Here is a 72,089-nt window from a genome sequence, read left to right as displayed (position 1 = left end):
TATCTTGCTCCTTCACCTGCTGTGTGTTTTTCTGCTTTCTCATTTTGCTTATGTTACTGTGTTTGGGGTCTCCTTTTTGCAGGCTGCAGATTCGTAGTTCCCGTTGTTTTTGGTGTCTGTCCCCCGTGGCTAAGGTTGTTTCAGTAGGTTGTGTAGGCTTCCTGGTGGGGGGGACTAATGCCTGTGTTCTGGTGGTTGAAGCTCGATCTTGTCTTTCTGGTGGACAGGTCCACGTCTGGTGGTGTGTTTTGGGGTGCCTGTGGCCTTATTATGTTTTTAGGTATCCTCTCTGCTAATGGGTGGGGTTGTGTTCCTGCCTTGCTAGTTGCTTGGCATAGGGTGACCAGCACTGTAGCTTGCTGGTCGTTGACTGAAGCTGGGTGCTGGTGTTGAGATGGAGATCCCTGGGAGATTTTCGCTGCTTGATATTATGTGGAGCTGGGAGGTCTCTTGTGGACCCGTGTCCTGAAGTTGGCTCTCCCACTTCAGAGGCACAGCACTAACTCCTGGCTGCAGCACCAAGAGCCTTTCATCCACCCGGCTCAGAATAACAGTGAGAAAAAGTAGAAAGAAATAATTAGTAGAAGAAAGAAAGAGAGATTGAAAGAAAGGAAGAAGGGAAGTAAGGAAGGAAGGAAGGAAGAAAGAAAGGAGGGAGGGAGGAAGGATGGAAAGAAAGGAAAGAAAGGAGGGAGGGAGGGAGGAATGAAAGCAAAAGGAAGAGTGAATGGAAGAAGAGAGGGAGGGAGGGAGGAAGGAAAGAAAGAAAGAAAGACAGGAGGGAGGGAGGGAGGGAGGAAGGAAGGAAAGAAAAAGAAAGTGGAAAGAAGAAGGGTGGGAGGGAGGGAGGGATGGAGGAAAGAAAAAGAAAGAAGGAAAGGAGGAGCAGAGGGAGGGAGGGAGGAAGGGAAGGGAGGAAAAAAAGAAAGAGCAGGTAAAGTAAAATAGAATAAAGTATGAAATATAGTAGCGTTATTAAAATTAAAAAGTAATTATTGAAAAAAAACACGGACCGAAAGAACCCTGGGACATATGGTGGAAGCAAAGCTATACAGAGAGAATCTTACACAGAAGATTACACATACACATTCACAAAAAGAGAGCAGGGGGAAAAATCAAAAATCTTGCTCTCCAAGTCCACCTCCTCGATTTGGGATAATTCGTTGTAAAAAGAGGAAAAGGGCGAAAAGTCTGAAATCTTGCTAAGTCCACCTCCTTAATTTGAGATAATTCGTTGTAAAAAGAGGAAAAAAAAAAGGGGGGGGAAAGTCTTAAATCTTGTCCTCAAGGTCCACTTCCTCAATTTGGGATGATTCGCTGTCCATTCATGCACTCCACAGACGCAGGGCACATCAAATGGACCGTGGAGCTTTAATCCGCTGCCTCGGAGGCTGCACAGAGAGATTTCCCTGTCTCTGCTCTCACAACTCCCGGGTCCCAGCCTTGGACCTGGCCCCGCCTCTCCGCATAGGTCGCCGGAGGGCGTCCGTTCTTCGCTCAGGCAGGACGGGTTTAAAGGAGCCGCTGATTCGGGGGCTCTGGCTCACTCAGGCAGAGGGGAGGGAGGGGAATGCCCTCTCCTCGCGCACCAGGCAACAAAAGGGAAAAAAGTCTCTTGCCTCTCCGGTAGCTCCAGACCCTTTCCCCGGACTCCCTCCGGGCTAGCACTAACCCCTTCAGGGTCTCTTCCTGCCGCCAGCCCCAGACCTCTCCCTGCGCTCCGACTGAACGCTGATACCCGAGCCTCAGCTCCCAGCCCCGCCCGCCCTGGCGGCCGAGCAGACAAGTCTCTCGGGCTGGTGTGTGCCTGAGGGCACCGATCCTCTGTGCCAAAATCTCTCTGCTTTGCCCTCCACACCCCTGTTGCTGTGCTCTCCTCCGCTACTCCGAAGCTTTCCCCCTCCGCCACCTGCAGTCTCCGCCCTCGAAGGGGCTTGTAGTGTGTAGAAACCTTCCCTCCTTCACGGCTCCCTCCCACTGGTGCAGGTCCCGTCCATATCCTATTGTCTCTGTTTATTCTTTTTTTCTTTTGACCTACCCAGGTATGTGGGGAGTTTCTTGCCTTTTGGGGGGTCTGAGGTCTTCTGTCAGCGTTCAGTAGGTGTTCTGTTGGAGTTGTTCCACGTGTAGATGAATTTCTGATGTATCTGTGGGGAGGAAGGTGATCTCCGCGTCTTACTCTTCCGCCATCTTCCTCCGGCCCCTTAGGCAGTATGCTCTTTGACATCAGCCTTAGCAATATGTTTTTGGGATCTGTCTCCTCAGGCAAGGGAAACAAAAGCAAAAATAAACAACTGGGACTACATCAAACTAAAAATCTTGCACAATGAAAGAAACTGTCAACAAAATAAGGCTGCCTACTGAACGGGAGAAGATATTTGCAAATGATATATCCGATAAGGAGTTAATATCCAAAATATACAAAGGCTCAATATCAAAAAAACAAACAACCCAATCAAAAAATTGGCAGAAGATCTAAGTAGACATTTCTCCAAAGAGGACATACAAGTGGCCAAAAGACACATGAAAAGATGCTCAACATTGCTAATTATTAGAGAAATGCAAATCAAAACTACAACGAGGTATTACCTCACACTGGTCAGAATGGCCATCATCAAAAAGTCTACAAATAATAAATGCTAGAGAGGGTATGGAGAAAAAGGAACCCTCCTGCACTGTTGATGGGAATGTAAATTGGTGCAGTCACTATGGAGAACAGTAGGGAGTTTCCTTAAAAAACTAAAGATAGAGTTACCATTCGATCCTGCAATCCCGCTCCTGGGTATTTATCTGAAGAAAATGAAAACACTAATTAGAAAATATGCACCCCTATGTTCATTGCAGCATTATTTATAATAGCTAAGATATGGAAGCAACCAAAGTGCCCATCAGTAGATGAATGGATAAAGATGTGGTGTGTGTGTATATCCACACACACCACACACACACACACACACACACACACTGGAATATTACTCAAACATAAAAAAGATCGAAATATAACCATTTGTGACAACATGGATAGACCTAGAGGGTATTACGCTTGCTGAAGTAGGTCAGACAGAGAAAGACAAATACTGTATGATTTCACTGATAATATGAAATCTAAGAAACAAAACAAATGAACAAACATAGCAAAACGGAAACAGATTTATAGATACAGAGAGCAGGTGGTTTCCAGAGGGAGGGCGGTAAGGGGAGGAAAGAAATAGGTGAGGAGATTAGAGTTGCAAAATTCAGTCTGAAATGTACAGTGTGGGGAATATAGTCAATAACTATGTAACTAGACATCGTGATCATTTTGAAATGTATAGAAGTATTGAATCACTATGTCGTGTAACAGGAACTTACATAGTGTTTTAGGTCGATCATACTTCAAAAACAAACTCATAGGAAAAAAGATCAGATTTGTGGTTAGCAGGGACGGGAGGTGGATGGAAGGGGAACTGGATGAAGGCCGTCAAAAGGTACAGACTTCCAGTTACAAGATAAATGAGTACTAGGGGTGTGATATGCAACATGATACCTAGAGTTAACACTGCTGTGTGCTGTAGAGGCAGGTTGTTAAGGGGGTAAATCCTGAGAGTTCTCATCACATGGAAAAAGTTCTTTTTAACTTTTTAAAGTTTTGATGTGTTTGAGTTGATGAATGTTCACTAAACTTATTGTAATAATCATTTCCTTTGTATGTGAGTCCAATCATTATGCTGCACACATTAAACTTACATAGTGAGGTATGTAAATTATATCTCAATAAAACTGGAAGAAAAGAATTAAAATAAAAAGTACATTGTACAGTTTAATTATTGCTGTGATACAATCCTCTCAGACATTTTAGAAAAGTGATTATTTAAGGCTTCTTGTCTAATAGAAGATTTTCAGAAGTGAAGAACTGTGTGGTACCAGAGTAATCTTTTAGTCAGTCGATATTAGTTAGATTTTTAAAACATTAAATTTGAAACAACAAGGTCTTTAGAGCTCGTCCCTGTAATCTCTAATATTTTGTCTGCTGCCTCACACGTACTCTAGCAACAGACTCCTGGATTTCTGTCTGTGAGGCCAACCTGAGGTATCTGGGGACCAGAACATCTAATGAGAGAGATTGCTCTTCACCTGCTGTTTCTCACTGGGTCTTGACCCTGATTCTCAAGATACCAAGTTGAGTCCACTAAGAAGTTCTAGTGAAAGTATTTTTCTGTTGTTCATAACATACCTTCCATTCTCACTCTGCAAATGCTTTCTGCCCCCGACTTCACTCTCATGCAGTGGTGCTGTCCCAGCACGACACAGGCCAAGTTCTGGGCGGTGCCAAATTGCTATTTAGCATACGACAGTGGTTTCCAAAGTGGAGTTTGTTTCCCGTCCATTCACAAAGTAAGTCATTGGGCTGTGTGAAGAAACTATTAGAACTTGTATTTATTTTTATTGTTATAATTTTTAAAGTTTTTGTGTAAAATAATGTATATGTCAGTGAGTAGTACATATATATCAATAGTTTATAAATAATTAAAATACACATATAATGGGTATATGTACTCTAATTTTATTTTTGCTTTTGGTGGTGTATGATCAAAAATTTTTGAGACCGGATAAGACTCTTATAGTGCATCTGGGTGAGGGTTTTTATTCTGTTATTTGTCAGTTCCTCCATAAATATGAGCTTCATGATATGCACAATGTGTGTATGTGTGCGTGCACGCGTGCCCCCTCATATGTGTGTTTTTCTTGTGAAAAATTCCGTGGCTCTCACCAGATTCTCGGGAGTCTTTGGCCCTAAAGATCAAATATGCTGGGCTTCCCTGGTGGCTCAGTGGTTAAGAATCCACCTGCCAATGCAGGGGACATGGGTTGGAGCCCTGGTTCGGGAAGATCCTGCATGTCGTGGTGCAACTAATCCCACGTACCACAACTACTAAGCCTGTGCTCTAGAGCCCACGATCCACAACTACTGAAGCCCGTGTGCCTAGAGCCCATGCTCCACAACAAGAGAAGCCAGCGCAATGAGAAGCCTGCGGGCACCTCAACGAAGAGTAGCCCCTGCTTGCTGAAACTAGAGAAAGCCCGCGCTCAGCAATGAAGACCCACTGCAGACAAAAATAAATAAATAAAATAAATAAATGTATTTTTAAAAATGCATAAAATCAAATATGTTTATCTGGGATCCCTGGGCCATGAAACCACTGAAGTTCATTTTGGGAGGACTGTACCTTGTTTACATATAACTGCCTAGTTTAAAGTAAGTGGTACTAACTGATTCACTTTGTTATAAAGCAGAAACTAACACACCATTGTAAAACAATTGTACTCCAATAAAGATGTAAAAAAATAAATAAAAAAATAAGTGGTACTTCATTTGAAAAATAATATATATGATTAGATAACATATTCTTTTTGCTTTTTAATTAATTTTTGACTGCATTGGGTCTTCGTTGCTGCGCGCGGGCTTTCTCTAGTTGCGGCGAGCGGGGGCTACTCTGTTGCAGTGCGCGGGCTTCTCACTACGGTGGCTTCTCTTGTTGTGGAGCACAGACTCTAGGTGCACGGGCTTTAGTAGTTGTGGCTCGCAGGCTCTAGAGCGCAGGCTCAGTAGTTGTGGCGCACGGACTTAGTTGCTCCGCGGCATGTGGCATCTTCCCGGACCAGGGCTTGAACCCATGTCCCCTGCATTGGCAGGCATATTCTTAACCACTGTGCCACCAGGGAGGTCCCATATTCTTTTTAATAGATTGAAGTCTTATTAAGTCTTTAGTCTGATAAACTGCTGCCAGAATTGTTGCCATGATCTCATGGTTTGACCTATGCTGCATACTCTACTAGGGTCTGGGTCCCTTTTACCTTCTTTTAAAAGATATTTTATTGTATGTTTTCACTAACTTTATACTTCTTTAAAATATTATGATAGTTTAATGTCTCTCAAATTCAAATACATTGGCCCTGGATAGATGTGGTTACGAAAGAGCTGCTATTTGAAACCTGCTGTTTTTCTGTTGTCTCCATAAGCTGCTTTTGTGGAGTCTGTCTGTATAATAGGTGATGGGATTGCATTGAGTGGGGATGTGAGTTAAGTTTAAAAGTCAGCTGATAAGGTGAAATTGAGTTTAGTCAAAGTTATTCTTGAAATTCTTAGATCACCCATAAAATTAAAGGGATATGATTTTGTCTATACAGTCCTTTGTGGTTAAAATTTTATATGGCCCCGAGTAGCTCTTCAGTTTCTTCCTTAAAGAGTGTCAACAATCCCATCATCTCTCAGTTGACTGACCACTTGAATGCTGTTTTACTTATTTACTTATTCATTTACCAGTAGTCAGAAAAACCCTACCATTCACATATTCTTTCCAGTAAGTGTTGGGCCTAGGACACGAGCTCACTGAATAGAATGACTATTCAGATTTTTTTTTCAATAAGAAGACTTGTTTTTTAAATGTGTATAGGTGAATTTAAGTAACTTCAATGCATATATGATACAACTGCACTGCATTTCCAACCTATACAACATAATTACACTGTATTTCCAGCGTTGGCCATTTCCCTGCACAAGCCTGTAGCATCCAACTCAGATGAATAATGTGTGTGTGTGTTTTTTCCCTTGGAAAGGAATCTATTTGTTTATTCGTTATGTAATAAGTTTTAAGTATGTGCGAGGCATTGCTCTGGGCATTGGAATTATAGGAATGAAAATGACACAGTCCCTGTTCTTATAGAACTTACATTCTAGTGGCGAAAGTAGGCAATAAATAAACCACAAAGGAGGGCTTCCCTGGTGGCTCAGTGGTTGAGAGTCCGCCTGCCAATGCAGGGGACATGGGTTCGTGCCCCGGTCCGGGAAGATCCCACATGCCGCGAAGCGGCTGGGCCCGTGAGCCATGGCTGCTGAGCCTGCGTGTCCGGAGCCTGTGCTCCACAATGGGAGAGGCCACAACAGTGAGAGGCCCGCGTACCGCAAAAAAAAAAAAACAAACCACAAAGGAAAAGAAACATTTCGGGCAGTGTGTGCTGTGAAGAAACATAATCAGGGTGGAGGGCCTTGGCAGGTCTGCTGTCTGGGGAAGGGGAATCAGGTGGCCTCTCGGAAGAGGTGACATGTGAACAGGAACCTGCATGAAGAGGGAACAAGGGTGGGGGAGGTGAGAGGGTTTGTCAGGTGTCTCTTCCATCACAGCCCTAGTTTCCTAGTGCAGGGGAGCAGGCTGCACCCACCCGCCCCACACGAGTGGCACGGTGGGTTTCTTGTCGATGTAGGCGAAACTTCTGAGCAAGTGACTCATGTCAACGCCATTGCTTATGGCTTCCAAGAGGCTGCGATATGTGGGCAGAGTCGCTTAGGGTTGACTGGGGTTTTCCCACCAGGTAACAGCCGTGCGTTTTACCTAGGATCCCACTAACAGAAATGAGAAAGTCCATGGAATTTGATCCATCTGATTTGTACTTTATCTTGTTATGTATATATAAATTTATTGTACCTGATTTTATTAAGGGCTATTTTATTTATTTTTAACAGGAATCACTAGATTTGATCTACTTGGAGACTTTGGAAGGTTTAATTGGCTGGGAAATTTCTATATTGTGTTATCCTACAATTTGCTTTTTGCTATTATGACAACATTGTGTCTGGTCAGAAAATTCACCTCTGCTGTACGAGAAGAACTTTTCAAGGCCCTAGGTAATTCTGAGGTTTATGGGTATTTTTCTCTTTTTCTACTTATTAATAATTTTGACATTTCAGCTAATTTTAAGTCTTCACCTATTCATTTTTCCAAATGTGTAAATCCTTAGAGGTCACATTCCTGACCCACTACTTACTGGTTATGCTCTTGTATAAAATCACTTCATTAAGTCTCATCTTTCTCATCTGTAAAATGGTGATAATATCTTCTTCTTTTAGGACTGTTGTGAATATTAACTGAAATAGTTCTTTTAAGGGCCTAAGCATAATCCTAGCACATGGTAGGAGCTCAGTAAACATTAGCTCTTTGATTATGATGATGAGGGTAGGTGTGATGAGCTGAGGAAGATGATGTGCTAAAGGCTTATATTTTGGTATTGATACCTCTTACTATTTTTTAGTTAAAGGTTTTTTTGAGGATTGGATTTTATAGGTATCAGGCTGACCCACAATTATAATTCTCTTCAGTTAGTCAAATAATAACTCAGAATAAAAATATTAGTGTTCTTGGCATTAATAAGAGGGAGGGCATTCATTATGTATTCTACGAGTCATATGCACTGTGACAGTAGTAAAAACTCATAGGTTTGGTTAAGCTATAAAGGGTACAAATGTAACCTATGAATGTATTTTTCATGCCTGCTTCAACATTAGTACTAAACGTATTTCAGGCTTTGTATTTTAGGAATACCAGGACAATATAAACTGTCTTGCTGTATAAACCCTCTTGGGTTTAGGGTGTGTAATTTTATAAAAGAAGGGAAAGGTACTGATTTATTGTAGAAAGTCCTGACATTAGCTCATTTACCTGAATTGACATCATTTGAATGCTTATACTCCGTATTCCTTTGTGGCTTTTAGCTATTGCAAAAGGCAACATAATGATTGATTCGTTAAGATTCTGTTTTCAGTTACTTTAAACCTTATGAACAACAATAAAGCTTTGCAAAGCACCAAGCCTTTCCAGCCCTGATGCTTGAAAGGATGACCTTTAGGAAGGAAAAAGGATTTCAGATTATCTATACATGTCTGTTTTACTGCAAATTTATCGTGAGAGGGGGTGGCTGATGAGATATTGGCCCGAAAGGGAAAGTTACATCTCATTTCAGCTGAAGCACCATATAATTTATGGATTTTAATGCCTAGGTTCCTTAATGCTGGTCAGATTAAAATCTAAAGATGAAGTCAGAATCAAACAGTCCTCTCAGCCAAATTTTTAGAGTTAAAATTTCATTTTTAAGCCTGTTGTAGCATCAGCAGTATTAGTTAGCCATAATCTCAGATAAATTCCTACTTACCATTCACGAAAATGAGATGGTTATGAATAAATTGCAGTAAATTTAGCGTTTGAGTTGGGTATTCTGGATACCATCTTGCTAAGGAAGTCTTTATTAAAGCAGTAAAATGTAATTTAACCTAAGGTAAAGGTTGTAAATGTTGTGTTGGCTCTTTGGCCATAAGAGGCAGTGAAATCATCAAGAGTTGTGTAAAACATCTAATAGATACAGTTTTTTTTCCCTAATGTTTTCTGTTACTCTTTGGAAGGCTCTAAGGAGGCAATGCCTTATGCCTAGAAAAAGATCCTCATTAAGTGTATGTCATGTGTGAATGATCTGAGATCTTAAATATGATTTCACTGGGAATCATAATTTGATTATAAAATATAAAATTTAACTATATCCTTTCTTTTTTCTTTTTCTTCTTCTTTTGTGTGTGTGTGGGAGGTGGGGTGGGAGGGATTTTTCCCTCTGCTGCTGTGCGTTGAGAATCATAACATCTATCTCATAGAGTACCTGGCACATAGCAGACACTCAGAATGTAGCTACCATGATGGTGGTGGAGGTGATTGTTTTTGCGAAAGAGAGACATTGTAGTTTTCCTGAATGCATAACCTGTGCTACACCCAGGTTTTAGAAGTAACTCATTGAAATAATCGATCCTAAAGGGGTGCTGTTCCAGTGAGGGCATTGATCACTTGGTCGCTGCTCTCTTTGCCCTCTTCCTTCTGTAGCCGGCCTGTGTTAACACGCTTTCTCACGTCCAGCAGTTGTAGGTGCCTTCTGTCACTCAGTGGCTTGGCCGTTCCTGAGACAAGAACTGTTTTTTTGTGTGTGTTGGATTGATTTATTTTTCCTTTCCCAGTCATGCATCATAGACAGGCTCAATTTTACCTTTTCTTTCATTAAGATATGCAGTGATAGAAATTTAAAAATTTGGAGTGCTATGTTGGCTTGCGAGGGATATAAAATTGCTTACCAGTCAGGTAGACAACCATCTGAAATTTTAGGGGAAAAATCATCTTATCCAGGTATATTCTTACAAATATCTGAGCCTCATAAAAATTGTTTCCTCAAAATCTTTTCTATGGATGTGTTGCTTATGTGTTCTTGATTGTCTTTATGCTTCATTTTGTTAAAGTGCTCAGAGCTTTAGGGCTTCCCTGGTGGCGCAGTGGTTGAGAGTCCGCCTGCCGATGCAGGGGACATGGGTTCGTGCCCTGGTCCGGGAAGATCCCACATGCCGTGGAGCGGCTGGGCCTGTGAGCCATGGCCGCTGAGCCTGTGCGTCCGGAGCCTGTGCTCTGCAACGGTAGAGGCCACAGCAGTGAGGGGCCCGCATACCGCAAAAAAAAAAAAAAAAATAAGTGCTCAGAGCTTTAATGCCACTTAAACTCTTAAAATTTCTTCTCACTTTTCTGCCTGTGAGGGCACAGTATTGTTCTGTGTGTCAGGTATACTATGTAAATAATTGCTGTATGATACAGAGGGAAAGTAATGTAACTTAAAAGATAGTAATAATCTTTTACTCTGTGAAATATCTTTGAGTAGTGAAATCTTCTTTATGGTCAGTTTGTTCTGTTGCCACTTCTTTCTTCTTGGTAGTGTCTTCCGTTGCTTTTCTTTTTACTTGCATGCTTTATGTTTTGGTGTGTCTTTCCCTGCATTTTCCTGTGAGTGTGTATGTATGGGTGTCTTTTAAAACAAAAATGGGATCATCCTCGTTTCAGGTTGTTCCCTGGGAAGGGCACTAGGGTGTGGGGATAAGCTTGCAGGAGGAGGTTTATTAGCAGTTGCTCTTGGGACCAAGGTCGAGGGCGGGGCAGGGGCAGGAGCTGTGCGAGGGCAGTGGCCGCTGCATCTCACCGGAAGCCTCAGCCGGCCCCGTGGGATGTTGGATGAAGGAAGGACTCCCAGGCTGCCCTGAACTAGGGGAGGCCTGACTGCCTCCTGGGCAGCTGTCTTCAGCTCAGGCCCGGGCGCTGCCCGTGGGGAGAAGGGCCCTTTCATCCTGCAGGGAGTGTAGCCAGAGGGGCACAGTTCCCTCAGGAGCACGGCACACTCTGCCCGACCTCTCAACAATGCATTACTTCTTACATTTTCTTCATTTTCCTGCAGGGCTTCATAAACTTCACTTATCAGATACTTCAAGGGATTCAGAAACCGCAAAGCCTTCTGCAAATGGGCATCAGAAAGCACTGTGAGACCCACAGCACTGCTCTGCAATCAAGAGCCTGAGCACCCCAAACTCGTGACATTCCCATCAGTCAGGGATGTTTCCTGCTGACTGTGGTCCACGTTTACGGCCTGGGCCTGTCAGTGTTGTTTTCATAATCTAAGAGCTTGGCTGTTGCAGGTCTTCTTATTTTTATTTACCTTTGGGGTGGCCATTGTAGTTCCCAGCCAAGTGCAGCCTCCTCAGGGCGGCGCGCCTTCTGGGGCCATGTTTGCTTGCATCAGTTATGCGCCCATATGAGAGTGTTAGAAAAGGCCAACTTTGGGGCTTTCTAAGGATTCACTTAAATCTTGTTATATATTCCATTCAAAATGAATTCCATTCATGCCCTACATGAAAGGGCATCCTTGGTACTTAGATGTGAAATTTCTGCAAAAAATGAAAGTTTATAGATGATATTGCAGTGGGTACATTGGAACTGTAAATGGTTGCAAATTATATTTTTCACTTCCTTAAAGAAAAAACAAAAGCATAGTTCTGATTTATGTTACAGAATGATATTGATTGGACTTTGAGTCAAGGGAAAAATACAAAATTCTTTTAAAACTTGAGCCTTGGTAGAATGCCACAGGAATACCTCCTACTGTCCAGTGGAATAAGCTATGGTAGGAAGTATAATGTAATCATAGTTCTCTGACAGTTTATGTGTATATAATTCAATATTACCTCTCATAACATAGTTGCCAGTGTTGAATACACTTGTAACTTAGATTTTGCCTTATAGGCTATACGTACACTCAGTTTTTTTTAAACATTTTTTTCAGAAATCCCTTAATTCCCTGTGTCCATTATGAACTATAAATGCTCTGTGGTAGACACCCCTTCTGTCGCCACAGTCTTCAGGCTTTGATCACTTCTGTACATGCCAGTTTAAACATCAGACTTAGGAACGTTACCATTTTACACCCAGAACACACAGCATCAGCATTCATGATGTAAGAAAAGTTTTGCAGTGTATCGTGGTCTGATGATCATTCAGTTATTAAATTGTAAATAATTCTTGGGATGGGTTCTTGACTTTAAGTCCATTGAATAAAAGCTATAACATTATACTCCGTGTTACCATCCACTAGGTTCGAGTACCAGAAATTGTGCCTCTGCAAAAATAGCAGATGGGTCCACTTGCACACAGTTCATACCATGCAGCCTCTATAAACACATATGTTCATATGCGCTGTGTGTATGGCAACAGATTGTGTTCAGACAAAAGTAAAAGAACAGTTTTCTCAAATTGTTGAATTTAAAGGTTTTTTGGGGAGAAATTTATGAAAAACAGGCTATATATATTTTGACATCAAAAATTTCCACTTAGATCCAATATAATAAGAGAAAGTAACCCAAAGCTCCATTGTGTATACTTCTCCTTTATTTATACCTCTGCATTTCCTTCTGAGCTTCTCTTCTTGTTAAAATGCAGCTTAGTTTTAAAATAAAAGAACATTTTGTGATTCTAAACAACACTCAGTAAATACCACCAGTCTAGTACGGGTGAATTTCTCAGCATAAGATCCACATACTGAGAAAATGAATAAAAATTGGCTGCTTTCTAATTTTACTGGTAATTATACCTATTTAAGTGTTAATTGCAAGTTTTGATTTTTACTGAAACTTGCTTGCTTTGAGCAGACCAGGTCAAGGGGAGAAGAGAAAGGAATTCCTTTAAATAAAACAATTATCACTTTTAACTTACACTAATTTCAGGGCAGACATCCAGAGGAAGAGCTTCTGGGTATTTGTAAGATGTCTGAAAATTTTTGAGTAAAATATTAAACTTTTCAATGTCTATATCAACTCTTTGTTCATTTGAAAGTTTCTTTCCATCAGAGGACTTAAGCCAGGTTTGGATTAGTAAGGAGTGAAATGTATTATAAATTCCTGAAGCTCGTAGTGGATGCTTCTTCACTGCCGTGTGGAATAGAGGGACGGTTTTGAACCTTGGGTGCAAGATGCCTTCTGTGGAAGCAAATACAGGTTGTCACATCCTCGGTCTGCACGTAATGACAACCACTTGAGGCTCTAGAAACACCTGGTGTATTCCTGGTCACAAGCACAATCTTCCTCCTGAGTGAGACACTTACTCTAAATGCAGGTGCTTCTCTTGGATGCGCACTGGAGGCTGGCATATGCACCTGTGGCAGAAGTGGGTGCAGCACACTGAGGCCGAGCACTGGAGGACTGGTAAGGACAGACAGGCACCCGTGAGCTTCCTGTTACTGCAGTTGTGAGTGCAGTGAAGGGAGGGCACGAGGCCTCAGGTCTGAGGTCCCGGTGCCGGCAGTCGGACAGGCCTGAAACTGCCTTCCTTCTAAGTGGATGGGGTACATCACTGACTGCGTTAAATCAAATGCTCCTTTTATTTTTTCTCACCACTAGGATCTATTTTAAAAGGGCATTAGGCACTGCAGTCACAAAGTTTCTTGAGGAGACTAGGCCAATTCTTATTATTCGTTGGTTCTACAGTATGTAAATAAATTATTTTGAAGTTATAAATTTTACAGATTATAATGTTAGTAATGATTTTTACTGATTTTCCAAGATATTTCTTAGGTTTAAAATTTGTTTAGCTTTATATACATTCTATGTAAAAATAGACCTGCTGTAAATATGAGACTTTATGTGAAAATTACACACACACACACACACACACACACACACACACACAGGTTAGCACCTTCAGTGCCACGCTGAGGGGTTGACAGTGGATGAGAATGAAACCTTCCTGGTGGTTCTCAGTCTCAGATGCGTCAAAGGTGCCTATATACCTGACCTTCAGGACACCGGCTTCTGCCTGGTTTTCTGGAGCAGTCGGCCTCCCTGTGGCCTCTGTAACCGCCTTATTTGCCAGCAACACAGGCTTACATCGTGTGAAAGCCCTAGGTGGCTTTCTATGTTGTTAGCACAGTATTTAGTGTTTAAAGGCAGAGTTCTTAAAATAAATTTTTTAAAGTATGAGGATACATGCAGTACTGACTTTTTAAATTTTTAAAAAATTGGTATGTTACTTTAAAAATAATGTTTGGATGCACTGGCAAATTATTTTTGTTTACACAGTGTTTTGTTTACAGGTTATCAGTCTTGTTTCTATGAGATACGTTTAGTGTGACTTTTTTTTTTTTTTTTTTTTTTTTTGCGGTATGCGGGCCTCTCACTGTTGTGGCCTCTCCCGTTGTGGAGCACAGGCTCCGGACGCACAGGCTCAGCGGCCATGGCTCACGGGCCCAGCTACTCCGCGGCATGTGGGATCTTCCCGGACCGGGGCAAGAACCCGTGTCCCTGCATCGGCAGGCAGACTCTCAACCACTGCGCCACCAGGGAAGCCCTAGTGTGACTTTTAAAATGTCTCAAATTAAAATTTTACAAAAAGTGATTTCATATTTTGGTTTACAAGTACTCAAATGTGGTTTTTATTTTTTAATCTTAAATGCCATCATGGCTAAAACTTAAGGGCATATATAGGTTATTTTCATTTCAGTTTTATAAAGGGCAATAACTATTCTGATAGAATGTTGAATTGAGGAAGGAGTGGATATTTTCTCTCCTTTTTGTTGGGGAGTTTTTGATAGATCAGTTTCTTGCAACCTAAAATGTAGCATCAATAATTGAAATCGGGCTTCCCTGGTGGCGCAGTGGTTGAGAGTCCGCCTGCCGATGCAGGGGAAGCGGGTTCGTGCCCCGGTCTGGGAGGATCCCACATGCCGCGGAGCGGCTGGGCCCGTGAGCCATGGCCGCTGAGCCTGCGCGTCCAGAGCCTGTGCTCCGCAATGGGAGAGGCCACAACAGTGAGAGGCCCGCGTACCACAAAAAAAAAAAAAAAAAAAAAAATAATTGAAATCATGTATGTTATTTCTTTGACTTATTTAGATTTGATTTCTCTAATTTCTTCTATTGAAGGACTGAGCCATATACCTGATTGTGGTGTGAGCAGCTTAATCCAGAGTGCTTGGAGGGCAAATGCCTTTAGCATGTGGTTCATTCACTGACAAACAGAAGCCTCTACGGCAGTGGCTTTCAGACTTCTGACCAGAGTAAGAAATCCAGTTTACATTGTAACTCACACACTATACATACAAACAGAAATTTAACAAAACAGTACCTACTTTTACTGTGTGTGATGCATGCTGGCTTTTTCTATTCTGTTTTGTTGGTATTTTTTTTTTAAATACTTGACACAAACCACCAAGTCATTTCCTGGCTGAAAGAATACAAAGCATTTTTTTGGCTTTTGAATATTGTTCAGGTAAAATTCATTATTGCAAATACCACTGAAACAAAAGTATTGCATATGCAAATTACTTGTTCCACTGAAAAGAATGTAATTAAAATCAGTAGAAATTGCTCAAACTCTAAAAAGTGGATTATAAAATTTCAGAACTAAGTGATTGATCCATATGTCTTAAAGCAGTAGTGCTGGGAGCTAGTTTTCAAGATAAGTTATTTAACTTCCAATTCTTTGCAATTCAATTAGGAAAAAGTTTTTTCAAGTTCAAATGTAATCAAACAAGAAATTCACACAAAACCCAGTCATTCTGGATATGACTTTGGTGTTGTGCTCTTCTAAAGGTGTGAAGAAGTCAGGTTCTCACAAGCATGGATTACAGAAAGCAGGGCAGCAGCAGCTGCTGTGCATGTTTTCTGAGGACCAGAGAGAAACAAAAGGATCTTCAGTGTCTCAATGTGAGGAGGCTGAGATTCAAATGTGGGCTGTGAATCTGAGGAAGAAAGTTTTACCAGTTTCTACGAATACTATGTGAAGGATGTAATGTCTTTTCCTTTGAAAAGCTATTATTAAAAGAATGTACTGCTTACAAACAGTGACACTGAGGATCGAGGATTTGGGACACTTCTGGAGCTGTAGTATATTGATTCTGCAGCCTTCCTTTCACAGCCCTCTTGAAATCTTCTACAGTTTTTCTCTGTCGGCTTAACAGTGGGCTTGAGGATGGAGTGGCAGAGGTATTTATTGCCAATGCTAGCCCCTGTCTCTCCCCAGCCTGTGCCTGTTCAGAGAGTTTCGTATCACCTTCACTCTCTCTCATCCTCTCTTTACTTTAGTCTCAGCAGTGATTCACTTCTTTTCTCTTTTTAGTCCTCACTGTGGCATCTCATCAGACCTCGAAGTCAAGGAGGTGAAGGGGGCGTGGGGGAAGGGAGGAGGCGGGTGCGTTGTTCTCCCTCTCAGCAGCCCGGAGACCTGGGAAATGGGGAAATACACGCCTCCATTTTACAGAGAAGGGGCCGAAACACACGAAGGGTAAGGTTTGCTGAGGTCACACAACTAGGGAGTTCAAGAGCTGTCAACGCAGGTCAGTATCACTGAGTCTCACCTCTTCCTGGTTTGGGGGTTTTGATTTCTTAGTGACTCCAGTCGGGTGGTTCAGAATTTTCCAACGGGGCTTCCCTGGTGGCGCAGTGGTTGAGAGTCCGCCTGCCGACGCAGGGGATGCGGGTTCGTGCCCCGGTCCGGGAAGATCCCACATGCCGCGGAGCGGCTGGGCCCGTGAGCCATGGCCGCTGAGCTTGTGCGTCTGGAGCCTGTGCTCCGCAACGGGAGAGGCCACAACAGTGAGAGGCCCGCATACCGCAAAAAAAAAAAAAAAAAAAGGAAAAAAAAATTTTCCAACGCCAGGATATTGAGTCAAGTGTTTGAACATCGTCTGTCCACTTGTCTTAGTGCTGATGGGGAGTTGCAGAAGTGTGGCATAGTCCCAGGGTCCATATTTCTAGGCCTTAGAAACTCAAGCAGACTTAATTCTTTCTCAGTTATGCAGCTAAACATTTAATAATGCAGATAACATAAGTAGATATCTAAGATGTGGTTCTAAAATGAGACCAATTTTATGTATATAGCTTGCAAAAGGGACTTAACTGCTTTAAATTGGTAATAACAGCAATAATAATAGCAGTAGCCACTTAAATAGTGCTTTCCTGTGCCAGGTATTGTTCTAAGCATTTTATATGTGTGTGTATATGCATGTTTATTTAAATATGTAGCTTATTTAATCCTCCTGACAATCCTGTAAAGTAGGCACTGTTAATATTCCCACTTTGCAGATGAGGAACCTAAAGCACAGAGAGGTTAAGTAACCTGCCCAGGGACCCCCAGGACACAGGATTTGAATCCCGGGCCAGCTGGCTCCTGAGTCCTTACCCTTAACCACTTTATAAACATTGCTTCTCAGATAGACTTTACTTACCAGTTACAGCCGATGGAAAGAAGGCACCTGTTTTCACACAGGAGGCCCTGAGACTAGTTGACAGAGCCCTATCTAAGATCAGAGCCTCTGAGACCGAACAAAGGGACTTGTTTAAAATTGTTACCTGTCTTCATGGTGCTTGGTGAGGACACTGAACCAGGTAGAGAACACGTGTGAGATATTTGGGCTTTAAGAATGCGGCTTGATTGCCTTGGAAGGAAGAAAAACTTCGGGAAAAGTTTTTTAAAGATGATGGTTCTGCTCCACGTGTCACAGGTCGCAGCCCTGCAGGTTTCCCGTGGTCCAGCGAGCTCTGCATTTGGGAGGGGTTTAGGCAGAGCCACTGTGAGCCACTGGTTCTCAGCGAGCACAGGCCTGGAACTGGTGGCCTTGAGCCCCAGTGTGGGCTGACCAGAGCTTCGGTTTCCTCATGATTTCTGCATTCCTTTCCCCAACAGGTAAAAGGGGCAGGACCTGCAGTTGTGAAAAAGCACGAGGAAACAGTAGCCATAGTTATCTACCAGTCTGAAAGGGGGGGGAATCACACCCTGTGTACCATGTAGTGGAACACGCCAGGTGGCTTCTGTATCTATGTATGTGTATCTGTGTATGTGCATCTATGTATGTGTTATCTGTGTATGTGTATCTGTGTATGTGTATCAGTGTATGTGTATCTGTGCATGTGTATCTGTGCATGCATATCAGTGCATGTGTATCTATATCTGTACGTATATCTGTGTATGTGTATCAGTGCATGTGTATCTGCGCATGTGTATCTTCATGTGTATCTGTGCATGTGTATCAGTGTATGTGTATCGTGCACGTGTATCAGTGCATGTGTATGTGTGTATGTGTGTATCTGTGCATGTGTTATCAGTGCATGTGTATCTGTGTATCTGTATGTGTATCAGTGCATGTGTATCTGTATCTGTGTATGTGTATCTGTGCATGTGTATCTGTACATGTGTATCTGTGTATCTATGTATGTGTTACATGTGCACCAGGCTGTGGCCGACATGCCACAGCCACTGACAAAGGGCCTGAAACGTTAGGTACTTGATAAGTATTAGCTGTTATTTTAAATAATTTATTTAAATGTTCTCTTATAGTCGCTTGGCACTTTTAAGATAATGTCACAATTAGTTGTAGCAGATCCTATAAAGGACTAAAATAAGACTTTAAAATTTTTGCTAGTGGGGGCTGTATAGGAACAACTGGGACCAGCTCCGTAAAGCCCATTCAGCATTTATCTGGTCCATATGGGGCTTTTCTAAGTGAGTCCTCACTTATCCTCATGGAAATTTTTCATCTACTGGAGTTGCCTAAAATCATCATTTCTTAAATTATGATGAGGATTTTGGAATCGTACAGGCTATGGTAAAAACTTGTAACAAACAAGAAAGCATTTTTGAGTCTCCACATCCTCATTATGTTTATTTGGTTAAGCTCGGAAGTCTAGATGTATCAAACATTAAATTAATTAGTTTCCTTATGAGGCTTTGTCTTTGAAATAGAAGCCAAGTCTCTGTCTACAAAAGGCAGTGAGGAATTCCCTGGCGGTCCAGTGGTTAGGACACAGCGCTTTCCCTCCCGAGGCCTGGGTTCAATCCCTGGTCAGGGATCTGAGGTCCCACAAGCCTCACAGCTCAGCCAGAAAAGGTGGGGGGTTGTGCAATGATATTGGACCATTACAGTGTTTCTGCTGATTTGCCTGATCTAACTCAAGTTTCAGTGTTTGAATTGTCATTGTAATTCCATGTGGTTGCTCTGTGACGAACCACATGCCACCACAGGATTGTCGTATGTATATGGAACCTCCTTTGTTCATGAGCTTTTTTTCCTACCAATAGATGTAGGTTTACGTCATTCCATTGAATGGCTATATAGTATTCCTCTTGATGTGTATGGACCTTTTTTTTTTTTTTTTTTTTTTTTTTTGCAGTATGTGGGCCTCTCACTGTTGTGGCGTCTCCCGTTGCGGAGCACAGGCTCCGGACACGCAGGCTCAGCGGCCATGGCTCACGGGCCTAGCCACTCTGCAGCATGTGGGATCTTCCTGGACTGGGGCACGAACCCGTGTCCCCTGCATTGGCAGGCGGACTCTCAACCACTGCGCCACCAGGGAAGCCCCATGGACCATATTTTAATCAACTCCTTAGGGATGGGTGTCTAGATTATTTCCTATTTCTAACTACTGTAAATACTAACAAATAGCTTTCTACATGTATCTTAGCACACTGTTTTATTATCTCCTTAGAAGTTTGTAATGAAAAACTCCTCTTTCTCGTACTCTCACTATTTCACTTGTAGCCACCAAATGTGTGGGTTTTTTTCCTACACCAAGTATTTCTCCAGTTCTCTGTGGATAACTACATGGGTGTCCTACAATTAATTCTGAAACTATCTTCATGAAATTAGTGCACACCCACATGTTAGGGGCTCAGTCCCAATAAGACTGGCTGCCTACCCACCTCGTCACCCCTGCTTCAGATGCTGATCCCAAGCCCACGCTGTCACCTGTGCTTCTGACCAACCAGCTGTACATCAGAGGGTCCCAAGACCCCCTCCTCCAGTTCAGTAGTTTGCTAGAGCAGGTCACAGAATGCTGGAAAACAGTTGACTTGCTAGATTACCTGTTTCCCATAAAGGATACAAGTCAGGAACAGCCAGATGGAAGAGATGCACAGGCCAGGTTTGGGGAAGGGGCACTGAACTTGCCCACCCTCTCGGGGTGCCCCACTCTCCGAGAGCCTCCATGCGTTCACCGACCCGGAAGCTCTCGGAGTCCCTTCAGTTAGCGGTTTTTGTGTCTGTGGAGGCTTCACTATATAGGCGTGATGGATTAAATGATTGGCCACTAGCGGTGAGCTCACCCTCCAGCGCCTTTCCACTCCCCAGAGGTCAGGAGGGTGGGGCTGACCCCTAATTAGTTGGTTGGTTCCCCTGGCCATCCTTGGGGAGTTTCCAGAAGTCACCTCATTCGGTGTGGAGAAAAGGGAACCCTCCTACACAGTTGGTGGGAATTGGTGCAGCCATTATGGAAAACAGTGCGGAGGTTCCTTAAAAAAACTAAAGATAGAGTTGCCATATGATCCTGCAATCCCACTCCTGGGCATATATCTGGAGAAAACTCTAATTCGAAAATTTACATGCACCCCAATGTTCATACCAGCACTATTTACAATAGCCAAGACATGGAAACAACCTAAATGTCCATTGACAGATGAATGGGTAAAGAACATACACAACAGAATGTTACTCAGCCAAAAAAAAAGAATGAAATAATGCAGTAAGTCAGACAGAGAAAGGCAAATATCATATGATATCACTTATATGTGGAATCTAAAAAGTGATACAAATGAACTTTTTTATAAAACAAACAAATTCAGACATAGAAAACAAACATGGTTACCAAAGGGGAAGGGTGGGGAGACAAATTGGGAGTATGGGATTAACAGATACACACTACCATATATAAAATAAATAAACAGCAAGGATTTACTGTATAGCACAGAGAAGTATATTCAATATCTTGTAGTAAACTATAATGGAAAAGAATCAGAAAAAAAAAGAATATAGATAAATACGTATATATATGTATAACCGAATCACTGTACACCTGAAACTAACACAATATTGTAAATGAACTCTACTTCAATTAGAAAAAAAGAAGTTACGTCATTCACATAAGCCCAGGTGTGGTTGAAAGGGGCTTGTTATGAATATAAAAAGATACCCTTATCCTCTTATCACTTAGGAAATTCCAAGGGTCTTCAGAGCTCTGTTCCAGAAATGGAGGAGGACCACGTGTATTTTTTATTATAAGTCACAATGTCACATAATTCCTAGAAATGAAAGTGGATCAAAGAGAATGCACACTTCCAAGAGAAAGACCATATCAACATGCTCTCAGCAGCAGCATGTGTGTGTCTAGCTAACACTGGATTTTGCCAGTCTTTTACATTAGTGGCAGCTTGATGGGCAAATACTGTTTTTCTCACACTTTTAATAACTAGTGGGGGGAACTTTAAAAATTTTTGGCAACTATTTGTATTTCTGCTTTTATGAGTTACTAAATATACTTAGCCCATTTTTGGTATTTCTTATTGTTTTATAAAACCTTTCTATTACAGCAGTAAATATTTGTCTTTCTGTTGTGTTGTAGATATTTTTCCTGGTTATTTGTTTTTTTAACTTGTTCACATTGTTTTCTGCTACATGGAAATCTAAAATTTTGAAGTAGTCAAAATTGACAATTTCCCATAAATTTTTTGATATCGTACTTAGGACTTCCCTACTCCAAGGTAAAAATATTTACCTGTTTTTGTCTCTAACTCCTTTAATTAAGATGTAGCTCACATATCACATGTTGGGCTGCACCCTACAGGCCTGCAACCCCTGTAATTGCCCAGTCGCGAGACCAAAGAAAGAGCCTGGTGGTGGCAACAGAGACATCAGTGGTTTATTGGACTCAGGATCTTACCTCTGAAGCAAAGTCCTGCAGTGGCACCTCCGGCTGTGGGGCGGGGCGGGGGGGACGGTTATGGGGGACGGTTACGGGGGATGGACATCAGGTCGGCTGGTTACCAGGGAGACTATCCTAGTGGAGCTGTTCTGATGAGAAGATATGGACGGTCAGTAGCTGGGGCCGGGGACAAGCATGTAGGCAGTTACTGATCAGGCTCTGTGATGAAGAGGGAAGGTCAGCCAGGTGAGCAGGGTGTAGGTGAGGCAGGGACTGGTCCAGCAGGGGATGTCCAGAGAGCAAGAGTGCAGCTATCTTGGGGGGCTTGACCGTGCACCATAAAATTCACTCTCAGAGTATACAGTTCACTGGTGTTTAGTGTTCAGAAGACAAAATTCAGCCAAGTAAATTGAGGATCTAATTGGCCTTATTAGGTGGCTTATGATTAGGGCAGCATCCCATCTAGCACCTAGAAGGAGCTCCCAGGGGTTGTACAAAACAGAAGGTTTTTATAGGGAGAAGGGTGGGACAAGGGAGCTATTAGCCAAAGAAAAGGGAGGAATATTTTTAGTTCAAGACATCATGTGGGGGAAGGGAACAGCAAGGGTTTCATCATGCAGATTGCCTCCTCTTCCTCTGGGGGTGGAGAGGGCCCACGTGGCAGACCACCTCCTTGGTGAGGACTAGAAGATTCCAGACTGGTTGATCAAGATTACATTTCTGGTGAAGGCCGAAACTGCAGTTAGGTCAGGTATCATGGGCTTTAGCACAAGAGACACAAGTGACCATTTTGGGCCTGTGGTTTTTCTCTTTTAACATTAAGTATATTCACAAACATCACCACCATCTAATTCCAGAACATTTTCATCACCTCAAACATAACTACTTTTAAGCCTTCGTTTTTTGGTAATCAGGCATTCCTTTATCTGGAGTTTATTTTGATGAAAGGAATGAGATAGTGGCTGTGCAGACCGTCACTGGCACACAACTCTTCTCCTTCATGCTAAGCAGCACAAGTCCGGTTTTCTGTAAGGTGGCAGTGTACCCAGCCCCCCACGGCTCACATGGCTCAGGGGTGATCAGGGAGATTGCTGTGTAGGGCCCCCGGAAAGGTGACTCCAAGAAGTGAGTCCGCCAGGAGAAGCACCGTGGATGTGACAGGGAATTATGACTGGGACTCTGAGCCACTTCCCACCATGAACTTACCTTGAAGATGGACAGTCACAAGAGCTTGGGTGCCCGTGGGGTGCACAGCTGCCCTGCCTGCCCTCCTGGGGCTCCTTAGGAGATGGCAACTTGTCTTGCACTCAGGCCGTCGCAGTCAGGTCCGACGTGAGCACCTGAATGCAGTTCCAGCCGATCCTTGGTCAGCTTTATTGTTTCCCCAGATGATGAGTCAGTTGTGGCAATTTAGTAAACAATATATGTGATTTCAGTGCCTTTTCCATAAACCAATTGTCCATAAAATCAAGCTTATTTCTAAATTCTATAACCTGAAACTCTAATTAGTATCTCTCATAAACTGTTTTGAAGATTATTCGCCTGTTTTGATGTAGCAAACACTAACCTTGTGTTCGGAATTATGAATACTTAGACGTACTCTTCATTTCATGGAGCTCTTGTCAATGACTCATTCTCCTCTGTCTGGAAACTTCCACATAGTATGGTGACATCACTGTATACACTTGGCTTATAATTTGGAAGGTACATTCTTTTAGACATTAGCATTCTTGTTGGCAAAGAAAATTCTTGTTCACAAAACATCTCAGAGACAATTGATCAAATTTGTAGATTAGCTAACACTATTGTATCAGTGTTCGTTTCTGGTTTAGACAATTTTACTATGGCATGTTAACATGAGGAGAAGCTGGGTGAAGGCTACATGGGAATTCTATTATAGCTTTTTTGTACATCTAGATTATTTCAAAATTTCAGAAATAGCACGTAACAAAGAATTTTGCCAAAGTGTAATCTTTGATCTTAGGCATTTCACTCTCTGGGCAGAGATAGGTTATGGCCTGGGCTCATGAATTCAATATTACAACTGGGTATTGGGGCTTATAGAAAACTTCATCCCCTAACACTACCATGAGAACCAGGGATAAAGTTTTTAAAAAGTCTTACGCCAATTTAGGTAAGTTAGATGTACATCCACACTCCCTGCAGAGAGCATAAAGCAAGCATTTGATGGTTCCGGTACGGTATGGTTAACTCTGGTCCCCATGCTGCACATTACATCCCCAGGACTTAGTTTATAACTGGGAGTTTGTACTGTTTGACCCCCTTCACCCAGTTTGCTCACCACCTCCATCCCCCGTCCACTGGCCACTGCCAATTTGTCCTCTGTATCTATGAGTTTGGTTTTTGTTTCTTTAGATTCCACATACAAGTGAGATCATATGGTATTTGTCTTTCTCTTATTTCACTTAGCGTGATGGCTTTAAGTTCCATCCATGTTGTCACAAATGGCAGAATTTCCTTTTTACAGAGGAATAATATTTTACATACCACATGTTCTCTAACCATTCATCCATTGATGGACGCTTAAAATTGTCTTCATGACTTGGTTATTGTAAATAGTGCTGCAGTGAATATGGGGATGCAGACATCTCTTGGAGATCCTGATCTCATTTCTTCTGGATACATACCCAGAAGTGGAATTGCTAAATCATCTGGTAGTTCTATTTTTAGTTTTCTGAGGAACCTCCATACTGCTCTCCATGGTGGCTACGCCAATTTACATTCCCACCAACAGTGCAGGAGGGCTCCCTTTTCTCCACACCCTCACCAGCACTTATTTCTTGTCTTTTTGATAGTAGTCATTCTAACAGTTGTGAGGTGATATCTCATTGTGGTTTTGATTTGTGTTTTCCTGTTGATTACTGATGTTGAGCATCTTTTCATGTACTTGTTGGCCACCTGTATGTCTTATTTGGAAAAATGTTTATTCAGATCTTCTGTCCGTTTTCTAATCAGATTATTTGTTTTATTTGCTATTGAGCTGTATAAGTTCTTTATGTGTTTTTGGATATTAACCCCTTAACAGATATATGATTTGCAGATATTTTCTCCCATTCTGTAGGTTGTTGCCTTTTCATTTTGTTGATTATTTGTTTTGCAGAAACTTGTTTATTTTATATTTTTTGTTTATTTATTTTTGCTTTTGTTGTATTGCTTTTGGTGTCAAATCCAAAAAATAATTGCTGAGATTTATGTCAAGGAGCTTACCACCTGTGTAGTCTAGAAGTTTTATGGTTTCAGGTCTTACGTTCAAGTCCTTAAGTCCATTTTGAGTTGATTTTTGTATATAGTTAAGACTGGGGTCCAGCATCACTCTTTTGCATGTAGCTGTCCAGTTTTCCCAACATCATTTATTAAAGAGACTTTCCTTTCTTCATTGTTTATTCTTGGCTCTCGATCATATATGCGTGGGTTTATTGCTGGGCTCTCTATTCTGTTCCACTGATCTATTTGTCTTCTTATGCCAGTACCATATTGTCATCAGAGTCAAAAGCCTCAACGTCTTTTGAATGAGAGATAGTCTCTTTAAAAATTAGATAGTCTGGCAACATTAAGTTCCATGTTTCAGGATCATGGATCCTAATCAATAACCAACTGCTTTCCCGCTTATCTGTTATTGCTCGGCCGCAGAAGGCATCTGAGTTTGCGCCACTAGAATAAGAGCTGAGGTCCCTATGTGACTTACTTAAGTAGGCACTCTGGTGCTGTTAGCGCTCACTTCAGGGCGGACTCGGGGCCTCGTCTTCGCGTGTCCTCTGCAGGCTCTCAGCTTCCCCGGGAGGAAGTTACCTGTCCACACCCTGTTGTCCATTGAGGTGTATCAGTACACGTTGACCTTGGTGTGAAGTCATCAGCCTGTATGAGGAATACTTCACAAGATCTGTCCCATGAAACTCACCACTGCGTCTTGGGACCTCAAAGTGAGCACCATGTGTTTGTGATGTCATACAGCCGCCTTTTTGTGGGAAAAGTCATGTCTGAGGCAAGCATCAGAGTGGTGGTCTGTGAGATAGGAGGACTGTTGATGTGAGTTGTCTGGACCCCGAGTGCTCAGGAGCAGCCTGGGGGGTGTGTGGCCTTGGCTTGAGCTCTGAGTCTGATGTGGAGGGGCAGCGGCTAGAGGACGTCAACCAGCTGACTCCCCACGGCCGGTGTTCTTGAAAGGAGATCCGAGCCGTACTCCACAGCCACCCCAGTTACCAAGTCAAAAAATGGGAGAGAGGAGGCACTTTTCTTAAAGAGAGAGAGAGGGCAGCCATTTTCTCCCTGAACTCTCTTTAACTCACGGACGAGAGGAATCACATAATGCACGGTTTTCCTGTTTGGGGCCACTGCTAGCTCAGGTGTGTGGGGTATTCATCCTGTATGGATGAACATCATCAGCCTCCTTCTTGCCTTCTTTTGCTACCGCTCTTTTCTTTCTTTCTTTCTTTTTTTTTTGGCTGCACCACGCGGCATGCAGGACACTAGCTCCCCGACCAGGGATCGAACCCGTGCCCCCTGCAGTGGAAGCAAGGAGTCTCAGGCACTGGACCGCCAGGGAAGTCCTCTTGTTTCTTTCTCTTCTCTGGTTCCACCTTAGTTTGTGCTATCTTGTGCTCATCAGAGCTCTTTGGTTGCAGGTGCCAGAAACCAAATTCACCAAGCCCAGGGAACACATCTGGATCTAAGGCACAGTTTGCAGCCAAGCCCAGCTGAGCCCACCACAGAGCAGGCAGCCCCCATCCAACAGATAAGTAATAAATGCTGCTTGTCCTAAGCATTTTTACAGCAATGGGACAATAAGATCATACTCCCTGATAAAATGAAACAAAACAGGGATTTACTAATCAAAATGATAATAAACTAAATACCCAACCACTTGGAAAGGTAAAAATGGTATTTGTAAATAACTCCAGAAATTTATGGATTATACATGGATTTAAATAGCATCACAGACTTTCCCTCTCCCAAGTGAGTCCTCCACCAAACTCACGCTTCTTAGGGCCCCAACTCTTTCTTGGACAATGACCCATTTTCAAATGAGACCTGAAGAGGCTGTGATGTAATCGTATAAAAGTCCACGTGGTGTTTTTGGCTTGACCTGAGAATGTGTTGTCGTCTTCAAACTGTCCAGAGAAGCAGCTACTCCACTGAAGTGCTTTTTTTTTTTTTTTTTTTTTTACTGTTCTGTGGTTGTAACTTGGTCTCCCCCAGGCTTTGTTGGGCATGCTGTTCCAGAAGACTTGTCAATAAGAAAATTACCTGATTTGCCATCGACTTTCACAGCTGTGTGAGACTCACCCCTGAACACTCATGGGGTTTTCACTGCCATGTTCCCCAATGATGACCAATCCCAGATTTCCATCCTCACTGGTTTTCCCTGTGTACCCACTGCCTACAATTAACTAAGGTCTAGGTCAGTAGAGTACTTGGTTGCAAAGAGCAGAGATGGACTGTGCTCACTTTAGCAGGAAAAGAGATTGCTGGAAGGACTTTTGACAGCTCACAGATTCAGTGGGAAGGCTTGAGAAATGGGTTCAGAAAGCAGGCAGGACTGCCGGGAGTCTGGGCAGCCACACCCAGCCATCGTGCCCAGGGACAGGAGTGCAGGGACATGGTCACACATGGCCCTTAGGGGCCTCTTACTATCACTGAGTGACCTGGGCACCCCTGAACTCTCCCCCCAGAGTCCAGGTTTGGGGCCTGGAATCAGACGGACCCAGCCTTCACCGGATGGCTGTGCTCTGCCTCGTGGGCCTTCTGAATGGAAAGTGAGGTCTGGGATCCAGCCTGCCTCTGCTGTCTCACAACAGAAGTGTGTGCTTACTCCTTAAATCATTCGCCAAGTTAGTCTCCAAATTTTGTAAAAATCACATCAGGTCAGAACAGCTCCACTGTGATAGTTTCCCTGATAGCCAGCCAACCTGACGTCCATGCCCCCTATAACTAACTCCACCATTGGAAAGTGAGCACATGCCAATATATGTGGATTTACTCATTTAAATGACGCACATGTATATGGCTATATATAAATAAAAGATATCAGATGAGTGTTTTAAAAGGATGGGGTAAAAAATAAATAACGTACATTTAGTATTTCTTCCCACACGACACTGGGGCTGTTCTGCACCCTTGGCAGGCGTGCTCCTGGCCTTGGCAACCTGTCTGTCTTTTTCCTTCCAGGCCGGGCTTCCTGTCTCCTTGCCTGCAGTTAGCTGTGGCTGCAGTCTTGTGTGCCAGGTGCCCCGGCGTGGCCACAAACGTCTCTGCCTCAGCACATGGGAGAGTCACTGGGGAGCCCGGGCAGAGCCACGAGCCACGGGCCACAAGCCAGGGTCCACTTAGAGAAGCCCCTCAGCCCTCACCCGCTGCCGAAGGGCAGGCTGCTTTGTCTATCCCTGAGGTTTGGGCCTTATCTGTTCCAGCAGCTGGGGCACCTCACCATCACAACTGTGCTTCATTCTTGTAAGTGACCAGGCTCCCAGGAAGATTTCGTGGATTTCTTCACGTATGAACTAAAATGGTATATGTGGCTCTAAGTCATTACTATGTGATTTACTATTTTCTGATGTTGAAACGACTGAATATTTTATTTTCATATCTTGGGTTTATATATTCAAAGTGCTGAAGTACAACAGAAATTTATCCTATAGAAATAAAGCAGTTACTGCAAAACGAGAGTTAGGAGCGGCAGAGGACCTTTAGGTTACTAGCTTGTGGTCGACACTAGCTGTAGGTAAGTACCCAGCCACGCGGGGGCCAGGCCTGGGAAGACAGAGTATTGTAACCCTACTGGCAGCTCCCCTGCAGGCCAATCAGAACCACTGTGGAAATGGGCCAGTGAGCCAGGCTACTGTGTCAGAAGGGGGTCCCTTTACTGTTTCGAGCAATTCCAGCTGGCTCACTAGACGCAGAGCAAATCAGGAAATTACAGAACCTCTGAGACAGAAGTTTTTAGTCCATGCCTCACTTACGTCAACTGATTAAACTCATGAATCTGAAATCTTTTTATAAAGACTAAAATTGGATGGGTTTTCAGCTTTTAAAATATCGTTAGCTTTCCTAAGTACAACTACCAAAATTAAGGTAAACCTTTCCCCCCAAATTATATAATTTTATTCCTGTGAATTCAACATTCAAGAATTTTCTTTTGATAGCAAGAGCGGCAGAGAGGACACACGTGGAAGGGAGAACTGTCCCCCAAGGAGAACTCCTCCAGAGCAAGGAGACACGTGTGGTGAAACACATGTGAGCAGGACAGGAGGACTGTGTGCCGTGACGAGGGGGCCGGGTGAGCCTGGCTGCCGACGGAGAGCGGGCTGAGGCAGATGGAGCACTCGGGGCTCTCCCGGAGCAGGGCCTGCAACACGGAAGGACACGGGAGTTTGTCACGCAGGTTGTTAGTTTCATCATAATAGGAATTTCTGGAAATTTAAGTGAGAACTGTATACTGACAGACATTTCATTCTGTGTTAAAATGACATTAATTATATACATACTCTGCTACTCTTGTGAAAAATGGAAAGGGACAGTAACCCACCTGGGATAACCCATTTTGAAACACAAATAGTTTATAAAATGCTGAACATTAATAATATAGATTTCCTTTTAATTAAGCGATGAAGAGTAGTCTTTTTCAAAATTCTTGATACTATGTAGCTGCTAAACTTCTTTATACATTTTCCTCTTTCTGTGATTTTCTAAGCAAGTGTTTCCTCTGTGGGATTTGGAGTGTCGTTTTTTCACGGCTCCTACAGATGCAAGAGGAGGGCAGGCCGGGACCTGCGGGGAAACCCCGGGGGGCGGGGGAAGAGCATGTGGGGAGGCCTTTTCCCTCGGCGCTTTCACAAAATGCCATCATCAAAGCGGAATTTCACACTCAAGGGCCTTGGCGCTCACCCCAGAGTGGGTGATGAAGGTCCTGGGGCCCCATGTGCTGTGGGCACAGGCCGGGCACCCCCTCTCCTGGTGGGTCCCCCCGCAAGCCAGCACTGCAGAGCCGCTGGCTGCCCTGTCCCGGGCACAGCCTACCTGTGTCTGGATCTTCCCCCAGTCCTCTTCCGTGAGCTCGTGGCCACACGTGTCCTCCAGCTGCTGCAGCACGCTGCGGTTGAGGGCCAGGCAGCGGTCGATCTCTGAGAAGAGCTCGTCTATGTCCGTGTGGTAAGAGCAAAGCAGGCGGTGGCTGATTTCTGTGAACTGGGGACACGGCGGGGGCACACTTACTCACAGGCAGTGAGAAGTTCTGGAGGTGGGTTGAAGGGAAGCACCTTCTTGAGTCCCGACCACCCTTCCTGCTAATTTCCCTTAGGCCCTGCCTCTGAAGAGTACTTCTTGGGGAAATAGACACACGGCGATTTCCTTAATCACTCCAAGTCCAGAGAACTGGTGCATAGATTTTACCAGAACAGGGCACCTGGTTGTAAGCCTTGCTTGTTAGCAGGGAATACATTGATGAGAAGTTGAGAGGAGAAAGGATTAGAATTTTGCACAAGTAGTCACATGGTCTTCCTGGTCTGGCACCAGTTACTCTAGTCTTCACAGGGATGGTCACTGCACAGTGCCGCTTTCCTGGGGCCACCACCAGGCCTTCGCTAATGAGAGCTGCTTCGCTTCCCCTTGCTCCACAGCATCTTCCCCTGTGGTTGCAGATTGTGAATGATCATTTTAGTGTGAACGTTTTAAAAAATGTTTTTAAAAAAACATTTAGAAAGTAATCTTTCCAAGGGAAAGATTCTCTCTTTCTTTCAAACTGGTTACTCATTCTGCTTTTCTCACCGAGCTCTAAAATCATAATTTTGAACCCCACCCCTTGCCTAAGGACCTTAAAAAATAAGCTGAGTTAATCAGCTTATGGACAATTGTTATGTCCCCTTGCTACAGAACACATCTTTAGAACCTACCTTAAAATCCTGTTTTCACTGCTAGTGTAAATATGGAGACAGTGTTACATTTTATCTCAAACTTTTGTTCTGCTTTAGAAGTATTAGCCTTAAATACAGTCTCTAATGTTCTGCCAAGCTCAGTCCTTTTATAAAAGTCTATATTTTGGTACAGAAAGATTTAGAAAAGCACAGTGATCTCAGGACAAATGAGTTAGTTGTTGGCTGTGGCATGCTGTCGCCTCCTGATGGCAGCAAACCAGAATTGCCAGGATGAATGCACACATTTGCAGTGCAAGTTCCCTCACCTGTGATTCGTAAAGTGCAATGTGCCTAGATCACGTGGGAGGTACATGGACTCATGCGTGACTTACCCCAGATGGACCAAAGTGTGTGCATTTTTGGTCCGTTAAGTGGTAACAGTTGCTCACTGCAAAGTAGTGAAACTGTGATATCCTCCAGCCTCCCTACTCTGGACTCAGTCTGGCCTTTGGAAATGTTTACTGTGTGAGTCTCTCTGATCTCTGAATTGTAATCTCCCAAATTAGGAATCTTTAAGTCTTCTGTGTATACCCTTCCATCAAGATGCCATCCACTCCTTTTTAAAAAAGACAAAGTCGTATAGTTATTGGTTTATTAGAAATTTAACGTCTTAAACTTTTTAGGGTTTTTGTTAGTGTTTTGGTTACAGTTGCGCAGGTTTTAGATGGCTTGCCCATTTTCCCATAAGTCCTGCATGATTTTTCAGGAACATACACATTAGCAGGGATGCCTAGATAGGTGAGTGATATTGTGATTCCAAAGGGCTTCAAGATTCCAGAAGTCGGTCTCCTTAGATGGGCTGGGAAGGAAAAAGAGTTTCATGGATTTCAGTTACGTTGTAAAGACCTGGATTATCACTGTGGGTTCAAATCCAGACTCTCAGTTACTAGCTGAGTGACCTTGGGCAAGTTACGTTCGCTGTTGAGGGAATCTTATGAGAAAGGACTGGGCAAGTTCATTTGTACCCCCTCCCTTTTTTTTAGATTCCACGTACAAGCACTATCATATGATATTTGTCCTTCTCTGCCTGACTTACTTCACTCAGTTGAATTTATCTACAAAATGGAAATAGAGTCACAGATTTAGAAACAAACTTATGGTTACCAGGGGGTGAGGGGAGAGGGATAAATTGGAAGACTGCGATTGACATATACACACTACTATATATAAAATAGGTAACTAATAAGGACCTATTGTATAGCACAGGGAACTCTACTCAGTATTCTGTAATGACCCATATGGGAAAAGAACCTAAAAAGGAGTGGATATATGTATATGTATAACTGATTCACTTTGCTTTACACCTGAAACTAACACAACATTGTAAATCAACTATACTCCAATAAAAATTTAAAGAAAAAAGGCCTGTGAACAGCTGGGGCACAGGAGTAAATGGTTTTTATTAAAGAGATTTGGGGATAGGGCTGTATTTGGTCTTATTTTTTTTCTCTCCCTGATCTTCTCAAAGTGCTGTATGATATACTTGGAAAAAACCCTTTTAGTATAATTGTTTTTAGAACTTTCTAAAATGTAAGACTTCACCAGCTAGTCTAGATCGACACCGTCCGCAAGAAATGTCACGTGAGCCATGTCTAATCTTAAAATTTATAGGAGCCACATTAAGAAAAGTTTCTAAATAGGTGGAATTAAATTTAATATTTTATGTAACCCAACATATCCAAAATATTTATCACTTCAAAATGTATCAGTTGAATAAGCTATTGAGATCTTTATATTCTTTCCTTCCTGAAAGGCTTTGAAATCCAAGCACGTTGTGCACACGCATCACATCTCTATCTGGACTGGATGACCACAGGTGGCTTGTGGCTTCCTGCACTGGACAGTGTGGCCTGGCGGCTCAGAAAGACGTACACTAGAAAGGAGCGACCATCATGTCTGGGCACGGAGAGGTAGCCAAGCCAGGGCCACTTCGATAGCTCCTTTGTTAAACGTTTGAAGACTGATGTAAATGGTAGGTGTGATCTGTTGTTTAAAGGGTGTGACAGTGGTGGCTGTCACCTGCTGGCTGTCTTGCTCGTCCTCCCTGAGCACAGAGTGGTCTGCAGAAGTTGGCGTCCCATCCAGAAACCACGTTCCCCATTCCCCCTGTGCTAGGTGGGGCCACGTGACACAGCGTTTCCAATGGGAATGGGGTCTCTGGGCTGGACACACAGGTCTCTGAGGCCCAGGGGATGGTAGGGCAAAAGGATGGCGGGGGACAATATCTGTGTCTCACAGGGTGGCATGCTGTGACTCAGGTCACTGAAGCTTCTATTTTCAGTCGTTGAAATTAGGGGTTTATTTGTTTCAGCAATTAGCAGTGTCCTGGTTGAGAGACTGTGGCTCTTTCATGGAGCTGGGCAGGATGAAAGGAACTGAGCACATCGAACCTCACAGTCATTTAGGTGTGTGATGCGCGGGACATGTTCTCCATGGACGTGGAAGACTTTCCCATTTCAAGTATCCTACTCTCTTGGACATCCCATGTGCGTGGTTTGTCTGTTCATTCGTTTTTATGTGGATAACCTGGCGGGATGCCATGTCTGTGTAAGTCACCTCCATCAGAAGGTGCCTTCACGGACCTGGTGTTCCCTTCCAATTCCCATCTGTCCTGCAAGAAGACTCGAGCCTGCGCGGGCAGTGGGCAGCGGCTGTGGTGAGTGAGCCTGCCCAGCCTTGGTCCCTGGGTGTTAACCAGGATGTGTTCTGGGATTCAGGGAAAGGCCATGCTGTAACACAGCAGGCGGCCCACGGGCTTTGAATCCAGGCACCTGTGTTTTGGGGTTTTGCATGCAGTTGTTTTTCAGCCGTACTTGGAGGTCTGGAGGAAGATGCTTTTCCATCTATGAATCCAATTCTGTTTCTTGCTGATTCTAATTACACTTGCCTGGCAGCTGGATCCTAGCTTATGGGCTCCAGCTGGCAGTGTTTCATTTTCTCTGTTCCTCAGCCTTTCAAATACCTGATAATCTCCAAATAAACTATTGAAAGCAGAAGAGTTCCCTATACTTTATAAAAGGAAGAATTACTTGGAAATTCATACAACTGCCTTCCAATTAATGTTTTATAACTCAGGTTTTCTGTAAATTGGGTTTTCTTGAAGTGTGAGATATTTCCCATATAGACCTATAAGGTAAGGTCTTTTCTTCCTCCAAAATTATACCTCAGAATAAAAAGGATCACGTTCTATTCCAGACCTTACAGAGTATCTCAGATTATGAGGTATGTTCTCAAATTGGTTCTGAACAGAAGTGCTACTTGGAGCAGACAGGTTGGTGTGAAAGGATTGCAATGCTTTTTCTCAGGTGAGGTCCCTGGACCCGCAGCATCTGCATCACCTGGTAACTTGTTAGCATTGCCAACTCCCGGGCCAGCCCAGCCCTCCTTGGTCAGAACCTGCAGGTAGGAAGCAGCCGTCTGTGGTTTAACAACCCCCACGGGGTTCTGATGCTCACTCATGCTTGAAACTGCCATCACAGAAGTTTCCGGATTAATTTTTGAGTCAAAGTTATTTAACACAGCTTTAGTCATCATTCCTGGAGACGTAACCACCCAACTCCAAGTGTGAGGTGTCCCTGTGAGCTTTCAAAGGCCACTTAAGAGAGCAACGGAGTAAATGGGGAGGCCACGAGTATTTATATATCCCTCTCTGTATATATATATGTTAATGTCACGTGTGTGGCGAGGTATCTCTGTGGTGCTCTTCCTACACGTTGAGTGAGTTCTCACGGCTTGAGTTGGAGCTGGTGTGCACGCCGCTGGGTCCCACATGGCCCCAGTGGGGACGGTCCCCGATGTCGCCTCCCTGCGCTGCGGGCCGCCTCCATTCCTTCTCACTGTCAGCTCGGGCGCTGGGAGTGCTGCACTCAACGCTAGCCCACCGTGCAGAGCTCTCCCTGGGTCCCCGGGTTCCCGCCTCTGTTCGTCTGTGGGTCGCTCTGTACGCCAACTACGGGGGACACAGCAGAAACACTTGCTGAAGAAACGGGCTCGTCAGTTTCGCAGATGCAGCCAGCGCCTCTGCGGAGGGCAGGTCTTAATGCGCCCGGCCGGCCACGCTGGCCTCCGACCCTCAGTCTGCTCCCTGCCCCTTCGTCTCTTCGGGGTTTTCTCCATGACACGGCTGGTTGAAACTGATACCGTTTTCAACAGAGTGTTTCCTGCCTCTTTCCCTCCAGGAAGGTGGGGCGCACCCAGAGGAGGCCGTGAGTCTGGTGGGGAAGCAGGCAGGGGCTCCGGGGCGATGCTCGGGTCTGCGGAGGCCGCTTGAAAACAGCCGCTCCCGACCTGGAACCACGTTCTGAACGGGCGGGGTGCAGGGTCGGTGCCGGACTCAGGTGCGCTCATTTGTATTTTCCTGTCCGCAGGCCTGCCTGGCACACCTGGCATCACTTTCACACTCGTTAACGACCATGCTTTCTTCCTCGGCTTAAATGGAAAGCATGTCGTAAATGAGAAAAATAACAAAATCCCCTTTGTATGCAGTGGTGCTTAAAGACTGAAAATGCAGGCTATTCAACCGAAGCTAAGTAATTTTGCCTTTACCCTGCCGTTTAGCTGTGGCAGGGTGAGGGATAGAAAGCATAGACGGGTCCCAGAGGAGCCTGGGCCGGGCCGGGGCACATCTTGTTCCTTTAACGAGAGGGCGCCCAACCCAGCAGGAAGGCGGGGTGGGGCCGGGAGAGGGTGCGGAAGAGAGGGTCTGACAGCGAGGTGCAGGGGCAGAGGAGGGGCGGGCAGGCGTGGGCCAGGCGCCCCCAGCTGCTCCCTCGCCCTCACCTCCTGCAGGGGACACTGCCGTCCCCACCTCGGCCTCCATCGCTGATGCCAGCTTCTCCTCCCCGGGCCTCGCCCCGCCTCTCCTCAGGAAAGGCATTGCTTTCCCGTAGGATCTTCCGGTCTGGCCAGACTCAGCCCACGAATGACCGTCATGCTCCTCCGTCCCTGCGACCTCTGCACGGCCGTGCGTCCCCCGCGCCTGGGCAGGACATGCGCTCTCACCGGACGCCCAGAGAGCGCTTTTGGCCCCTTCGCTTGACACTTGTCACCGGCTGGGTGCTCATACCTTTTTCCTGTGTGTATTTCTTATCTCCTCGTTCCTTAGATTCATCTTGGCGAGGCCCTTGGCGTTCAATAAAAAATGTCGACTTTAAGTTTGCAATAGATTAGAAATGGAGACACATACATGCCCTAATGTGCATATTCTAAAGGACTGCAGTACAAGTTCCTTTGTGGGCATTAAAAAAAAGGACAGTGTCCGTGTGGAATGATGCTGAAGGAACCTGCCGTGTCAAGATTCAGTGAAGCATCGATGTTTGGCTTCTAATTATAACATTGACGTCAGCTTGTTAATAAACATCCCGAAAATCCTTCAGTATATATTTATGGCAGATTTCTAAAAGTGAACTGATGTGACTCTTTATTCTTGTGCTTCAAGTATTGGAAAGTTAGCAAGGGTAATATTTTTAAAATTTAAATCAGTATATATTTACGGACTACCTATCGTGGCCAGGTCAGAGCAATGTCCTAAGTGTAGCTATTATGAAATATTTCTGAAATGTCAAATTCCTGTGTGATTAGCATCCTTCTTCTCCTATTTACTGCCTCACTGTCACACGGGTCAGAGGCCTTCAGTGATTGAAAAGGCAAGCACCACACACGCAAAGACGATCGAGTTCTAGTTTTCAAACTAGTGGTTAATATTAATTCTATGGACAAAATACATAAAATTTTCAATTAAAAAAATGAATATCTTCTTATATTTTTCTTTTTAAGTCTCACACTTCAGATATTTGATAAATTAAGTAATTACAAATTCAGGTTATTGATATATAAAGCAATTACTGGTCATTTACAAGTACATCCTGGCTAAACAGTAAAAAAAATATACTAACAAAAGTGCCCAGGTGAACTCTGTCTGCCCAGGAGGCCCCTCTCAGCATCCATCTTGATGTCAGCAATTGCTTACTAATGTGTTGACTTACGGCCGCCCTCAAAAGCAAAGTGAAAAGCCTGGAATTTACAGCATATCAATGAATCAGTTGATAAGCTTTTACTGGTTTAATATCCTCCCCGTCTTGCTGCTTGGAGCCACTTCAAGTTAGCAACAGAATGTTTGCCATCTCTATGTGATAAAGGAAGTCAAAGGACTAAACAAACTTGAAGACCATTATGCTGTTTGGCGAGATGTAAATGAAAAAAAGTAAGAGAAATCTCCTGTGGGAGGGTGTGGGAGCGGCAGCCCCCAAAGTCAACCACAGCATCTGACAAATCCCTAACCTCATTTTTTAAACAATGGTCAGGACTTTTAGCTTGGGTTGAGATAGTATAATGCATTTGAAAAGTTTTAATTGCAGCAATAAAAGGCCATACCTCAATTATATGACATATGCTAGCAGAATTTCTAGATAAGGATCAAAGGCATTCAAGGACCAACCACTGCATTCTGGGCAACACTTGGGCTTTCTGTACACACTGGTGACAGGTATGAGCACAGCAGCTCTAGTGACCTCTCCAGGCGGCTTTGATCTGAGTTCACCCGACGACGCAGGAGCGCACCAGGCCTCCTGGATCATCCCTACGGCCCCAGCGCCCTCCATGACAAAGGCGCTGCTGACTCAAGGTTACTTTCTGACACTTACTTGTGGGTACAAAATGCAACGTTTGACCCGCGCAGTTCTTAGCACGGGACTGCCATCTATTTAAAAGAACCTACAGTGTAACACAACTTCACTCTGCTCTGCTTCGGTCTTGTTAGGAGTGTGCCAGTGATATTTCAAAGCAAGGCAGATCTGCGAAGAGAAATCCTCAGCATATGGAAGCTTGACTATTTGTAGAAAGATGACCTCTGTATTCCACTAATTGGTTAAGACCCAGTAGATGCAGGAAAACTAAGGTAAGAAAAGACTTCATTAATCCCCTCTCCAACAGAAGAGTGAAAATGCAAGGCCACAGTTCTTTTGCAAGTAAGATAGATTAATTTATAAAAATAGAATGGCCTGAGCTAATCTAATCTAGAGTATTAAAAACATATCCATCTTGGTGAGATCTTGAAACTTTAAAGGAAACAAGCACTTCCTCATTTATTGTGCCTAAAAATATCACATTATTATCCCTCTTTGCCTTTCTTTTCTGTTGATTAGACTTCTTTTCCCTGAAGGTAATTAAACCAGTGGTTCCCAAGTATGACAAAGAAGTTTTCACCCATCTGCCAGAAAAGAAAAAAAGTGAATTCAGTGGAGTGAAATTTTTTAAAGCTAAATGGTTCAGTGTAAAGGCATATCCTTTAGTGTGTGGTCAAGTATTTCCAACTTTCCTGGTGTTGAAAAATAGTCCTCCTTTTATGAGATGATTCTGATGGTGTATGATGCTTGGTTTTAACTCTTACTTGGCAAAATAGAAAGGTTTTGAAAGTTGGCAGTGACCTTGTTGGAGCCCCGAGTCTCTCTTTGACCATCGGTAGACTCCAAAGGTCTGGAGACCACTGGAGTACAGAACTGCAGCAGGCTGCTGGGGGAGAAGGCAGAAGCTGCTGCAATGTCTTGGTCTCACTGACTAATGAGGTGGTGGATCTGACATTTATCTATCTGCCTTGGGCAGCGGGATGTATCACATGATCTATTTCTTCTAGTAATTTGCAATTTCAATTGTTTAGACTAAACATAAGACAAATTTGCATTAATTTAACTGTCACCAGTGGTGAGTATGGAGATACAGCTTAGAAATGTGGCTGGTGGTTGCATGTCACCCCAGATTCAAGAACTGTTGTTCCACAGGTAATGAATTTTACCATATCTGATACTGTAGTCACTGCACATTTTGCTTTGTAAACACTCCAATTTCTAAAATTCAAACACTGGATCTCTAATAGTCAACTGATCTAAAGTTCTGTGCACATTTAGGTTGTGAGGAGGGTGACGGGGTGAAGACACGGGTGTCAAAATGCAGAGCTGAAAGGCAGGCCTGTGCAGGAAACCTGGCACTCCTGGAATGTCCTTGTCACAGAGCTAGTCTCCCGCCCAAAGGAGCCTTGATAAACTCACTGTTCACTTTGGCTTTGGAATTTATCTTTCACTGCATCTATTACTAGGAAACCTACAGACCCCAATTCTTCTGAAGCTGGGCTTCAGGATACATGTTTAGTTCTGAAAAACTGTAAAGATGAATATAGTGAGAATCCAGGATCAAGAGTTATATTTTTATTTTAAATATCTTAATCTGTGATTTCTAGATTTTAAAGCCTCATTATACTGACAAGCTTAAGTTAAAGTATTTTTACAGGTATTTAAAGGAAAATGATCAGTTCAAACTTATTTTTTTACTGAAACACACGTTCCTTGATGAACTGAATAAAATTCAGTTTCTATCATTAGAAAAATGCTATTTAATTCTTTTTGTAAAATAGGGTATACTATTAAACTAAGATAAAAGTCTTTCCTAAAGGCACCTCTGGATGATGATTTCTTTCTTTACTAACTCAGGGTGCATGGTTGTTTCATATGTCTAACATTCTTTGTCATCAGGCTGTTCTAGTATTGCACTGTGAAATACTTATTTTACTCACAGGATTGTATCTTTTAAAAACCACAAGAAAATAGCCAAAACCCCTAAATAATATACGTGTCTTAATGTATGTATAAGCCAATGCTCCACTGTTACTAAAAATCCAAGTGAAGGCGGTCACTTTGCCTCATCGACCGTCAGTGTGTCCAGTGCTTTTCTGCACAGCGGCCTGGTGAGGTGGGGGCCGCTGACCCCTCGCTCCACCTGCAGCGTCAGGAGGGCTTTTGAAGCTCTTACCTCACACTGGGGTCACCAGGCCGTTCCCCCTGCCAGAGCGCGGGCAGAGCTCAGTGCCCAGTACGACATCTATGTTGTATTCTACTAATTTTATTTATTCACTTAAAAAGTATTTACATAATTAATCCATGTGGAACTTTTTTGAGGATAAGGTATGAAGTAATGTCTATTTTTCTCCTTCACATGAATGCATAAATTAATTGATTTTCTCAATCTTTTTCTTCACTGATCTCATATGTGTCCTTTACTGTAGACTTAGAATCCCTGTGCACTGAGGTGGGTGACTTTCAACTGGTTCATCACCTGTTCATCTAACATTTCACAAGAATCTTAGTTACCAAGATTTTATATATATTTTGATATTTAACAAGGATGTTCTACCTCATTACAACCTTATTGGGATATAACTGATGTACAACATGGTGTAAGTTTAAGGTGTACAATGTGATGATTTGATGCATTTATATGTTGGGAAACGATGACCACCGGAAGGTTAGTTAACACCCACATCATCTCACACAGTTACCATTTCTTTTTTGTGGTGAGAATGTTTCAGATCTCTTGGCAACTTTCAAGGCTATAATACCATAGTATTAACTGTAGTCACCATGCTGTGCATTCGGACATCTCCTAACTGGAAGCTTTGCTCTCTGACCGGCATCTCCCCATTCCCCCCGCCCCTCTCCCCAAGCCCCTGGCCACCGCCATCTGCTCTGTTTCTGTGAGTTCGACTTGTTTAGATTCTACACATAAGTGGAATCATACCATATTTGTCTTTCTCTGTCTGATTTATGTCATTTAGCATAACGTCCTCAAGGTTCATTCATGTTGTTGCACATAGTAGGATTTCTTCCTTTCTCTTGGCTGAATTCCACTGCAGATGTTCGACATCTTCTTATCCATTTACCTGTTGACTGACACTTAGGTTGCTTCCGTGTCTTGGATGCTGTGCCTAATGCTGCCATGGACATGGAAGTGCAGAAATCTCTGTGAGAGCTTGATTTCATCTCCTTTGGAAGGACAGATGCCCAGGAGTGGAATTGCTGGATCATATGGTAGCCCTACTTTTAATTTTTTGAGGAACCTCCATACTGTTCTCCATAGAGGCTGCACCAATTTACATTCCCACCAACAGTGCAGGAGGGTTCCCTTTTCTCATCACGGACACTTGGTATTTGTTGTCTTTTTGACGACAGTCATTCTAAGAGGTGTGAGGTGATATCTCATTGTGGTGTTGATTTGCATTTTCCTGATTAGTGATACTGAAGACCTTTTTCATGTACCTGTGGGCCATTTGTTATGTCTTCAGAAGAATGCCTATTCACCTCCTCTGCCCAGTTTTTTAATCAGACATTTGGGTTTTTTGGCTGTTGAGTTGTATGTGTTCTTTATATATTTTGGATAAAAACCCCTTATGAGATATATGATTTGCAAATATTTTCTCCCATTCTGTAAGTTGTCTTTTTTCATTTTGTAGACTGTTTCCAGTGATGTGCAGAAGCTGTTAAGTTTGATGTAGTCCCTTTATTTATTTTTGCTTTTGTTGCTTGTGTTTTTGGTGTTATATCCAAAAAATCATTGCCAAGACCATTGTCAAGATTTCCCCCCTGTGCTTGCCTTTTTTTTTTATATATTTATTTTATTTTATTTATTTATTTTTCTTTTTTTGGCTGCATCGGGTCTTAGTTGTAGCACGCAGGCTCTTAGTTGTGGTGTGCAAGTTTCTCTCTAGTTGTGGCATGAGGGCTCCAGAGCACATGGGCTCTGTAGTTTGTGGCACACGGGCTCTCTCGTTGAGGCGTGCGAGCTCAGTAGTTGTGGCACGTGGGCTTATTTGCCCCGCGGTGTGGGATCTTAGTTACCTGACCAGGAATCGAACCCGTGTCCCCTGCATTGGAAGGCGAAGTCTTAACCACTGGACTGGCAGGGAATTCCCTGCCCCTGTGCTTTCTTCTAGGAGTTTTGTGGTTTCAGGCTTTAGGTTTAAGTCTTTAATGCATTTTGAGTTAATTTTTGTTATATCCTCTTGAATTAATCACTTTATCATTATATAATGACCTTCTCTGTCTGTTACAGCTTTAAAGTCCATTTTGTCTAACAGAAGCATAGCTACTCCTGCTCTCTTTTGGGTTCCACGTGAGTAGAATATCTTTTTCTGTCCCTGTACTTTGAGCCTATTTGTGCCCTTAATGGTGGAGTGAGTCTCTTGTTGGCAGCATATGAGTTTTGTTTTTTATCTATCCAGTCATTCTATGCCTTTTGATTGGAGAAATTAATTCATTTGCATTAAGAGTAATTACTGATAGGTAAGCACTTACTAATGCCACCTTATTGTCTTCTGGCTGTTTTGTAGTTCCCTTGTTCCTTTCTTCCTCACTTGCTGCGTTCCGTTGTGAACTGATGACTTTCCAGAGTGCTATGCACTCATCCTTTCTCTTTATCTTAGTGTATCTACTGTAGGGTTTTGCTGTGTGGTTACCATGAGGCTTACATAAAACATCGTATAGGTATAAGTGTATTTCACACTGATAACATTGATTGCATACAAAAACTTTACTCCCCCCTTTTGTGTTTTTGATGTCACAATTTACATCTTTTTTATAGTGTATATTCATTAACAAATTATTGTAGCTATAGTTATTTTTAATACTTTTGTCCTTTAACCTTTATAAGAGAGTTAAGTGGTTAATACTCCACAATACTACAATATTAGAATATTCTGAATTTGACTGTGTACTTTCTTTTACAAGTGTGATGTATATATTCATACGTTTTCATGTTACTAATTAGTATCCTTTCTTTTAAGCTTGAAAAACTCCTTTCAGCATTTCTCGTGAGGCAGGTCTAGTGATGAACTCCCTCATCTTTTGTTTGTCTGAGAAAGTCTTTAATCTCTCCTTCATTTCTGAAGGACATCTTTGCCAGATAGAGTATTCTTGGTTGGCAGTGTTTTCCTTTTAGCACTTGGGCATCTTCTGGCCCATGAGGTTTCTGCTGAGAAATCCACTGTTAGCCTATGGGCATTTTCTTATTAAGTTAGTTAAAAGCTTATTGTCTCTTGCTGCTTTTAAGATTCTCAGTTTGTCTTTGATTTTTGAGTTTTATTGTAATGTGTCTTGGAGAAGATCTCTTTAAATTGAGTTTGTTTGGTGACCTATGAGCTTCATACACTTGGATATCTAAATCTCTCCCCCATCTGGGAAGTTCTCAGCCATTATTTTTTTTATATCCTTTCTTCCTCCTTCTCCCTCTCTTCTCCTGGGACTCTAATAATTTACAAATTGTTTCTTCTGCTGTATCCCAAAGATCACGTATGCTTTCTTCACTCTTTTTCTTTCGTTTTTCTTTGTTCTCCTCTTACTGAATAATTTCAAAGGTTTTGTCTTCTAATTCACAGGCTCGTTCTTCTGGTTGATCCATTCTAATGTTGATGCTTTCTATTGAATTTTTCATTTCATTCATTGTATACTTCAGCTCCAGAATTTGCTTGGTTCTTTTTTATTTTTTCTGTCCCTCTGTTAAACTTCTCATTTTGTTCCTGTATTGTTTTCCTGATTTCGTTGAATGGTTTTTCTGTATTTTCTTGTAGCTCATCGAGCTTCCTCGAAACATTTATTTTGAATTCTTTATCACATAAATCACAGATGTCCATGTCTTTGAGGTCAGTTATTGGAAGATTAGTGTGATCCTTTGGTGTTGTCATATTTCCTTGATTTTCATGTTCCTTGAAGTCTTGTGTTGCTGTCTTTGCATCTGAGGAAGCAGTCACCTCCCCCAGTCGTTACTGACTGACTTCAGGAGAGAAATCCCCTCCACCAGCCCTGCTGGGATATTGAGGCTTCTCAGATGGTCTATGGATATGCCTGCTCCACGCTCCTTGCTCCCTCTGTGGCAGAATTCCAAGCATGTGTGCCTTCTCTCAATCCTGCAACACATCAGGCTAGTTGCTGACAGCCTCCTTTGCTTTCCCAAGGTGAGGCTGGAGCTCAAGTCGGTGGTGCCTCCCTGCCTGCAGACCTGGGCTGGCTTTCTGCACATGCTCACTAGCTATCTGCTAAAGCTGGCTCTCACTATCAGGGGTGAACCCAGGGAGCCAGCCACATGGTGTGGGCGAGGCATGTGGAGTGCTGGGGCCAGGAAAGGGATCTGCAGGAGAGGCATCCCCAGTGGCTCCTGAGTGGGCTTCCTGATGGAGTCCTCAACACTGCCGGTAGGATCCATATCCCTTTTTGTCCTCTGAGAGTCCTATTTACTGCTTCCCCAGTCTTTTCCATCTCCAGTCATGTGGCTCATGATTCAGTACTCTGGATGGGGTGAGGGAAAGATGAGCCTCTTTGGCAGTGTCCCACATGGCTGGGGAAGCCAGGCACTTACTCACATGCCCTCCTTTTCCCCTGTGGGAGAAATCACTTGGCCCTGAGCTGTGCTTCCTTGGGGGAAGGGTGACATGGGTAAAGTCAGGCTATTCTCTTTCCCTTTCCAATGTGTCCAAACTTGTATTTTTTTTTGTTGTTCCAACAGTGTGCTGGAACTTTGCCTTTGGAAACATGGGCTTCCACAAAGGCTTTCTCGTTGGTAGGTGATTGTCTAAGGCAGTGCTCTCCAGGGGCACCCAGGCTGCAGGCGAGAGGGGCTGGGGCAGCTTGGAGCAGGTTCAAGGGCCACTTCAGGGTCCACAGCATGGACCAAGGTGTGTGTGCCTGTGACCCGACGCTTGGGTGGGTAAGACTCCTCCTGGGTCCCTTGGCTTATGGTGCTGGATCCCACAGCTCCCACTAAGGCAGTTTTGTCCGTGGATGAATGCCAAGCTATGTTGCTTGTTAGGGGGAATACAAGTGAGGGACAACTTATTTGGCCATGTTGCTAATGTCATCCTCAGAAAAACTTTTCCTTATCAGTATTTGTATATTTCTTGTAAGTTTATTTTTAGGTATTAACTATTATGAAAGGGATCCTTTTCCATTGCATTTTATATCTGATTATTGTTGCTATACAGGATGCAATTATGATTGCATATTTATCTTGAATTTGAACATCTAATGGTTTAGTTCTAATAATTTTTCAAATGATTTTATAGATTTAAAATCCATGTGTATAGATAATAAACATGATTATATAATGCACACACATTGTATTTTTGTTTTCTTGTATTATTGCATTGGCAAGGAATGGCCAAAGTGTGATTGTGGGTAAACTATTTTGCATCTTTAGGGTTTCACTATCTAAAATAATGTGTTTTTAGGTTCTGATATATAGTCTTTATTGTGACAAGGAAATTTCATTTAGTTCTAGTTCGCTGTCATTATTAGGAATGGCTGTTAAATTTAATATATTTTCAGTAAAGATTGAGATGCTTTAATATAATTTTTCTCAGTCATTTTCTTAAAATTTATTTATTTTATTTTTGGCTGCATTAGGTCTTCATTGCTGCGTGTGGGCTTTCTCTAGTTGCAGCAAGTGGGGGCTACTCTTTGTTGCGGTATGCGGACTTCTCATTGTGGTGGCTTCTTTTGTTGTGGAGCATGAGCTCTAGGTGTGCGGGCTTCAGTAGTTGTGGCTCACGGGCACTAGAGTGCAGGCTCAGTAGTTGTGGCGCACGGGCTTAGGTGCTCCAAGGCATGTGGGATCTTCCCGGACCAGGGCTCGTACCCACCAGAGTCCCCTGCATTGGCAGGTGGACTCGTAACCACTGCGCCACCAGGGAAGCCCCTTTCTCAGTCATTTTTATATTTTATATTTCTTTCTATGTTTGCTATTTTTATAGGAGGTAATTTCAATTATATTTTCAGATTTAACAGCACAAAGTTGTATACAATAGTCTTTTATAATTTAGAGATAATTGCCACATATGTGATTATGCCTCCCATTCTGTGTATCTGCATTCTGCTTTATCTAATTTGTTTTAACCCTGGTGAGACTTTACCTCGTAGTTGTTCCTGTTTTTGTTTTTGTTTTTTTTTGGAAGAGCTTTTTTTTTCTTTTTTAACAGCTTTATTGGAGTGTAATTGCTTTACAATGTTGTGTTAGTTTCTGCTGTATAACAAAGTGAATCAGCTATACATATACATATATCCTCATATCCCCTCTCTCTTGCCTCTCCCTCCCACCCTCCCTATCCCACCCCTCTAGGTGGTCACAAAGCACCGAGCTGATCTCCCTGTGCTATGTGGCTGCTTCCCACTAACTATCTATTTTACATTTGGTAGTGTATATATGTCAATGCCACTCTCTCACTTTGTCCCAGCTTACCCTTCCCCCTCCCCGTGTCCTCAAATTCATTCTCTACGTCTGCGTCTTTATTTCTGTCCTGCCCCTAGGTTCATCAGAACCATTTTTTCTTTTTTTTTAGATTCCATATATATGTGTTAGCACACGGTATTTGTTTTTCTCTTTCTGGCTTACTTCACTCTGTATGACAGACTCTAGGTCCATCCACCTCACTGTTAATGTTTTTTAAACTCTGATGAGCTATTTATCTTATAGTTTCTCTTTTCCAAAATACCAGCTATTGGCTTCATTTACCAGTTTTACTTTTTTCCTAATAAATTACTTATTTTTATACTTTCTACTTCCTACATTTAAAGATTTGAATGGTTGGTTCATTATTCTTTCATCTTTCTTGTTCAATAATGAATGTACTTGACACTACTGTCCTCTAAGTACAGCTTTAGCTATGTACCACAGAATAGCAGTGTCATGAACACCAGAATAGTGTATGTTAGATTCTAGATTCCCAAATACATTTTAAAATTCATTTATTTTATTATGATTTTCTATTTTATTTCTTTTGTTTGTGCATTCCTCATTTATTCTTGAGCATGTCTTTGTGTAGAACATTTTTGTTTCATTTGGTTCAAATCTCCCATAAGCAGCTACTAGCAGATTTTTTTCAATGTAATTCAAGAATCTGTTGTTTAATACAGAAATTTATCTCAATCGTTGTTTGTTGCAACTGTTATCCTATCATCTTACGTTTTCTACTCATTATCCTTTCTTGTTGCCTTTTCCTGACTTGTACGAAATCTTTTTTTTTTTTTTTTTTTTTTGGCCATGCCACGTGGCATTCGGGATTTTATCTCCCCAACCAGGGATCGAACCCGTGCCCCCTGCAGTGGAAACGTGAAGCCCTAACCACTGGACCGCAAGGGAAGTTCCTGTAGGAAATCTTTTTATATCACCACATATATATCCACTTTGGTCTTCATAATTGCTGTGAAGAAATCATTGTATGCATGCTTCCTTGGTGGCAGGCTCTTGGGTTGTTTATGGTTCTTCCTCTTTTATAATCATTGCTATAGTTAACATACTCATGAATGTATCTTAGAAAACATTATGAGCATATCTGGGGGGTAAATTTCTAGAGAAGGGGTCAAAGGGAACTGTTAGCCAGCAGGATGGTACATTCTTAGTTCTACCAATGGCTTATAAGACTGTCTAATTTCCCCCTCCTTCTTATGAGCTCTAGATAATTATCATCAAAATTTTCAATTCTTGCCAATCTAATAGGTGAAATAGGTTTTTATTTTTGCTTTAGTTTAGTTTTCTCTAATTATGAGTAAGGTTGAGCGTCTTTTTATATAGTAATCACGTATCTGTAGTCCTATAAACTGCTTGTCACATATTAAGGATATTTGCTTCTAGTCCTTTGAATTGCAAATATGTTTTCCTGATTTGTCATTGGTCTTTCAATTTTTTCTTCCTATACATACGTTTTGAAGTTTTATGTAGTTACCAATCCATTCCTTTATGGTTTGTGTGTGTGTGTTTATCATTTTACAGGTCCTACCAGAGAGGTCCTTCTCACTCCCAGATGAGGAATTTATTTTATAATGCCTTCTTCTAAAATTACTATGTTTAAGTTTTCATGTTTAACTCTTTGTTCTGTATGGAACATATTCTGGTGTAAGGAGTGAATTCCATTTTTGTTTATACCCTCTCCTCCTCCCCTCCACCCCGCCCCCCCCTTCCTTCTCATGTCTGACTCAAGCCCAACTCCTTGGGATTTAGAAACTGTGCATCCTAGTTCTACATTTCATATAGAGTTTATCTTTACATTTTAATTGTTAACATTTCATTGCATTTGTATTCTCTCTTCGGATGTACATGTGTATATGGGGGTGTGTGATCTATTTAAGGGTTAGATGCAGACATCACAATACTTCACCCCTAAATCCTTCAGCATGTGACTCCTGAGAACCAGGACACTGTACCTGACAGTGACACTGCAATGAACACACAACTTACACATGACTACTGTATAATATGTGGTCCATGTTCATATCCCCACATATCCCAATTGTAGTACTGGTTTTACGTTTAGTTTTGATCCAGGATCCAATCAAAGACCTCTCATTACATTTAAATATTATATCTCTCAGACATCTTTGTTCTAGAACATTCCTCTTCTTTTCTTTATAACATTTTACAATTGAAGTCAGCTGTTTTGCAGAATATTCCTCACTTTGGATTTACCTGGTTACATGTGTCCTCATGACTGGGTTCAGGTGAAGCAGCTTTGGTATGAAGGTGCAAAGGCTGTGTTCGGTCCCAGTGCTCCCCGTGCACGTTAGGGACCCATGGGTCACTCTGTGCAGCGAGTGGTGGTCACTGGGCTGCGAAGATGTCTACCAGACCTTTCCAGTGTACCAACTTCTCATTCTCTTTATAAATTCTCACTGATGTGTGGGATGATTCTTTGAGATTGTGTGAAAATCCAGTTCCTCGACAGTTGTTCACCCAATAGCTTATAGCAATTTACTGACATAGTTCTCAAACTATCATTTGTGTGCATCCATACAGTCTGGATATATCTATAGAATCCTGGGTAAAATGAAATTCAGTGACCTAGTTCAATCATCTTTCAAATTCCATTAAAGCACATTGGCATTTTAAAGTTGTGGATTAACGCTTCCTAGATCATGCCTATAGCTCAGCCTGTGAGTTTCATCAAGTTGGAAAAGGTAGGAAAAATCATCAAATTGCAAGAGTCATTTCCTAAATGATCAGAAGTGCAACAGAACAGGACCCCATCCCTTGTCCCAGACGTCCTCCGCGCCCCGTCCTGCTGGAAGGGGTGTGAATGACTAGGAGAAAACAAGGTAGAATCCCAGATTCTCGATCACAGCCTCTCACCCCACTGCTTCTGCCCCTGACTTCTCCAAAGGCCAGAACGGCTGCAGAAACTGCCCACCCTGCCAGAGGGGTGCCTCCTAGAGCCCGGACAGGGGACAGCACCGTGGGCATCTCCAGCTGACCGGCACCACAGAAGCAAATCTCTCCACCCACTGTTCAACCTCCGTCATCGAGATCCACAGTATTTTTTTTTTTTTTCGGTACGCGGGCCTCTCACTGCCGCGGCCTCTCCCGTTGCCGAGCACAGACTCCGGACGCGCAGGCTCAGCGGCCCTGGCTCACGGGCCCAGCCGCTCAGCGGCACGTGGGATCCTCCCGGACCGGGGCACGAACCCGCGCCCCCCGCATCGGCAGGCGGACTCCCAACCACTGCGCCACCAGGGAAGCCTGAGATCCACAGTATTTTAAGGCCATTTGCTCACATGCTGCCTTTAATGGTCTCCTACTCCTGAGGGCAAATCAAGTATAGTTTCTTGATAAGTCTGAGGCACAGACATCACATAAGCCATGATTCTGATTTTCTTTTGCACATACTGATAGCCACCTTGCTTGGAACAGTTACCTAAGCGATCAGGAAGGGTATTAGAAAAAATATCTATTATCGCACTGCTTTAGAGTCGAGCCTAAATCCTCTCACTCTTAGGATTCCCGCGCAGTCCTGGGACACTGTGAAGAAGCCCCTCACACCTCCCACCTCGGCACACAGAAGGTGGGCGAAGTTGCAAGACGCCAGAGAAGGAGACGCACAGACAGCAGCCCGGCGGCCTGAGGTCAGACCGGGGGTCGGACGACAGCACGGGGTTGATGTGTTGATGGCAGCTGCACGGGGGCCAAGGTCCTTACGCTTCACACGCCCACGGAAGTCATACAGCGGAAGAAAGGGGATCCCGCACACGGTGAAGGGTAATTTTCTATCACTCATTGTTCCACATGGGAGTGCAGCTCAAAAAATAGGTGCGTTTAGAAAAGATCGAAATAAATGTGTGAGTGATGCTTCCACAAATAACTAACAGGGAAGTGTGACTGTGAGTTTTATCTTAGTGATTTGAGGGTCACATCATCAGAATACCATACTCTCATACAGTGCTATCCTAAAGAAATGTGGACTAGCACTAAATCTAAAACAACATAAAGATTAACTTGAACAATATGTTAACATTTGTAATAAATACAAATTTTCCAGTGCCTACTGTGTGCTACGGCTCTCAGGGCTGGAGCAGCTCTGCAGGGAGGGGTTACTGCCTTCACATCACAGGCGCGGACTCTGAGGCCACAGCTGCAGCTGTTGGCCTGAAGCCGCAGAGCTGGGGAAGGTAGACCGGGGACTGTGGCCCGGGTAGCCGCTCCTTCCTCTGGGCCTGGCCTTTTTGTATGAGGCACATAACAAAGTTGTCAAACAAGCCGAAAAGTACAGATAAAAATGGTTAAAAGAAAGGGTAGAAACTGTAGTTATTTATTTCTAAAACGTTTTTGGTGACCCCAGGAGGTCCTCAATAAAATGGTAGCACTGCGGGCCTTTCTTTTTTTTTTTTTTTTTTAAGTTCCTTTCCATTTCTCAGGGGATGTTTATTTAAACAACTGTCATAAAATGGCCAAACAGAAGTTGCTTTGAATTTAACCTTATTCCAATTTTATGAATTTATGATTTGACTAGAAGAGGAAATCTGAAAGTATGGACCGCCTGGGTTAGAAAGCCAGTTTAAGGTGCCCGCATCTCAACCATTTGTAGAAAGCCCCAAACTGAAGTAAAGCTCAGGGTTTCATGGCCTCGCTGGCCTCCATGACCCATGAGTCACTGGCAGGGACCCGGCCTGGAGTGTCGAGGGTCTCACACCCACCTTTGCTTCAAAGAACTTTCTCCTCAGCTTGGCGTCCGTGGGCGGCACCGTCCTCCTCAGCTCCCGGTACCACTTCCTGACCACGTGTCCCCTCCAGAAGGCCTGGATCCTGGAGCACAGAACCCCATCAGCCCCGCCGTGCCAGCCCCGGGATGCGGCCAGGCCACAGGGAAGACCCCCCAGCAGCTTCCAAAGGCCTCCAAGCACCCTCTCAGATGGGCAGGCATGTTCCCGTGGCTCGGGGACCCCTTACCTGGTCGCACACGTTATTCTGAAGAGTCGGGCGCCGTCGTGAATCACTCTGGTTTGGTACTGGTTCTTTCTACAGAGAGGACAGGTTTTTTTATTTGCGAACTTTTCAAAAGCCTGAAGGCATGCCTGAAGAAAAACATTTCACTTAAAATTTTACGAGTAATTACTTACAAACAACAATTTTACTTCTAATGTAATTATAGTGTTTTTTTCTCTCATAATTATGAGACTAGTCCAATTGGAGACTTAGTCCAATTCAGATTATGAAGGGAAGAAGTTTCATCAGATGTTAACACCTTCCTCCTGAAACTTGTTCCAAAAATGGTATTTTACAAGAATATACATGCAGATACATCAAAAACTGGGAACACCTCGCGGATGGTCCCTGCATACGGGCGACTGCGCAGTGAACTCAGAGGATGGGAGCTGCCACCCACTCTGATGTGCCTTACCAGCCACACTCTCTCATACAAACATCTGTGGCTCTTTTGCCACAGAAAATTCACCATTTTCAAAACAGGATGAATTGTACTCTAGCCTAAAGTCATATTTCTAAGCATAAATGGTGATTATGGATAAAATAAATGGTTCCTCTGAGGAGCCTTTAAGTGAGAGAGACAAGGCTCCACCCCTCTGAGCTACAAGGATGCTGCGAGCACTTCAGGATAGGACAGAGGCGGGTTACTCACCCTGTGGAACACATGGGAACACGAAAGCAGCACCTGTTCACGAGAAGACAAAGAGATGTTTGAAGTTTAAATTAGTTTAAAAGAGAAGCAGCATAAATGCATTAATTAAAAGAAAAATTCTGACTATTTAAAAAGTAGGCTGTGTTGTTTCTTTGACAAATTTACAAAGCAGATTAACAACTTTGATATTTACAATATTTAGCGTTTAACATAGCACAGGTATATAATCTCAACAAGAAAAATTAACAACAATCTGAAACATCAAACGAACACATGAAGTTTGCTGTAGAATGAGTGTATATTTAAAACGGAAACAATTACAAAAGAGAAGTATTTCTGGGCAGATCCAAAGAGAGAGTGCACGCTAGTGAGGACCCAGGCTGGGGGGCGGGGAGCAGAGAAGAGAAAACAAGTATCTTTCCTTAGGACTTTGTTCAACTCAACTGCACTCTTAAATTTAATTAGCAATACACCCTAGAGACATATGAATCACTTTTTCTTTTTTAAATGCAGGGGAAGTGTGGTCTCCAGAAAATTCCACCTTCCTGTGACCCAAATTCTCCACCAAGTGATGACATTCTGGGCTGTGACAAAGGAGCTTGGACTGAATGAAGAAAAAGGTAGCTGGCTCTTCTGGAAGGAAAGGCCAGGGAGGGGTGAGACCAGGACAGCCAGCACGAAGCGACTCAGGCGCCCGCGGCCTCTCTCCGAATGTGTGGGACGGAGAGAGGCGGCAGAGGCATTTCACCAGCAGTGCAGGCTTCCACTTTCCCAGGGCCATGTGATCCTGGTGAAACTTTCCAGTTTCAAAGTGACCCCCCCGTGCCTTCCTTCGGTCTACACTTTTCTTCTTTAATGGGAAGAATGGAAGAAATATCAGAACAAATAGAACTTAGAAAGTTCTAAAACCTTTCCTTCAAACTTACTGCGTGCCACCAATAACCCTAAATTGGAAAAACTCAGTAATGAGGGTCCTTTTTAATTATCACCCTTGAATCTAACAGCAACCTTTCGTGTATTCAATTGCTCATTCTCAGTAGAATCATCTTTCAGAGTGTTTTATCTATCAACAGACATTTGATGATCTATATTGAATAATATTTTACTCTGTATATTTAAAATATACTTTTAGGGCTTCCCTGGTGGCGCAGTGGTTGAGAGTCCGCCTGCCGATGCAGGGGACACGGGTTCGTGCCCCGGTCCGGGAGGATCCCACATGCCGCGGAGCGGCTGGGCCCGTGAGCCATGGCCGCTGAGCCTGCGCATCCGGAGCCTGTGCTCCGCGACGGGAGAGGCCACAACAGTGAGAGGCCCGCGTACCGCAAAAAAAAAAAAAAAAAAAAAAAAAAAAAAAAAAATATATATATATATATATATACTTTTAATGTCCATAAATATTTGTTATTGGCAAACACTCTCTGAGATAACAAAAATAAACGATTCAGCGGTGGTGCATACACTAAAAATGTCCCAGAAGTTCAGATTAGATTCTAGCTGTCCCAAGCACACTTCCTGAGCTGGCCTACTGTGGATCACGTGAATTGTTTATGTCCTCATCTGTTAAAGGGGTATAATGCCTACCTCAGAGACACATGAGATTAACCGAAGCCTTCTCAAATCATTAAATGTCGGGAAAATGCCAACTATTGTTTATAACTAAGGAAAAAACTAAACATGAGAACAATAACTAGAAATGCAAAATAAACACGTGTCTATACCTATAACCAAAAATACTATAGTGAGAAATTTATAAAAAACAAAATGGAAGAAATGGTGGGCATGTTGCATCCTGATTCCCCCTTAAGATATTCAACTTCAAACTTTCATTCTTCATACCACAGTCAGGCTAGATATTTATAGCATAATTAAGAAAGAGGTTGCTGGGGCCAGAAAGATTCCTTGTGGCTTTATTAGCTCTTTTGCTACTAAAATGCTAAATCATCCTAGAGGTATTTCTGTGCTTTAAGGGCTAATATCTTTCTGAAATATCCAATTTTCATATATGTAAGATTAGGTTCTGATAGAGAACTGGAACATTATAAGTATGTTTAAAATAACGTGTGAGTTCAAATTAGTAAAGAACAAAATTTTATGACTGTGAACTAACTCATTAACAGTGAAACTTATTAAAGCAAATAATTAAGTTTGAGGGTTTGCGTGCCAGTATAGTAAGTAAAGCTGGGGTTCCTAGGCTGTGAATTTTAAGCCTGCCTTTAACTGTATTTGCTGTATTTTTTACAGCAAAGTTCCAAGTGCCTCTGTGTAGGAAGCATAATGCTATGCATGTGAGAAATCACTACACGGTGGCCATTAGCTCAAAAAAAAAAATTCTAAGAATAGCAGAGTCCCTAACTTTCAGGAGATTAAAATTTAATTAGGCAGACAAAGTATGTATAGAAAAAACCCCTATGACATAGATTGATTGTATATTATGCATATTATCATCAATCTTACTATGGTAAACTTTCATGAATAAAGATTGTTAAAAGATTTTACTTAAAGATCCTTCCACAGATTCTTTGGAGATATTCAAGCTTGGTTTTTCTTTTATGGTTTCAAGTCACAAAACAACTTAAAAGTTCCCCATCCTTCTGCCCTCGGTGCTTTCCCAGCAGCGTCCCCACTCACCCCCAGCTGCTGACAGCCAGTGGAATGGGAACATTCCTTTTGTACAAACGTTGTACTTGAGAACTAACAGTATTCAGTAAATAAGACTGTTTAATGAGGGTGTTTAGCTCTTTCTCACACACATACTTTAATTAATGGAAACAAAATGTAAGTCTTTGAGGGTCACATAGGAGGAACAGGCTGGAAAATGAAGCATGGACTCCCTTAGCCCTAGTTCAGAGACCAGTCACTAGAGAATGCCCCACGGGCCTGCTTATCTAAGCTCACGCTAAACACCTGCGGGCGAAGTTCGAATTCTTCTTTGCATATTGGGCACGGCTGCATGGACTCCCCTTGCAGGATGGATCTTTGCTTCACTTTTTCCCATTCATCTGATGACAGTGGCAATGGGGGAGGTTCAAAGAGGCCCAACTTCTGTGCTGAAGTTAAAACAATATGAAATGTAAGTTAAATCTCTTTCAGAATATGGTAACTCATGCATAATTTTAATGACATTATTTTGCAAATATTAAAGCAAAACATTTCCATTGCATACTTTATTCCACCATATTTAGAATGCTGCTTTTTTACGGGTGCACAGAAGTCAAGGAGAATACTATCTTACATTTATGCTTTAGACTTTTATTTACAAAGTATTCCTCATATCTATTTCATTTTCATAATGATTCTATAAGGTAGGCCGGACTGATATCACTTTTACAAATGTTTTCACAGGTATTGGCCAAAGGTCTTCCCCATCTCTCAGCTAACTTCTCTCTCGGCCTTTGGCATTGCCTCCTTCCAATTTAGCTTGTTTCTGCCGTCAGTGACCTTTGTAAAGTGAGCATCAATCCAGTTCTTCCCTTGCTAAAAGATTCCTATGACATGCAATCACTGTCAGGGTAGTCCCTTCCTTCAGCGGTGTTTGAGAACCTACCGCGTGCCTACCCTGGAGCAGGCCTGGTATGCGGAAATACCATTCCGGTGGAAACACTCACTCTGAAGAAGGAAGTTCCACAGCTCGGCAGGATGGCAGTACTCCCTCCACCCCGACCCCAGACCATCGAGTGGACATGGAGTCAACCTACAGGGCCGTCTTCAGGGACAGAGAGTGAAGGGTTACATCTACCAAACAAGCACAGGAGGCTGCAACAGGAACGCTCAGAGTACCAAAAAGAGCTCTTGAAAATGGAAACCTTTCAGCATTTAACGGAAATGTGAAAGTCAACCAAAAGCCTGGGAGAGGAAGTTAAGATAATCTCAAAGTAGAAAAATATAGGAGGAGACAGAAAATAGGAAAACTGAAGGATCAGTCTGACATCTGAAAGACAGGAATTCCAGAAAGAAAACAAAGAAAACGGAGAGTAAATAAAGAGTCCAAATGTCTCCCGGCAGAGGACATGCATTTCTAGTTGAGAGGACACAGCAAGGCCCTGAAGGAAGGACTCACACCAAGTCCTTTCACTGTGAAACTGCAGAGGCAGAAAAAGATCCCAAAGGACCAGGAATCAGAATCATATCAGACATATCTATAGCAACACAGACACCAGAAGGCAATTCTTTCAAAATTCTGAGATAAAGATTCCCATATCAAAATCTCTTATTAGCCACAATCCAATGTCAGAGCAGAATAAAAGTATCTTTTGTCTGCAAGCCTGTATGTGGCCTCTCATGCACTCTTTCTTAGGAAGCTCCTGGGGGATAACTTCACTGCAGGGCACGAGTCAACTAAGGGAAAGAAGACCTAACACAAAAGAGCCAAAGGTCCTCAATCCACAGGATGATGCTGAGAAGAGATCTGGTGTTAACAGCTCTGCACCAGCCCCACAGAGCAACCGGTCCAGATGGGAGCAGGATGATGGAAGGTTCTAGAAGAAATGTCTCCATGAAGATAAAATGAAAGACCACCTATTGTATTTTATTTTTACTATTTAAAAAAAAATTTATTTATTTTTTGGCCACGTTGGGTCTTCATTGCTGCGCACGGGCTTTCTCTAGTTGCGGCGAGCAGGGACTACTCTTCGTTGCAGTGCACGAGCTTCTCATTGCGGTGGCTTCTCTTGTTGCAGAGCATGGCCTCTAGGTGCTCGGGCTTCAGTAGTTGTGGCATGCGGGCTCAGTAGTTGTGGCATGCGGGCTCAGTAGTTGTGGCTCACGGGCTCTAGAGCACAGGCTCTGTAGTTGTGGCGCACGGGCTTAGTTGCTCTGCAGCATGTGGGATCTTCCCGGGCCAGGGCTCGAACCCATGTCCCCTGCACTGGCAGGTGGATTCTTTTTTCTTTTGTTTTTCGGTACGCGGGCCTCTCACTGTTGTGGCCTCTCCCGTTGTGGAGCACAGGCTTGGATGCACAGGCTCAGCGGCCATGGCTCGCAGGCCTAGCCACTCCGCGGCATGTGGGATCTTCCCGGACCGGGGCACGAACCCGTGTCCCCCGCATCGGCAGGTGGACTCTCAACCACTGCGCCACCAGAGAAGCCCCATGGCAGGTGGATTCTTAACCACTGTGCCACCAGGGAAGTCCCTACCTACTGTATTTTAATGTATTGAGAGAATATATTTTTGGAAGAGATTTTTGGGACAAATTTTGGGTCTTTTCCTATCCAGTTATTAAGACATATTACAAAATTATATAAATTAAAACAGTGAGATAATGACGTAGAAACAGACGCCCCAAATCACACACTATCTCTCCCTCTCTCCCATAAACACAGAAAAGTTGATATATACATAAGGTGGTGCCACAGCCAGCTAAGGATGGTTTATGGTTTGAGGGAAGAATCTAACCTAAATTGTTATACCAACTGATGTTCCCCAAACCATTTGCAAAATATACTGTGATGAGTTCTAACTGTGAAAGGCAAAATTTCAAAGGTAGTAAAGAAGATGTCGGGACATCTTTGTGATCTCAGAATGGGTAAGGATTTAAATCCCCCAAATCATAAACGATAAAGAGAAAAACTGATAAACTTAACAGTAATCAGAATGAAGATTTTATTCAAATATAAAATCAGACATAAAATTAAAAGATGTTGACAGGCCCAGAGAAGATATTGTCTGTGGCTAAAACAACATGGGATTAATGTGAAGAGAACACAAAGCACTCCAGCAAATCAGCAAGAAAAGGCAGCAAACCCAAGTGCAATACTATGTTTGGATAATAATTAAGAGCATGTGTGGGGACCTTCAAGATGGCGGAGGAGTGAGACGTGGAGATAGCCTTCCTCTCCACAAATACATCAGAAATACATCTACATGCGGAACAACGCCTACAGAACACCTACTGAACGCTGGCAGAAGAACTCAGACTTCCCAAAAGGCAAGAAAGTCCCCACGTACCTGGGTAGGGCAAAAGAAAAAGGAATAAACAGAGACAAAAGGATAGGGACGGGACCTGCACCAGTGGGAGGGAGCCGTGGAGGAGGAAAGGTCTCCACACACTAGGAGCCGCTTCGTGGGCGGAGACTGCAGGTGGCGGAGAGGGGAGCTTCGGAGCCGCGGAGGAGAGCGCAGCCACAGGGGTGCGGAGGGCAAAGCAGAGAGATTCCCGCACAGAGGATTGGTGCCGACGGGCACGCACCAGCCCGAGAGGCTTGTCTGCTCACCGCCGGGGTGGGCGGGGCTGGGAGCTGAGGCTCGGCTTCGGTCGGAGCGCAGGGAGAGGACTGGGGTTGGCGGCGTGAACACAGCCTGAAGGGGCTAGTGCGCCACGGCTGGCCGGGAGGGAGTCCGGGAAAAGTCTGGAGCTGTCAAAGAGGCAAGAGACTTTTTCTTCCCTCTTTGTTTCTTGGTGCGCAAGGAGAGGGGATTAAGAGCGCTGCTTAAAGGAGCTCCAGAGACGGGCGCGAGGCGCGGCTGAAAGCGCGGACCCCAGAGACGGGCGTGGGACGCTGGGGCTGCTGCTGCCGCCACCAAGAAGCCTGTGTGCGAGCGCAGGTCACCCTCCACACCTCCCCTCCCGGGAGCCTGTGCAGCCCGCCACCGCCAGGGTCCCGGGATCCAGGGACAACTTCCCCAGGGGAACACACGGCGCATCTCAGGCTGGTGCAACGTCACGCCGGCCTCTGTCACCGCAGGCTCGCCCCGCACTCCGTACCCCTCCCTCCCCCGGCCTGAGTGAGCCAGAGCCCCCGATGCTGCGGCTCCTTTAACCCCGTCCTGTCTGAGCGAAGGACAGACGCCCTCCGGCGACCGACACGCAGGGGCGGGGCCAAATCCAAAGCTGAACCCCAGGAGCTGTGCGAACAAAGAAGAGAAAGGGGAATCTCTCCCAGCAGCCTCAGAAGCAGCGGATTAAAGCTCCGCAATCAACTTGATGTACCCTGCATCTGTGGAATAACTGAATAGACCACGAATCATCCCAAAACTGAGGTGGTGGACTTCGGGAGCAACTGTAGACTTGGGGTTTGCTTTCTGCATCTAATTTGTTTATGGTTTTATGTTTACCTTAGTTTAGTATTTAGAGTTTATTATCATTGGTAGATTTGTTTATTGATTTGGTTGCTCTCTTCCTCCTTTTTAAAAAATATATAGACATATATATATTTTTTTTTCCTTTTTCTCTTTTTGTGAGTGTGTATGTGAATGCTTCTTTGTGTGATTTTGTCTGTATACCTTTGCTTTTACCAGTTGTCCTAGGGTTCTGTCTGTCTGTTTTTTCATTTTATTTTGGTTTGGTTTTTGTTTGTTTGTTTGTTTGTTTTAGTATAGTTTATAGTGCTTGTTATCATTGGTGGATTTGTTTTTTGGTTTGGCTGCTCTCTTCTTTTTTTTTCTTTTTTAAATTACTTTGTAATTTTTTTATTTTTAAGAATTATTTTTTATTTTGATAACTTTCTTTTTTTTTTTCTCCCTTTTCTTCTGAGCCATGTGGCTAACAGGGTCTTGGTGCTCTGGCCAGGTGTCAGGCCTGAGCCTCTGAGGTGGGAGAGCTGAGTTCAGGACATTGGTCCACCAGAGACCTCCCAGCTTCATGTAATATGGTGAAAATCTCCCAGAGATCTCCATCTCAACGCTAAGACCTAGCTCCACTCAATGACCAGCAAGCTATAGTGATGGACACCCTATGTCAAACAACTAGCAAGACAGGAACACAGCCCCACCCATTAGCAGAGAGGCTGCGTAAAATCATAAGAAGTTCACAGACACCCCAAAACACACCACCGGACGCAGTCCTGCCCACCAGAAAGACAAGATCCAGCCTCATCCACTAGAACACAGGCACCAGTCCCCTCCACCAGGAAGCCTACACAAGCCACTGAACCAACCTTACCCACTGGGGACAGACACCAAAAACAACAGGAACTATGAACCTGCAGCCTGCAAAAAGGAGACCCCAAACACAGTAAGTTAAACAAAATGAGAAGACAGAGAGACACACAGCAGATGAAGGAGCAAGGTAAAAACCCACCAGACCAAACAAATGAAGAGGAAGTAGGCAGTCTACCTGAAAAAGAATTCAGAATAATGATAGTAAAGATGATCCAAAATCTTGGAAACAGAATGGAGAAAATACAAGAAACGTTTAACAAGGACCTAGAAGAACTAAAGAGCAAACAAACAATGATGAACACCACAGTAAATGAAATTAAAAATTCTCTAGAAGGAATCAATAGCAGAATAACTGATGCAGAAGAACGGACAAGTGATGTGGAACATAAAATAGTGGAAACAACTACTGCAGAGCAGAATAAAGAAAAAATGAAAAGAATTGAGGACAATCTTAGAGACCTCTGGGACAACACTAAACGCACCAACATTCGAATTATGGGGGTCCCAGAAGAAGAAGAGAAAAAGAAAGGGACTGAGAAAATATTTGGAGAGATTATAGTTGAAAACTTCCCTAATATGGCAAAGAAAATAGTTAATCAAGTCCAGGAAGCACAGAGAGTCCTGTACAGGATAAATCTAAGGAGAAACATGCCAAGACACATATTAATCAAACTATCAAAAATTAAATACAAAGAAAAAAATATTAAGAGCAGCAAGGGAAAAATAACATACAAGGGAATCCCCATAAGGTTAACAGCTGATCTTTCAGCAGAAACTCTGCAAGCCAGAAGGGAATGGCAGGAAATATTTAAAGTGATGAAAGGGTCTTTTGTGTTTTCATACAAATTGTGAATTTTTTTGTTCTAGTCTGTGAAAAATGCCATTGGTAATTTGACAGGGATTGCATTGAATCTGTAGACTGCTTTGGGTAGTATAGTCATTTTCACAATGTTGATGCTTCCAATCTAAGAACATGGTATATCTCTCCATCTATTTGTATCATCTTTAATTTCTTTCATCAATGTCTTATAATTTTCTGCATACAGGTCTTTTGTTTCCTTAGGTAGGTTTACTCCTAGGTATTTTATTATTTTTATTGCAATGGTAAATGGTAGAGTTTCCATAATTTCACTCTCAGATTTTTCATCCTTAGTGTATAGGAATGCAAGGGATTTCTGTGCATTAATTTTGTACCCTGCTACTTTGCCAAATTCATTGATTATCTCTAGTAGTTTTCTGGTAGCATCTTTAGGATTCTCTATGTATAGTATCATGTCATCTGCAAACAGTGACAGCTTTACTTCTTCTTTTCCGATTTGGATTCGTTTTATTTCTTTTTCTTCTCTGATTGCTGTGGCTAAGACTTCCAAAACTATGTTGAATAATAGTAGTGAGAGTGGGCAGATGTTATGTACATTTTACCACAACAAAAATTTTAAACCCCCAAGCCCCTCTCCTCATCCAACCCCTCCCATTTCTTCCCTGCTCTCTCGCTCTCCTCCATCCCGGCTTACCAGGCTCCGCCACTCTGTTCTTATTTCAGCTCCTCAAATGCCCCAGGTCTCTTGCCTCAGAGCCCTGCCTCTGTCTTCTCCTCCGTCAAGAACATTCTTCCTCTGTTCTTCACAGGGATAAACCCTTTTTATCCTTTGAATCTATGGCAGAAGCTAGCTGATGTTCACCAGCCTATTCCCCTCCTCCTGGGCACACAGCTGGACCTTACTTCCCAGCCTCCCTTGCAAAAAATAAAAATAAGAAATAAAAATCAAAACCTTTTCTGTTCCTAATTTTGCAGTTTAAAATAATCTCGGACTTGTAAAAGGTTGTAAAACCGTGTAAAGAATCCTCACGTGCCTTGCACTCGACCTCCCTAGATGTTCACATTTTACACGACCTGAGTGCAGTGGTCCAATCTAGCAATTTATGTTGATCCAACGTGCTCGATTAATCTATACTCCCTGCAGGATGTCGTTCTTGTCTCACTGACGTCGTTTTGTTCTGACCCTGATCACTCACAGGGCTCAGTTGGCCTGTCCCCTTGGCCTCCCAGGATCTGGGACAGCACCTCAGTCTTTATTTGCTTCTCTTGACGCTTTTGCAGAGCGCTGGCCAGGAACTGTGTAGAATGTCCTTCCACCTGGGTCATCTAAGGTTTTCTCAGAGTTACACTTGGAGATGCATCTTTGGCGAGAATGCCCTAGGAGGGATCTGTGTCCTTCTGAGAGCCTGGCGTTGGACTTTGTCACTTGGTAAAGGTGCTGTCACTTCTCCTGCGGTGAGTTGGTCCCTGGGGCAATGCCATGAGGCTGTGCCCCCACCTTGTCTCAACGCAACTCCCCTGCTAGTTCCAGCATCCTCAGATGGTTGTTATCAGTGTGTTCTTTACCACATGGTGATTTTCTATTTCTAGTTCTGGTCTACTATACTTACAGTTGTTATTCTACTGTAAGAAAGAGCCTTTCCCATTACTAATTTATTTCTTCAATTATTTATTTATGTCACTGTAGATTAATAGATATTTACTTTATTCTGTTTTTACTTATTCTTACTCTACTTATCATTACTATCTTTATTTTCTTGCTTAAATTGGCCCCATTATCGCTTTTAAACTTCAGTACAGACATATCTTTCTGTAAGATTATAAGTTAAAATAATTTCTATACCAGAGAAAATGGTACTATTAATCTCAACTAGATTCTTTAGCTCTAATAAGTCAAAATACGAATGAAGATTAGCTTACCTAAAGTTAATGGTGGTGGTTTTGGATCAAGAACGTATTCTTTTTCTGGATCTTCAACTTTAGAGCGTTGTGTGGTTTTTTTAAGTCCAGTATCTATTACTGCTTTTGTATTTCTTTTTAGAGACTTGGATCTGTTCTCTGTCCAAGAATGTACATTTGTACATTTGTCCTTTGTCTTAGAATGATCTGCTATTGAAAGATTTCGAAGTTGAAGATCATGTAAAATGTGATCTTGTAAAGCCACTGCAGTGACTGCTAAGTTATCCTGTTTAGACGAATGACCCTAGAAAGTGGGGAAAAAAGCCTTACATGAAGAACATTATCTAATGTACCATTTACAAGAAAGCTTATGCTTTAACACTCAACCTTGATGGCATACCAGACCAAATCCAGTAGTAAAGAATGCTTCACCCATCGTAACCCAAGTCAGGGGAGTAAAGCCCAGTCTCACCATTTATGTTAATGACATAGTAACATCTTTTCACTTAATTTCTAAGGCCTTAATCATAATATGAATATATGCATTCTGACGTATATAAGCTGTGCGTGACTGAGCACATTCTGTTTCACTATAATTAGACTCCAGGCAAAGCTTACTTCTGTTATACTAAAGAGAATCTTGCATTTAAGTGTATGCTTTTTTTAGTGAAAACTTATACAAAATACAATTTCCATGCAGCTAAGAGATGCTTACACCAAGTACTACAGCTGACAGTTCCTCACTGAAGCAAGGTTTGCAAACTATTTTTTATACTGTCAGATAGCTGAATTAAAATATATTCATGAGTAAAACAATGTGTATGTTTTAAAAAGGATTGTGTACCTTGTTTTTTAACATGCTGACTCAGGAGAAGTGGTTGCTTGGCTATATCAAATTATATCATCATTTCATATCCCAGTCCTTTGATTCTTCTACTGTAAAAAAGCCAACAGAAAGCCAACGTTAGAGTGTACCTAAAATCTCTGATGAAGTTTACAGGGAAGAGAAATATGGAGAGTCTAACTGATGATGAATGCGCACCAGCACAGCACTAAGCTCTGTGCTGTGATCCCAGAGGAACTCAAGTCGGTCATCTGCTGGAGTAATTAGGGAGTACTGCTGAGGGCCTGATTGTAAGACAAGAGACGAATTAATCCCAAATATGTATCTCAGGATCAACACCTACATTCAGTTAGTCCCGCAGAATGAGCTTCCTAAGGGGTGAGTGCAGAATGAGGAAAGCAAGCACAGTGGAAAGGAGTCTGTGAGATCCCCAAGACCCCTTAGCAGTGAGGTGACAGCTTCTACGGCAACCCCGTTCCCCTTCAATTCTGGCATCAAGAGGAGAATGAAGGAGTTTCCATCTAATACTTCATCACAACAGTCTAGGCTGAAGAAATGGTAGAAGGTATTTAAAATGCTGGAAGATCACCTTCTACTTTCAAAATGCCTACAACCTGGCAGAATATAGTTTGCGTCATCCTAACAATTCTTTAATAATCATAGCTAGCTATCTGCAGTCGACAATTTTATCTCAAGTGTCTACACTGTAAGCCACTGGGCTTAACATCAAGAGCTTTTAAAAACTGTGCCCCTTGTAAGTCCTATAGTGTCGTTAAATTTCAGCATTAGAAACTATTTTCAACTATTTAGTCCAACTTCATTTTTTTTTTTTTTTTTTTTGTGGTATGTGGGCCTCTCACTGTTGTGGCCTTTCCCGTTGCGGAGTACAGGCTCCGGACGCGCAGGCTCAGCGGCCATAGCTCACGGGCCCAGCCGCTCCGCGGCACGCGGGATCCTCCCAGACCGGGGCACGAACCCGCGTCCCCTGCATCGGCAGGCGGACTCTCAACCTCTGCGCCACCAGGGAAGCCCCCAACTTCATTTTAAAAGGAGAAAACATATCCAGAGATTACTGACTCCTCCAAAATTATATAATTAGTCTGTGGCAGCAGTAGGGTTAGAAACTTAATCCTTACCCAGTATTAAGAGCTAAAATTAATAGGAATATTTTTTCTTTGTAAATTCCATTGTTAACAATTAGTTAAAAGAGGTAGGGGGCTTCCCTGGTGGCGCAGTGGTTGGGAGTCCGCCTGCCGATGCAGGGGACATGGGTTCGTGCCCCGGTCTGGGAAGATCCCACGTCCCGCGGAGCGGCTGGGCCCGTGAGCCATGGCCGCTGAGCCTGTGCATCCGGAGCCTGTGCTCCGCAGCGGGAGAGGCCGCAACAGTGAGAGGCCCGCGTACTGCAAAAAAAAAAAAAAAAAGAGGTAGGGCTTGGTAAAAAGATACCACTGTGGTGGCAAAGTCATTAGTTACCGATTTGTCTAAGTGACTTTAAGCTAATTTATAAACATGCTAGTTAAAAACACAGGAACACCAGAGAAAGTTTTTAAAAGACAATTGGGGGCTTCCCTGGTGGCGCAGTGGTTGAGAATCTGCCTGCTAATGCAGGGGACACGGGTTCGAGCCCTGGTCTGAGAAGATCCCACATGCCGCGGAGCAACTAGGCCCGTGAGCCACAACTACTGAGCCTGCGCGTCTGGAGCCTGTGCTCCGCAACGGGAGAGGCCGCGATAGTGAGAGGCCCGCGCACCGCGATGAAGAGTGGCCCCCACTTGCCACAACTGGAGAAAGTCCTCGCGCAGAAACGAAGAACCAACACAGCAAAAATAAATAAATTAATTAAAAAAAAAAAAGACAATTGGACACACTGTGTTGCCAAGTTTTATAACTTAGGAATTCCTTGTTTTACATTTTTGATGAGATTCCACCCAGGTTGGCCAGAAGCACAGAAACAGTTGTAAAATGACAGTCCTCCTGTCCCTGGGTATCCGTGGGACTGGTTCCAGGACCCGCTGGTTTTCACCAAAACCCCAGGACGCTCAAGTCCCAGAGTCAGCCTCCACCCGACCCCCGTCCTCCGCCAGGGAGAGTGTAGCACTGCGGTACATATTTACTGAAGAAAATCCGGGTATGGCCTGCAGGTGGGCCCCGCAGTTCACACCCTCGTTCAAGGGTCAACTGTATGTGTTAACCGTGGACCCCCTTTCAGTAACGGGCTGGTTGAGGTTCTCAGACAGTGACCGTTCTAGGTCCTCCCAAGGGATGGCCACGGAGTAGGCGGGCTGCCCTGGGGACCCGAGGACCTTTGGGGCTGCACAAGACAGTCCCGGCTACCCCCGCCTCCAGGGCTCCTCCTCCCTTGCCCTCCCCAACCCATCCCACCCCTCCTCCCTACTCCACCCGGGGCCGCACCTGCAGCGGAACCGACCCCGCCCTCTGCACACACACCGCGGCCGACGCCCTCCACCTCTGCGGCTCGCCGTTGCCTAGCAACCGCCGCCGCTCCGGTCACACGCCAGCGCGCATGCTCAACGGCCCAGTCCTGCCCCACTCTGAGCACCACTTTCCGGAAGCCCGCTGCGGCTCTGCCACACTGCGCATACTCGCAGGTCCGCCCTTCGTGCAGCCACACTGCGTATGCTCACCGGCTCTGCCCTGAACACAGTACAGAAGCCTCTATCGCTTGGGCGGTGCTTTTACACCGCGCATGCTCATCTGCTGCGCGCCGCACAGGGCCGCGCCGCGCATGCTCGCCGCCGCGCGCGCTCGCGCAAGTGTCGCGGGCGGAGTGGGGGGTGCGGGGCGCGTACGCACGTGGGGCGCGTACGCACGTGGGGCGCGTCCTCGAGTTCCCCGGCTCCGTGGATTCTTTCGCTTAGCGCTCGTCGGAGCTCCGGCGCCCGGAGCGCGCCCTGCTGCGGATCCTGGAGCCCTGACTGCCCCAGGCAGCCAGGCCGCTGGCCCTGCCTCGGGTGTAGCCTGGACACGCCTGGCCCACTTGCTTTCCCTTCTTTAAGCATCACATCCTGCACTGCCCGTTGTCCAGTGTCCGAAAACCATTGTTTCATATACTTGATTTTTTTAGTTGACGGAGGTAAGCTTAAATCCAGTCCCTAACGCTTCATCGTGGCCCAACGCAGAGGCCAATAGAAGTTTGTTGAGACAGTGACTCAGCAGTGCTATTTAAACTTTTATTGAAATGAAGTTCAGCTGAAAGTACAGAGAAAAAATACAAAATGCAAATAGTCCTTTTTTTTTTTTCACTTCTCTGAAAGTGAGGTCTAAAGAAGTTACCAAGTTGATTGGAAATAAGTCATTGATTGTTAAAGCCCTAAAAGTTAAAGTTTTTGATGTACATTGGAGTAAATGATATACTGATGAAACAAGATAATCTGAAGCTTTATTGAAGATAATTTGTTTCCTAATGGAATTAAATTTTCTAAGATGGCCACTCCTGTTTGGAAGTTTGTTGAAACAGACTAAAAACAAGGTAAATTTTTTTTGATAAAACCAAATTAAATTCATAATGAAGTTCATAATCTTTCACATAATATTTCAAACTTTTCCGACAAATATCGTAATCTTGATTTACTTTCCAGTTGGTGATGGGTCTAGGAGATAAGGGTCACTAGTCCTGAGGACCTTTTGTTTTGTGACTCAGAGCACAGAGGAAAGAGGGAAAGCTTTGGATTCAGATAGGTAGATCTTACTTTTGGGTTCTGTGCATAAAGGGGACATTTCTTACTTCTCCCCTCAGTATCCATGAGCCCTTCTCCACCAATTGTCCTGGGGATGCTTCAGTCCTGGGATGGAACATATGCCCAGCTTCAGCTCATCAGAAAATCTCAGTGCCCTGGCCATAGTGACTTACAGTAAGTCCCTTACATATGAACGAGATCCATTCTGAGAGCGTGTTCATAAGTCCAGTTCGTAAGTCCAACAAAGTTAGCCTAGGTACTCAACTAACACAATCGGCTATATAGTACTGTCATAGGTTTATAATACTTTTCACATAAAGAATACATAAAAAACAAAAAATGAAAATGTTTTCAATCTTACAGTACAATACCTTGAAAAGTACAGCAGTACAGAACAACAGGTGACACACAGGGGCTGGCCTCAAGTGAACAGGCAAGAAGAGTTACTGACTTGAGGAGGGAGAGGAGGTGGGAGACGGTAGAGCTGAAGGGTCGTCAGCAATAGGAGACGGAGGGCGAGCTGCAATTCCACACACGTCTGACGTTGATGGCACAGGTTCTGGTTCCTTGCTGGATTTAATTCTATCTACCCACTTGAAAAAATGATCGAGTAATGTGTGGGTAGTAGCTCTGTTTTTCTCATCACAGGTGATGCGGTAGCACTGGATTGCATCCTGAAGGGCTGCTGCAGCCTTCGTGTGCCGTTCTACATTTGGGTCCTGTCCCTCAAAAACTAACAGTGCCTCCTCAGTTAAAGAAAATCCTCTTGCCACTTCCTGCGTCGTGAATCTCTTCTTAGCAGCACCAGCTACATCACCGCTGCTTTCATGCTTGCTTCCGGACATCCTGGGCTTGAAATAAAGGTACTGTAGTACTGTACTCTATACAGTACTGTACAGTGAAGTACACAAAAGCACAACCCCTTGTAGAGGATGCACGCATGTGACACTGTCCGCCAGACACGTGAACTACCTTACGTGCTTGGACGTGTGAACGCACGTTCACATCTCTGAAAGTTTGAAACTTGAAGGTTCGTATGTAGAGGACTTACTGTAATTGGAATGAGCATAGGATCTAGTGGGGCTAATCAGATGGACTCAGTATATTTGTGGCAGCTACTGGAAAATTCCTTTAATTCTTCCTACTGAATGTAGAAACAAGAAAGGACGTGAAACTGCAGCTGTGCTGGCTATCTTGTCATCACAAGGTGAGAGCCTGAAGCTGTTGGGGGCCATCGTGAACCTCCGAAGGAGGATTATACAGGAAGTGGCGGAGATTTGGACGGAGTCCAAGCCCTGGTGAGGTAGTTTAAGCCCTGAAGGTAGCCCAGCTCTTGAGTCTTTCCACTTACCTGAGTGAATAAATTCCCTTTATGCTTCAGCCAGTTGAAGTCTGGTTTTCTGTTACTTGTAATGGGAAGAATTCAAATGACAAATAGGTATATTATTACCACCTTAAGGCTCTGGTGAGCTTAAGACGGCATACGTATGTGAACTGCTTAGTTCAGTGCCTGCTAATCTTTATATCCATTTTAAGGTATTTTTACTGAACTTAAACATCTAAGAAAAATTCCCATTTTAAAAATTCCTTCCCTCCATCCAAGTGTTTTAAATTTCAGGACAGTTTTACTACCTGCATGTTTTCTATCCGAAAGAAATGGGTCTTTCTTCTTAGCTACACAGAATATTTTTCTGCAGGCATTTGCTTAAAAACTTAGTCTTGCAATTATTACTTTGTAATTCTTGACAGAAAGCATAGCTGACATGATTGTTATTTGAAGAAGATGTTATGAGGACCGTGTTCCTCACCTGTCCTCCAGATAGAGTGTTCTGTCTATCATCGGAATGTGACATTCTTGGATGGGAAGGGTTCAATAACTTGCATAACCCACCTTTCTCACTCCCAAAAGCATGCTGTCAGTGATTTGTAATTATGCTTCTAGCGTTTTTGTTTGTTTCAAGATGGGCTTAAGAAATTGCCATATGTAGCGTGTGTTTGCATCCTCTGAAAACCCCAAGTACATTTTCCAAAGTACTGTCCAGTGCCCTTTATGTGAGCACTCATGTTACCTGAAAACTGGGTTCCCCTCTTGGTGGGTGTTGAGCCAAAAGACACAAACAAGCCAAAGAGCGGGAGAAGAAAGGACTTATTACAGTAAGTCTCCTGCATACGAACGAGTTCCATTCCAAGAGCGTGTTCGTAAGTCCAATTTGTTTGTAAGTCCAACGAAGTTAGCCTAGGTACCCAACGTTTACAGATAATGCCAGACACGTGAACTAACTTACGTGATTGGACATGTGAATGCACGTCTGCATCTTTGAAAGTTCGCAACTTGAAGTTTCACATGTAGGGGACTTCCTGTACTTGCAGCAAGTAAGGAGAACGCTGGGGATCTTTTCCAAAGTGGTGTCTCCCCAAACAGCAAAGCTGGGGAAGTTTTAAGCTAAGGGTACTTGCAGATTCATGAAGAGGCTTGAGCAGAGGAGAATTCAGCACTGAATTGGGGCGAAGGTTGACAGAGTCCAAGCTTTAGTTTATCAAAGTCATGCTCTTTGAGCGTCAATGTCATCATCCCATCCTGTACCTGGTGGGGGCCTTAATTTCTGCAGAACTCAATGACTGTATCAGATTGTTATGTACACCCCTTGAGGAGGAACTTGGACTCTGTTTTATGGCTGAACTATTGTTTCTTGACTGCTTTTCCTTTGGCCCTCACTTCCCTTAAGATCAGTAATTACTGAGACCTGTTCAAAGGCAAGCATTGTGGCCAGGCTTAGATCACAAAATGGCTCAGGCCAAAAGTGGCTTCTCTTATGTCTAGAAAGCCATGCCTGTTCCCTTTCTCTGGGGTCCCCCTACCCTATCTGCTTACACTTGCATGATTAATATATTTTAGAATTTCAAAAACATGAATTGGATGTTCTGGGAATGGTCTGAAGAGAAAGGAACTGAGAGGAAACTAGATGCACATGGAGAGGACAAGCTGGGTCTGGCTGCTTTGCTTAGTTGCTCAGAGGACGCAGGTGTGCCTGGAATGAGCACGCTGTGTTCTGTTGTCCACGGTGCTGAAGAAAGAAGCCTCCTGTGTGGTGCTATAGTTTAGAGATCCAGGCATAAACATTGTGGCAAGGAGGGTGATGGTGCCCACACATCTCAAAGGAGGGGCCACCAAAGACAGGAGGGGCTGGCTATTTGGGAAACATTTACATGAGGGCAAATCTTATACTATATTTGGTCTGTGGAGGAGCAATGCAGGTGCTACTGAGTCCAAGCTCATACTGCTCACCGCACAGCAGACCAATAAATCCAGAGACAAGGTCTTGGGGCAAGGAATGGTGACTTTATTCAGAAAGCCAGCAGACCGAGAAGATGGTGGACTAGTGTCCCAAGAACCATGGTACCCAAGTTAGCACTCAGGCTTCTTTTTTGCTAAAAGAGGAGGGGTTGTTGTAGACTTCTTGGTGCCAGAATCCTTTGTTCACGGTGTTCCTTAAACCTCCAGCAAGAGAATTGTTAGTTTCCGTTCTGACACGTTTTACCTCTACATACATGGACAGTGTTACACCTGTAAAGGTCAAGCCTGGCAGGCAGAGCACTGAGAAAGGGCTCTCATGTACAATATATATTTCAGGCTCTAGGCAACCTTCTTTTACAAAAGGTGCAGAGCCAGCGTGACCAAGCACAGGCCACTGAGCACAAAGTTTAGATTCAATATGGAGTCAGGTGTGTTCTTCTTGGCCACACAGGGAAAGTGTCCAAAACGTAGAACTGGCAGTTGGAGTTTGTCTCCTGGCTGAGGAGGAGTTTTTCCCACCATTACACCAGAGACAAATTCTTGGATACTAGCGGTGGGAAGGTATGGATTCTTAATACATTTGGTCCACACAGATTGAGTTTTCCCATCGGCCAAGGCTCTGAGCTCTGTGCTGACGGACTGTAGGCGGGTCAGAGTGGTTCCTCCTAGTTTAACCTCCTCTCCCTCCTCCTCCTCCTCCTCACAGATTCACTATGTTAATGCTCGCACGTCTCTTCTTTGTTACCTGCAGAATATTCTCCTACTCGGTGCATAGTTTACTCCTGCCTGTATTAACGCAGTCCTTGGCACTGAATATATTATAAGCGCATAATACAGAGCATTTCTGTACAGCTTCCCGTTAGTAACATCTTGCATTTGTATGCTGTATTTGTCCCAATCAACCAACCAGTGTTGATACATTCTGATTAACTAAAGTGTATAGTTTAAGAATTTACTTCTCTTTTTGTATAGTCGTAAATGTCTTGACAATTGCATAACATCATGTGTCCACGATTACAGTATCATTCACAGAATTTCACTGCCCTAAAAATCTCTCCCTTCCTTCCCCCAGAACCTCTGGCAACCACTGATCTTTGTACTGTCTATAGTTTTGCCTTTTCCAGAATTTCACAGAGTTGGAATCATACAGTATGTAGCCTTTTCAGATTGGCTTCTTTCACTAGCAATATGCATTTAAGTTTCCTTCATGTCTTTTTATAGCTTGATAGCTCATCTCTTTTTTTTTTTTTTTTTTTGCGGTACGTGGGCCTCTCACTGCTATGGCCTCTCCCGTTGCGGAGCACAGGCTCCGGACACGCAGACTCAGCGGCCATGGTTCACGGGCCCAGCCGCTCTGCAACATGTGGGATCTTCCCGGACCAGGGCACGAACCCATGTCCCCTGCATCGGCAGGCGGACTCTCAACCACTGCGCCACCAGGGAAGCCCTGGAATATCTTTTTATTGCTGAGTAATATTCCATTGTTTGGATGTACCAAGTTTGCTTACCACTCACCTACTGAGGGACACCGTGGTAGCTTCCAGGTTTTGGCGATTGTGAATATAGCTGTTGTAAACATTTGTGTGCAAGTTTTTGTGTAGACCTAAGTTTTCAACTCATTTGGATTGCTGGATTATGTGAAGGCTATGTTTAGCTTTGTAAGAAACGGCCAAATCGTCTTCCAAAGTGGACCTTCTGAGTCCCCACCAGCTCCACGTCCTCATCAGTACTTGATAGTGTAAGTTATTTTAACTTTAGCCATTTTAATAGGTGTGTGGTGGCATCTCATTTTTGTTTTAATTTGCAGTTCTCTTATGACAGGTGATGTTGAGCATCTTTTAGTATTCCCATTTGCTATCTGTATATTTGCCTTGGTGAGATGTCTGTTCAGAATTTTTGTCCATTTAAAAAAATAGGTTACTTTCTTATTGTTGAGTGGTAAAAGTTCTTTGTATATTTTGAATATAAGTCCATAATTAGATATGTGTTTTGCAAAGATTTCCCCCCAGTCTGTGTCTTGTCTTTTTCATTCCCTTAACAGTGCCTTTAACAGAGCAGAGTTTTAAATTTTAATGAAGTCCATCTTTAAAAATTTTTTCCTTTCATGGATTGTGCTTTTGGTGTTGTTATTAAGAAGTCATTGCCAAAGCCAAGGTCACCTAGGTTTTCTCACAGGTTA

At 43.5% G+C, this 72,089-nt stretch overlaps 2 protein-coding genes across 2 annotated transcripts in view; one reads left to right on the top strand and one right to left on the bottom strand.

The window, feature by feature from the left end:
• The window catches only part of LMBR1 (limb development membrane protein 1), a gene marked incomplete at both ends in the record, with an annotated part of 149,775 nt that extends 138,628 nt beyond the window's left edge, over positions 1-11,147 (top strand). The window contains 2 exon segments of the mRNA XM_079711811.1: positions 7,502-7,663; positions 11,062-11,147. Of these exon segments, the coding sequence (XP_079567937.1) occupies positions 7,502-7,663; positions 11,062-11,147 (248 nt within the window).
• A 17,823-nt stretch (positions 11,148-28,970) lies between these two features.
• On the bottom strand, positions 28,971-62,929 carry RNF32 (ring finger protein 32; the record flags this gene model as incomplete). The annotated part of the gene is made up of 8 exons (XM_079711803.1): positions 28,971-29,201; positions 29,873-30,040; positions 50,535-50,643; positions 50,788-50,912; positions 51,476-51,508; positions 54,380-54,522; positions 62,092-62,374; positions 62,915-62,929. 8 exons carry the CDS (start codon positions 62,927-62,929, stop codon positions 28,971-28,973), a joined length of 1,107 nt encoding a protein of 368 aa, XP_079567929.1.
• Positions 62,930-72,089: the final 9,160 nt, after the last annotated feature.

This window comes from Hyperoodon ampullatus, assembly GCF_949752795.1.
Source record: "Hyperoodon ampullatus genome assembly, chromosome: 9".
Classification (NCBI taxonomy): Eukaryota; Metazoa; Chordata; class Mammalia; order Artiodactyla; family Ziphiidae; genus Hyperoodon; species Hyperoodon ampullatus.
Note: the sequence above shows the minus strand (reverse complement) of the source record. Positions and strands in the feature narration are given on the sequence as shown.